Below are 72089 nucleotides of genomic sequence, written 5' to 3'. Positions count from 1 at the left end.
GAATCTGGTCTAAATGTGTTAACCCATTTAGGCCTGACCTCAACATTTAAAAAAAAAAAATCTTCTAAATCCTCCAGTTTTCTGAAATAAATATTTTCACGATTTTTCAAAAATAGCAGACCTACAAGCTCGTAGCGCGCCACTCGGTGGCGCGCTATGAGCTTGTAGATCTGCTATTTTTTAATAGCTAAATTATAACAATGTTTAAAACACCAAAAGGGGTTCCCGCCCAAAATGGGTTAACTCATTGACTGCCATAGTTAAAACATTGTGCCCTTGCCAGCGATTCAGAGCGTTGTCACTAACCCTCAAAATCATAGAATATTATTCTTCACAATGATCCACACGTCGCAGTAGAGTCTGGGAAAGGAAAACTGCCATGTCATTAATTGCAGCTGCACCTGAGCTTAGAACATGTTTTTATGTACGACGACGGCCTGTTTTCTAAGCAACACTCCTCGGGTGACTTCTTCTCAGCCTGGCCTTGCGTCGTGTCCCTCTGTTGTGAATTAGTTTTCGTCCGCACACGCTGCATTTCAGAGGTTTCGTGGTGGTGGTGTTTACACCGTGAAAATGCTGCACGGTCGGCTGTACGTCGCCCCAGATGTCCAAAACTCAATTTGGGGGTGGAAAAACAATCTCTCTCTCTCTCTCTCTCTCTCTCTCTCTCTCTCCCCCACCCCCCCCCCCTCCCCCATCAGTTACATTCATAGGGTGAACAGTAAAACAAAAAAAATAATCAATCGGCTACAACAGCAACAGATCATTCTTCTATTACTAAAGCATACTAAAGCAGTGAGTACCTCCACATATCTTTTTAGACATCTCCCTTTGTGTTAACTTCTATCTCCTTTCCTGTGGCCTCGTCTCGCTGTCCAGGTCCAAGAAGTTCTTCAGCTTCATCGAGGGCTGTCTGGTGAAGAACTACACGGCGCGTCCCCCCACCGACCAGCTGCTCAAACACCCCTTCATCAGAGACCAGCCCAACGAGAGGCAGGTGCGCATCCAGCTCAAAGACCACATCGACCGCACCAAGAAGAAGAGGGGAGAGAAGGGTGGGTCCACCGTACCTCTCTCTGTCTGTCTCTGTCCACCTTACCTCTGTCTGTCGCTGTTCACCTTATCTCTGTCTGTTTCTGTTCACCTTATCTCTGTCTGTCTCTGTTCACCTTATCTCTGTCTGTCTCTGTTCACCTTATCTCTGTCTCCACCTTATCTCTGTCTGTCTCTGTCTCCACCTTATCTGTCTGTCTGTCTCTGTCCACCTTACCTCTGTCTGTCGCTGTTCACCTTATCTCTGTCTGTTTCTGTTCACCTTATCTCTTTCTGTCTCTGTTCACCTTATCTCTGTCTGTCTCTGTTCACCTTATCTCTGTCTCCACCTTATCTCTGTCTCCACCTTATCTCTGTCTGTCTCTGTCCACCTTATCTCTGTCTGTCTCTGTCTCCACCTTATCTCTGTCTGTCTCTGTCCACCATATCTCGGTCTGTCGCTGTCCATCTTATCTCTGTCTGTCTCTGTCCATCTTATCTCTGAGATGAGATGAGATGTACTTTATTATCCCCGCAGGGAAATTGATACGTTACAGCAGCAAAATGTAAAAAATAAACAACAGACAAACAGAAAAACACATTGGACTGACTCTGTCTGTCTATTCCATAGGGAACAGGAATAGGAATAGGGCCTATTCCACCAAAATAACATTGGTTCCAGAACTGGTTCCGTTCTAGATGAGTGGAACCTTGGTGCTTTCAGTGAACCGGCCGGCTTTTCTTTTTTTTTTTTTAAGTTCCGAACCATCTTTTAGGGTTCTGAACCAATTAATGTTCAGTGGCAACACTCTGAATAGTGTTGTTATTATTTACAGATGAAACGGAATATGAATACAGTGGCAGTGAGGAAGAGGAGGAGGACCTACCGGAACAGGAAGGAGAACCCAGGTACTGTCTACCTTTTTATTTAATTAATTTATGTCTAAAAATACACTTTTTGGCCAAAATGTAAAATAGTCCGCCGGATGGAAGGCATCTTTTAGTTACTCCCCTGCGTCCTCTATAGCAGTGGGGTCCGGGGACCCCCAGGGGTCCTTGAGGGAGTCCCCTGCGTCCTCTATAGCAGTGGGGTCCGGGGACCCCCAGGGGTCCTTGAGGGAGTCCCCTGCGTCCTCTATAGCAGTGGGGTCCGGGGACCCCCAGGGGTCCTTGAGGGAGTCCCCTGCGTCCTCTATAGCAGTGGGGTCCGGGGACCCCCAGGGGTCCTTGAGGGAGTCCCCAGCTAAATGATAGTTTGTAACCAAATGGACCCTTATGCGTCTGTAACTCTGAGAGTGTACAAATGGGTCCATTTGGTTCCATTTATTTTGTACACTCCCAGAGTTAAATTAACATTGATTTTACAATATAAATTGGGGGTCCCAGAGATAGAAATGCCATTAAATGGGGGTCCGTATAGACTAATGCATGTCAAACCGGGGCTCCTTGACATGAACAAGTTTGGGCACTACTGCTCTATAGATCTGGGCAATGGATTATATAAGATAAGACTTGAGTCGACGCATAGCAATTGAACAAAACACAAATGAGCATATTAACCCATTCTGGGCGGGAACCCCTTTTGGTGTAAGCATTATGTTATGCTTTAGCTATTGAAAAATAGCAGATCTACAAGCTCATAGCGCGCCACCGAGTGGCGCGCTACGAGCTTGTAGGTCTGCTATTTTTGAAAAATCGAAGAACGACTGACATAGAAACATAGCTTTTTCAGAAAACTGTCAGGATTTAGAAGACATTTATAGAATCGTTCCCAGGTCAAAATGGGTTAACCATTGTTAATCCGGTGGACATTATAATACTCCGTATCCAACGGTCAATATTACAATCCGTTGTGTTCAGCTCCATAGTGAACGTCCCTGTTGTGTTCAGCTCCATAGTGAACGTCCCTGTTGTGTTCAGCTCCATAGTGAACGTCCCTGTTGTGTTCAGCTCCATAGTGAACGTCCCTGTGTGTTCAGCTCCATAGTGAACGTCCCTGTTGTGTTCAGCTCCATAGTGAACGTCCCTAATCCGTTGTGTTCAGCTCCATAGTGAACGTCCCTGTTGTGTTCAGCTCCATAGTGAACGTCCCTAATCCGTTGTGTTCAGCTCCATAGTGAACGTCCCTAATCCGTTGTGTTCAGCTCCATAGTGAACGTCCCTGTACGTTGTGTTCAGCTCCATAGTGAACGTCCCTGTACGTTGTGTTCAGCTCCATAGTGAACGTCCCTAATCCGTTGTGTTCAGCTCCATAGTGAACGTCCCTGTTGTGTTCAGCTCCATAGTGAACGTCCCTAATCCGTTGTGTTCAGCTCCATAGTGAACGTCCCTGTTGTGTTCAGCTCCATAGTGAACGTCCCTGTACGTTGTGTTCAGCTCCATAGTGAACGTCCCTAATCCGTTGTGTTCAGCTCCATAGTGAACGTCCCTGTTGTGTTCAGCTCCATAGTGAACGTCCCTAATCCGTTGTGTTCAGCTCCATAGTGAACGTCCCTGTTGTGTTCAGCTCCATAGTGAACGTCCCTGTACGTTGTGTTCAGCTCCATAGTGAACGTCCCTAATCCGTTGTGTTCAGCTCCATAGTGAACGTCCCTGTTGTGTTCAGCTCCATAGTGAACGTCCCTGTACGTTGTGTTCAGCTCCATAGTGAACGTCCCTGTTGTGTTCAGCTCCATAGTGAACGTCCCTGTTGTGTTCAGCTCCATAGTGAACGTCCCTGTTGTGTTCAGCTCCATAGTGAACGTCCCTGTGTTGTGTTCAGCTCCATAGTGAACGTCCCTGTTGTGTTCAGCTCCATAGTGAACGTCCCTGTGTTGTGTTCAGCTCCATAGTGAACGTCCCTGTTGTGTTCAGCTCCATAGTGAACGTCCCTGTGTTGTGTTCAGCTCCATAGTGAACGTCCCTGTTGTGTTCAGCTCCATAGTGAACGTCCCTGTGTTGTGTTCAGCTCCATAGTGAACGTCCCTGTTGTGTTCAGCTCCATAGTGAACGTCCCTGTTGTGTTCAGCTCCATAGTGAACGTCCCTGTTGTGTTCAGCTCCATAGTGAACGTCCCTGGGGAGTCCACGCTGCGTCGGGACTTCATCCGCCTGCAGCAGGAGAACAAGGAGCGGTCGGAGGCGCTGAGACGCCAACAGCTCCTGCAGGAGCAGCAGCTCCGCGAGCAGGAGGAGTACAAGCGCCAACTACTGGCCGAGAGGCAGAAGCGCATCGAGCAGCAGAAGGAGCAGAGGAGGCGCCTGGAGGAGGTGTGTGTTGTGTTTGTGTGTTGTGTGTGCACGTGCGCCAGACAGACAGAAAGAGAGAGCGCACGTATTGGGGTCAAACCCAACGCCCTCTCCCCAAGGCGTGGCCCGGCTCATATACCTGAGTAAAAGTTCACTTTGAGGTGCATCCAACACTTCCATTTCCGTCTTACCGTTACGCCGCTAGGGGCAGTTGAACATTATTTTTTCGGGTACTAGTTTTTATTTTTGTTATGCATACGTGAAACCAGCAGGCCGGTAGTGTTGGGTTCAGGCAGAATTTGAGAACTCTTCTCTCTCTAACAGTATCAGCGCGAGCGTGAGATGTCCGTAATGTTATAGAAACTCTCTCTAGTCTGTGTGTCCAACAGCAACAGCACAAGGAGCGTGAGATGTCAGTAATTTTATAGAAACTCTCTCTCTCTCTCTCTGTGTCCAACAGCAACAGCACAGGAAGCGTGAGATGTCAGTAATTTTATAGAAACTCTCTCTCTCTCTCTCTGTGTCCAACAACGCAGGGAGCGTGAGATGTCAGTAATGTTATAGAAACTCTCTCTCTCTCTCTGTGTCCAACAACGCAGGGAGCGTGAGATGTCAGTAATGTTATAGAAACTCTCTCTCTCTCTCTCTCTCTGTGTCCAACAACGCAGGGAGCGTGAGATGTCAGTAATGTTATAGAAACTCTCTCTCTCTCTCTCTCTGTGTCCAACAACGCAGGGAGCGTGAGATGTCAGTAATGTTATAGAAACTCTCTCTCTCTCTCTCTCTGTGTCCAACAACGCAGGGAGCGTGAGATGTCAGTAATGTTATAGAAACTCTCTCTCTCTCTCTCTGTGTCCAACAACGCAGGGAGCGTGAGATGTCAGTAATTTTATAGAAACTCTCTCTCTGTGTCCAACAGCACAGGGAGCGTGAGATGTCAGTAATGTTATAGAAACTCTCTCTCTCTCTCTCTCTGTCCAACAACGCAGGGAGCGTGAGATGTCAGTAATGTTATAGAAACTCTCTCTCTCTCTCTCTCTCTGTGTCCAACAGCACAGGGAGCGTGAGATGTCAGTAATGTTATAGAAACTCTCTCTCTCTCTGTGTGTCCAACAGCAACAGCGCAGGGAGCGTGAGATGCGCAGGCAGCAGGAGCGCGAGCAGCGGCGTCGGGAGCAGGACGAGAAGCGACGCGTGGAGGAGATGGACCGCAGGCGCAAGGAGGAAGAGGAGCGGCGAAGAGCCGACGACGAGAAGAGGAGGAACGACCGGGAGCAGGTACGGTACACAGCTCACGTGTTTGTGGGTGTGTGTGCGTGCGTGCGTGCGTGCACACGTGAATTTTCCCATTCTGAGATGGTTGTGAACAGGTTTATATATTGGACACTTAACCCCTAACAGCTCCCCCCCCTGTGTGCACATCAGAGCCACCTAAGCAAAACGAATACAAGCAAATACAGATTAAAACTTTAATGTATCTGTCATTGCTTCCGTCAGGAGTGGAGTCAATCAATCAGTGAATAAAAACATGTCTACACAACTATTTTGGATGGCTGAATGTCAAAGCCTCTGTTGTCACTGTGTGAGTCCACCATGGTAAACCTGTCTCCAGTTTGACAGCAAACCGGCGAGGCGAAAAACAAACATTCCCAGTCCTGGGAACGTTTTCAGAGTCTTCCTGCCAATCACAGCTTTCTTTGACTTGATTGACAGGAGTACATCCGTCGTCAGCTGGAGGAGGAACAGAGACATCTGGAGATCCTTCAGCAACAACTGCTTCATGAGCAGGCCATGTTACTGGTGAGACGCACGCACGCACGCACGCACGCACGCACGCACGCACGCACGCACGCACGCACGCACGCACGCACGCACGCACGCACGCACGCACGCACGCACGCACGCACGCACGCACGCACGCACGCACGCACGCACGCACGCACGCACGCACGCACGCACGCACGCACGATCAGGTGTTTTGTGGGTTTGTGTAGAGAAACCCATGAAAGACCTTTCCCCCGGCAGGCAGCATTTGTTTTGGAACGGTACTTCCTTGATTTTGTTTTCGCGAAGAATTCTGGGAATCTAGAATCTAACAGAGCTTGCTTGGACATAAAAGAGGTGTCGATAAAAAGCCTCTCTCTCTCTCTCTCCCCCCCCCCCCCCCCCCTCTCTCTCCTGTGGGGGTCTCAGTACAAATCCTACAGAGTGGGGTTGACAACCTACTCTTCGTTTCAGGAGAGAGCAGCCAATGTTTCTTTGATTTAATCCACGGTGACACCAATGCTACTTTCACCATTTGTTTTTCTTCCATAAACCGTACCATGTTTATTCGTCCTGAAACATAACCCATTGTGTTATTTTTGTCCAAAGAAACTTGCCTGTTTATTACATTTTTTGTCCCACAGAAAGTAACATATACATTGTGTTCCTTAAAAGAACCTTTGTGTGTTTATGACTGCAGGATTGCTGTTAACAAAAAGTCATGTTTTAAAAGACATATATTTTGGTCTCAAAGAACCCATCAGGAAATGTTCAGACGGAGCGTTTTCTTTACAGGTCGGGGAGGTCTGAGTCTGCGTGTGTGTGCGCACGTGTGCGTGTGTGTGCACGTGTGCGTGCGTGTGTCAGTCATCACATTGTCTTGCCTGGTCTGCGTTTCATTACGTTTTGCAATAGTTGTGTAAACTCAGCATATTTGATTGTTCTTTTTTTTTTGAGTGCCAAGTTCATTAGCTTCAGAGGACCGTACCCGTGGTTTAGCATGTTTAGCCCATTGATTGAGTTACAACATGCTTGGAGACGCATTGCCACAACTGTTTGTGTGCCTTTCTATTTTCTGCTTTTTCTGTCACAAAGGGGAATAGATCTGTGTTAATTTTGGCAACTCAAACTACGACGACAAAATGTTCTCCGACCACCCTTTTTCACTGCCAAAGAGTAAATGGAACCGTCTCTCAAAAGAATAGAATTATAATAGCATAGTCGCGCCCTAATGTGAATGCACCTCAACAACCAGGAAATGCATAGCGAAGAGAATTTATTCATAATCTATGTAATCCACGTGTGTAAAACAACGTGTCTTCGTTGCAGTGTTTGTGGAGACGTGCTTAAAAACATTTCCATTTCCATTTGACAAAGCAGACAGACTGGCTTTGGTGAGACTAAAGGTAGGTGGGGACAAAGTCCAAACCAGTATATCGTTTCGGTCGGGTGGAAACCTCATTATGGCCAAAACTGTTACTTTTCAGGATTCAAATTGAAAAACAAAAGTAGCAGCTAGATCGACAAGAGATGAGCTACTTGTAGATCTGCTACTTTTGATGCTTTTTTGTAAGTATGTAGGGCTTTTTTTTTTTACACAAAACGAAATATGGAGATAAGAGGTTTCTGCCCAGCAGCAACAACAGATATATAATGAGCTGTTGGATGTGTCCACAGAAACACAGCTATTTAAAACATAATGTATAGTTTCGCCAAGAAGCAAGTCGGTATATATGACCAAAATAGGCATGTTGCGGGACAACTTTTACATAACTGCCCACAATTTTCCAAAACATACTGTTTTTTTTCGTAGTTCTTTTTTAACACATTGAGAGCCCACGCTTAACTGCCCAAAATCACTTTCACCTAGAAAATCCATTCACATTTTTTATAATTCAGCTGACTGTGGAGACACATGCTGGAACTTTTTACTTTGAAATGTTTTATAGTTTCTGAGTTATTTAATTTAAACGCCAAATGCATTTTCAATGGTGAAAAAAACAAACTTTGGCACCACGTGTAAAAAAAAAAAAAAAAAGTGTTTTGATTTTTCTGATTTTTTTTAATAAAAAAAATAATAAAAAAGACGTCCACAGACGTCTTGGGCTATGCACGTGCGGTAATACCCATGACGTCCACAGACGTTTTGGGCACAAAATGTGTTAATATACCGGTGTATATATATATATCACTCAAACTCATGTGATAAACCCTGCTTAAACCACTCTGCTTCTCTGTCATTTCTGTCGTGGTAAAGAAACCGTGGGTGTTTTTGTTTGAATATCACATGTTAAAACAAGTGTTTCTCTTTCAGCTAGACTTTTCACAGTGTGTGAACTGCATTAAAGTGAAACCATAACGTGACTCGGACAAGCAGAGGTGACACCAATGTCCACTGTGTTGTATGACCATCCTCGAGCAGAGTTTCAAGTCAAGTCTCTGCAACTTGATTTCCATACCGTTCTGAAGAAATATCTTGAGGAAAACTGAGTGTGATGAACATACGTTCTTTAGACTGACCCGCAGTTAATAAAAACAACAACGGTATGCTTTGTAAAACCATCAACATTACTCTCCAATATTACTCCAATATACCTAGACTAATAGTCCATATGCTAAACATGCAATACCAGCGGTAGGGTCCTTTTTTAGAATGATTTGGTAGCCTCTTTGTTGGAAGACTTAAACCCACAGTATAAAGTATAGCATAGCATTTTGGTTCCACCCATTCATTTTTTCTCTTTCTCCCAAAAAATCAATTATATCAAAAATGAATGGGCTCTGGATCGGTGGACTCACAAAATGGCCACCACTGCTAAGTGCAGTAACTATGGCTTAAACATGGCTTTAAGAGTTCATGTAGTTAATGGCACGTAGGCTTTATAGGGCAGTGTAGTCCCTCATATAGAAATGCACTGCTTTATTCAAACAAATCAAAATGCAAAGTAAGGTTTATGACTAATGGATAGCACATTATCAGTGTGGAACAATGGGGGGGTGGTCCGTACCGTAATCTTCTTCATCCTCTACATCACCGCCTCCACTACCTCCACACCCACCCACCCACTCTGCTGACCTCTGACCTCCACACCCACTAGGAGTTCAAGTGGAGAGAGCTGGAGGAGCAGAGGAAGGCGGAGCGGCTGCACAAGCGTCTGCAGCAGGAGCAGGTGTACCTGCTGTCTCTGCAGCACAACAGCCAACCTGCCGACAACGCCAAAACCCCCTGTGGCAAAGCCCCGTGCGGCAAAGCCCCCGACAGCCACGCCAAACCCCCACATACCCCCGTAGCTCCAACCCCAGACAGAGCCCTCGCTGCCACCCCGCAAGCTCACGTGCTGGAGAGCCCGGCCCCTCTTGCGAGAGGTCCCCCTGAGGCCCTTAAGACCCCCCAGACGGCCTCTTCCGATGCCGGCGAGGCCCCAGCCCAGACCCCAGCCCCGGCGGTGGTACCGGCACCGGAGAAGGCAGACTCTTGTGAGACCGCTTCCCCCGCCCCGCCCCTGACTAGCTCCGATCCCATTAGCCCCCAGACATGTCCAGAAACCCCCACTGACTCTAAGCCCCCCCAGGCGGAGAGCCCGGAGCCTGATAGGCCCGTTGAGCCTGTCAGTCATCCTCCCCAGCCTATCAGAGAGGTGATCCTTGGCCCGGCACTCTCTCTTCTACCGCCTGCTTTGATTCTAGTTTCCTCTTTGCTTGTTTTCCACACACACACACACACACACACACACACACACACACACACACACACACACACACACACCATTATGATAGGTAGTGTGAGCGACACATTATGGTTTTCTTTTGCTTTATAACCCGTACATGACTAGCTCCATTATACTGTAATTCACCAATCTGTTAATTCCCCTCTTCATTGGGAAATGACTTGAAATGAATTCCCAGAAGGGCAGAGCAACTGGAGACCCAGATATATCCGTGCGGTGTCCAGACAACTGCGACACACACACAGACAGTGTTGTCTGTTTTCGGACGCTAATAGAAGGGCTAACCTGCCGGCCCCACTTCGGCATGGCGCTCCGTAACGTAACGGGTGTGAGGGAGAAAAGGAAAACCACAGGCTCACAACCAAGCCTTGTTCATGTTGTTAATCCTTCTCTTTCTGGCCTTTCACTGTTGCTTGCCTCTATGCTGCATCCTGACCACTAAAACCCTTTGTCGCATTACGTTGTTAGGGATGCAATGTCCAATCAAAGGGATGACGCAAGCTACAGTATGTATTTGAGAATGCGATACTGGTCTACTCTACAGTAGGGAATCAAGTAGCTATAAGGGTAATTGTAGATTGCATTTCCACGTGCTAGACCTTCATAATAACTGTATACTTCTTTTCATAACAAATTCACTGTAAATTCGGGTGCCATCTCGTCAAGAAGGGAAGTAGCTTGACATCAGTTAGGAGATGTGTCCACCAAAGTTGTATTTTTTTCCTGAGCACTGTGTACGTTTGGGAGCACCGTATATTCATACTACGCTAGAAACACCAGTAGCGTCGAGAGTTAAAAAATGTTCAACTAATCTGTTTAAAGACAGATTTTAGAAGATGTTAGAAAATATCTTTATTGTCAGGTACAAGTACAACGCAATTAGTTGTACTTGTTAGTTAGAGACAGGAAGCCGAGTCAGAGAGGAGGAGGGACATGCAACACAGGTCACCGGCCAGAATTCACCATTTGTCAGCCTTCTGATTGGTCCCTGACTGACTAACCAGCAGGCTCATTCTGTCGTGTTCCGCCCTGGTTCCGCCTTGTTTATGTTGAATTTGCTAAAACATCATTTTTGGAAAAAACTCAAACATGATATTGCCCAGTCGCCATGCTGCACCTGTGATGTTCCTTTTTACTGACACCAAGTTTCAAATAAGAATTGAATGCACAGAATATCAATACAAAGTGGAAAAAACACGTTATTTCAATGGCAGTGGATGGAGAGAAAGGATTTTTGTCCAACCACGAAACGGCAACCAATGGCTGCGAAGAGGAGCATAACCACGGGCGGGACTTGACAAAGGGTGAATTGAACTGGTGTCTGTTGCCCTCGTGTGCTCTACTCTACTACACTCTCTGGTCACCTGGCCCCTTCTACTCCTCATTATGGTCCTTTAGACGGCAGTCCGTTTATTCCATAGAGTGAAAACCAAACCTCGTCATGGATTTCTCTTCACACTGAATGGTCTTCCTGAAGTGTGTGTATGTGCTCTAAGGGCCAGTGCATGGAGATGGCTGAGGCCCATACTAACATGCTGGATGACCTGAGCCTCTCTCTCTCTCTCTCTCTCTCTCTCTCCAATGACTGGGGAGTTTGTCACGTGACTAATTAACATGTCATTAACATGTCTTTAATGTTCTTCTGAATCCCATGAAAGTCTTTGCAGGCAGCAGGCGTGTGTGTGTGTCTTTGTTGTCTCCACATGTGTCTGTGACAGTTTCTCATCATTTTTCATATAACTCCCAAGAGTTATATTTCATACACTCTTGGGAATTACAGAACTGGACAGGTCCATATTGGTTCCTAACTATTGACCATTTAGCTGAGGGACCCCCTGGAACCCCCTCAAGGACCCCTGGGGGTCCCCACCGGACCTTGTGTTGAGAACCACTGGTCTAAGACATCTGTGTGGTGTGTGTGTGTGCGTGTCCGTGTGTGTGCTCGGCTGCCTCCAGGTCTCTCAGGCATGTGAAACGCAGGCCGTATCTCCTCAGTATTCACCTCCACACGTCTTCTTCCAGCCTTTTCGCCGCTCTACTTCACGTCCCTGTAGTGCATAATGACCCTGATTCCGACTGTCCCGCTGACTCTGTGTCTCCCACCTCAGGCCGACGAGCGGTACCGCAAGAACATCCAGGGCTCGCCGCAGACCGCCCCGCCCGCCAAGCAGCCACCGCTGCCCCCGCTGCCCCCCCGCTCCTCGGAACCCTTCCAATCCAACGGCGGCCCATCGGCCGAGGCCTCTGCCATGCAACGGCCCATGGAGCCGCAGGTAACTTACTGCTTTGACACCCACGAAACATATTTTTGTAATTAAAATGCAGGCTTGCCGAAGCTGCGAAGGGTTACAGACGTTTACGGTAGCCCTCCACCAAACAGACTGCTACAGACTGGCAGTAGAAAGTCTGGAGATCAGTCGGTTGGAAGGTGTGGTAACAAGTTGCTGAATGCCAACAGACTGAGACGAATAACTAATACGAATAGTCTAAGTCTATAATGTTTCCATACATTCAACAGTAGATTTAACAGTGTACCCACCACCCATTCAACAGTAGATTTAACAGTGTACGCACCGCCCATTCAACAGTAGATTTAACGGTGTGCCCACCACGGTCAAAAATTGGCTAAATTGTCAAATGCGGCAATGAAAATCACTGAGCTATTTGGGGCATGACCTGGAAAGTTTGAGATCCACTGGGGCCGGTTAGCGTTTCACACGGTTAAAGGTTTTCATCACCCGATGGCGGACTTGAACCCGGGCCCACACTCCAGAGGTGGTCGTGCTGCTGCTGGCTTCATCACACCCTGAAACCCCATGCACCCTCACACGTCACCATTTAACTGTTTATCGTACAGGCATCGCCCCACCTACACCCCCTTGTTTGTATCCCGACTGTTTGAATGTTCATTTGTGTGGTTTGTGTCTCAATGTAAAAAAAAAAAATGAATGTAGTTTAGTGCATGTCAGTATTTATGTCTTCATTTATTATCTTTATGCAGCTTATATGGGTGTTGAACTTTATCACAGACGCGTTGTGAGCTTGTACATCGGCTATTTTTGGCACACAGCTACGTATTGTGTCGTCCATCACAGCTCACAAAAAGTACATTTTAGTCCATTACATCAACTGTAATCATCAGTCAGGACTCAGAAGAGAGAACCCAACAAGGATATTTTTTTGTGCAACTTTTTCTTTCATTCAAAAACACTCGCTTATCCTGTATGAGTTCTCTCTCCTGATTGGATTGTATCCCAGTACACCTAAACATTTATTTTTCTATTCACCAAAACACAGGGGAGACCTCCTGTTACTAAACAGACACACTCTGTCTCTCTCTAGCGACGATTACTATCTGAATATAGAGTTATTTAACTTCCTTTAACCCATTTAGACCTGAGGCCGATTCTAAAACATAACCTAAGGTTTCTGAAAACCTTCAAATTCTTATTCTTACAACTAATAGTAATGACACACACAGGTAGCTCCCGGACTGAAAGGTATAACAACGTATAGGTTGCAAGATGTCTAATTGAAACAATGGAGAAAAAAAAAAAAAAAACCTATCCCTAAACCCCCTCTGTAGTGAAGTGGCCGCCTCATCCTCACTGTGTTGTCTGCTTGTTTCACCTTCCTCCCCCTCCTCCTCCCCCTCCACCTCCCCCTCCCTCCCCCCACTCCCACTGTGCCCTTGTCTCACCCACCCCCACAACCCCCTCACCTCTCTGTCCTCTTGTCTCTACAACCCCCTCCCCACTCCCACTGTGCCCTTGTCTCACCCACCCCCACAACCCCCTCACCCCTCTGTCCTCTTGTCTCCACAACCCCTCCCCACTCCCCCTAAAAGGTGCTGTGGTCCCACCTGGCTGCTCTAAAAAGCAGTAACAGCGCTGCCCCCTCCCTCCCGGCCGCGCCTCCTCTCGCCGCCTGCCGCTCCCAGTCCTTCAGCGAGTCGGGTGGCGTCGGGGGCGTGGCCTCTGGCTTTGCTCAGCTCCACCTGCGCTCCCAGGACCTTCCTCTTCTTCCTCCTCCCGCTGCTCCTCATCCTCACCACCATCACCTCCACCACCCATCCCCCCCGGCACGCACTGACCCCCAGCCTTCACCCCTACACCTCCAGACCCCCGCCCAGCCCAAGGCTGAGCTCCCGGAGCCCCCCAGTGAGGAGACCCCTCCCAGGGTAAGGACACGGACCCTTCTTCTGTGATTGGTCCGGCGTGATTTAAGGAGCCTAACCAATCGTGGCAGACCAGGTCTCCTCCAAAGCAGGATTTGAACTGGATGAATGTATGTCGGTGCCAAGCATAGAGTATATAAAAGGATAGAGACTGAACTGGCGCGAAGCTCCGCCCCCCCAGCTATTCATGTCAGTGGAAGTTGCTCAGTGGCGTTTTGAAGCACCCGGAAGACTGCCGGAAGTACCGTCTCAGAACGTCTACTTCCGCATTTGACCACCACATTTTGGTGGTCAAATGCGGAAGTGCAACCGAGCGCTCAATGTTAAAGCTGCACGGGGTTTCCCGGTCATGAATCCACGGGTCCGCCTGTAGTCCCTCCTCCTACCACTAGGGCCCAGAGCTTCAACGTTGAATAGCCTCACTGGCCCCTTGGTGCCAAGCAATGAAACGGTATATAATAAAATATACCAGTAAACTGAAACAACAGTTGAGAAGCAGGAGTTAAACTATTAATCTGGTGTCAGTGAGGTCAGATGTAGAGTTCATGGCTGCCTGGCTCCATATATGCAGATCTAGTGTATGTCAAACCATGTATGGCTATCCAGACAGAGTTTGATGAGATCAGAGTCGTGATATTCATATATGGAGATCCAGGTGATGATAATCAGCTAAACATAGATCCATGTTTTGTACCAACTTGGTTCATTTGCAAGTGCGACTCGCGGCAACCACGCTGCTTATCATGACCGGGGGTAAAACAATATGACCTGTGTATTTGTGACAGGTCCCGGTGAGGACCACGTCCAGGTCTCCTGTGCTGTCTCGCCGGGAGTCCCCCCTGCCCACGCAGCCTAGCAGCCAGCCAGGACAGAGGAACGCCGGCAGGTAACCATGGTTATACAACAGTCTCCCGCCACTCTCAACCCACGTCAGCGTTCATGGAATAACGTCTGATGGTTATTTATTGATGTTTTATATAGGGCCGGGACTTTAACGCGTTAATTGAGATTAATTAACTACAGAAAAATTAACGCATTTAATCGCACCTTTTTTTTCACGCCGGAACGTTTCTCACTGGGAACATTTCTAGTACTGAATTTGAACTTTGCTGCACTTGTTTATCTAGAGAAAAAAACGTGTTATTGCTTAAAGGGGAATACCACTCATTTTCAACATTTTTCTATGGAGTTGTGTGGAAAACTGGAAATAATAAAAAGTCACCCCATTTTGTGTTGCCTAGAACTGGAGGTCTGACAAAAAACAGTAACACTATGAAGTACAGCTTTGTGATGTCACTGAGATGTACTTGCTACTGTTACTGATTTTTTTCAGACCTCCAGTTCTAGGCAACACAGAATGGGGTGACCTTTTTATTATTTCCACACAACAGCTCTAAGGTATATTAATGACAGTAAAATGTTGAAAATGAGTGGTATCCTGTAGTCACTATTCATTGATTCACTGGGATACCAAAAAACATAAAAAAAAAAAAGGTTTATCACTGTTCTCGGGTTGAATATTGATATGCGATTAAAATGCGATTAATCGAGATTCATTAATCACAAAGCTTCTAATTAATTAGATTAAAAATTTTAATCGAGTCCCAGCTCTAGTTTTACAAAATACTCACCTACATCATCTCATGTCATATTTTTGTCCGTTATGGATCATAACGGAATACATCTCTTAATCAAGGTTTTACTCCCGTCTACTGCTAGCATTATATTTGTTTTTTTTAGTAGCAGTGGTGTTTTTTTTCTTCGGGCAGCGGTGGCCTAAGGGTTAGATGAGCGCCCTTGGAAAAATCTGGGTCGCGAAGTGATTGTCATCACTCACCCAACACCGCTGATAGTGCCCTTGAGCAAGGCACTGAACCCCCAACTGCTCCAGTGGCGCTGCTTAGTGGCCAACAGTATAAGACTGTGGTTGTACTGGTCAGCTCCCAGGTTTTAATGTGTGTGTCTGTCTGTGTGTCTCTATGTGCAGGGCGTTGCTGAAAATGAGCACTTGTGCTCAGCTACTACCCTGGGTAAATAAAGGATAAAAAAAAAAGAAAAAAGAAAGTAGAACCTGGTTTTGTAATAGAACTAGGTGTTGTAGTACAGTAGATGTTGTAGTACACGGAGCATGAAGTTAAGGACCAGTTCAGTTCAGTGTCTGGATGCTGCATGAGGTGAGGTGTTTCAGTGATGTGTTCTGATGTCCTCCAGCAACGCGGAGCCTCGCCTCCTGTGGGATCGGGTGGAGAAGCTCCAGCCGCGGCCGGGCAGCGGCAGCTCCTCTGGTTCGTCCAATGCAAGCTCCCAGGCTGGATCTGGAGACCGCTTCAGACCACGCTGTGAGTCCCCTGATACTCTACATACCCTGACAATACTATGCTGTACTGACTGGTTATGCAGAATAGCTTTAGCACTGCATGTTCTCTTGAGTTTCCCTCTCAGTGTAAATGGAAGTCCACAATCAAAAAACACACTTCCTCGTGTTTTTTTTGCGGACCGCTCGCCCCCCCCATCGGTACTTGTATTCTTGTATTTTGAGGTTTAAGTTAGGAATACTGGTTAGGTTTAGGTATAGTTTTACTGGGGTTAAGTTTAGGAATAGGGTTAGCTTTAGACATAGTTTACTGAGGTTACGTTTCGGAATAAGGTTAGGTTTATCTAGACATACGTTTACTGAGGTTACGTTTAGGAATGCCTGGTGGTGACCGTTCCGAGGTTGCCAGATTTGCCGGGGCGAGCGTCCTCGTATTCGCCCACAATGACTCATTCCACTTAAATTATTTTTAGAACCTTACAATTTAAGATTTAGGCATTTAAGACGCTCTTAATCCAGAGTGATTTACAGTAAGCAAGAACAGTCTAGCTATGATTACAACATGCTTGACTCTTGTTTCATTCCCTGTTTTGACATTGAATCCCATCAAAGCTTCCTCCAAATCCCACCCTAACCCTAACTCCCAACTCTTTCCTCTTCAATCATCAAAGCTTCCTCCAAATCCGAGGGATCGCCTCTCCAGCGACCCGACAACGCTGCCAAAAAACCTGATGACAAGAACCTTGCCAGACCTACCCGGCCCGCTGTGAGTACTACTGCATGATATTCTAGCAATGAGCGCTGTCACCTACCATAATAGCATAGGCGGCGGGTGGATTTTACCTTTGGGTAGGCTAGAATTGCGTGGGGGGGGGCAACTCTCGCGGCCGAGCGGAGCGAGGCCGCGCAAATTTATTTATTTATTTCCCCCAGATGGTCTAAAAATTAGTTACTTTGACCAATTTATTACCAATCTCGTACACCATTGCTCACGAAAGCAACACCCTTGACCCAATTATAGACACTGCATCTAGCTTTTAATTAAAGTTCCCCGGGCATTGTTTTGGGATATTTTGGCCGATATGGGTATTCTTAAGTTTCGAGTCAGTGTGGAGATTACCCGGCGGTGTTGCTGCCCCTCCCGGCGCGTGGCTCTTCACAGACGGCACAGAGACAGCAGCCACTCCGCTGAACGTGTCAGTGTTGCTGCAGTGGTGTGAACTGTGAACCGTGCAGTCACTGGTGGTGGTGCTGCTGAGTGCTGACAGCCGAGCCGACTCGGACTCACAGCTTCTTCTTAGTTCTGAATTACTTTATCTTTGCCTTGAAAAAGACCGTAGGGCGTAGGCTATATCCATTTTGCGTTTTGCTGTTTTCCAAAACAAACCAGCACCTAGGCTTAAAATCCCTTAAAAGTCTGAACGCACGTACGCACACTCACTCACACATACACACTAACACACACCTCACGTTAACGGAGTAGTTCACCTAAAAAAATGGGGTGCGCACGCTTATCCAACACACCAAAGGTCTGACATGCGGAAATCACCCGTCGCTCGCGACAAATGCGTTGGTCCGACATGCGTTGCGCCGTGCTTGCGGTTAGGTTTAGGTTAGGGTTTGGGGTAGGTTGTCGGTCTAATGACAGTCGGACTGATAGTATGTCGGAACTAAAGCCTGTACCCCAAAAAAAGACTTATTTTCAATCACTTACACAACCCCATGAAGCCTTGAATACATAGAGATGTAATGTAATGTAATGTAATGTAATGTAATGTAATGTAATGTAAACACCAATAAGCATGAAACACAGGATGAGCTAAAACGGTCTGTCTCTCAGGTGACTATCATAGAGTATATAAAGGAGACCGAACTGGAGCACTAGCCCCGCCCCCAAGCTATTCATTTCGATGAAGTTGCTCAGTGGCGTTTTGAAGCACCCGGAAGACTGCCGGAAGTACCTCCTCCGGACCTCAAATTTGAGGTCCGGGGTGACGTATGGGTGACGTAGGGAGTGATGGTCCTACGTGTCCGTGCACGGGTCCGCCTGCAGTCCTTCCTCTTACCACTAGGGCCCAGAGCTTCAACGTTGGAGCGCCTCACTGGCCCCTTGGTGACTATGCCTTGATCTGGTGTCTCTCTGACCTTTGACCCTCCCCCCTCCCGTTACAGGACCTGACGGCTCTGGCCAAGGAGCTTCGTGCGGTGGAGGACGTGCGTCCGCCGCACAAGGTGACCGACTACTCGTCGTCCAGCGAGGACTCGGGGACCACGGACGAGGACGACGACGAGGAGGTGGACCAGGACCAGGGGGAGGAGTCGACCTCGGGGGCCGAGGACTGCAGGGCCGGGTAGGTGGAGGAGAAGAAGGAGGCTTGCTTTGTGGCGACCATGTTTGTTTCCGCTGCGCTCAACTGCTCCGTTGCTTTCCACATGCGTTTGCACTTGTGTACGCAGTTAATTTAGTATATAAAACATCTACTGATGCAACAACCTTGGACACATCACCAGTGTTGTTTCACGCACGCACGCACGCACGCACGCACGCACGCACGCACGCACGCACGCACGCACGCACGCACGCACGCACGCACGCACGCACGCACGCACGCACGCAGGCAGGCAGGCAGGCAGGCAGGCAGGCAGACAGACAGACAGACAGACAGACAGACAGACAGACAGACAGACAGACAGACAGACAGACAGACACACACAGATAAGGAGACCTCATGTTGTTCTACAAGCTGAAAGCTCTTCCAGTTCTTTAGAAACCTTATCTGTCCATTGTCCTGTGGAGGGTGGGGGGGGTACCTTTAACAAGAACAAAGAGTGGTGGGGGGGGGGGGGGTCTTTTAAAATGTACAAAGACTTCCTTTTCTTTTTAAAGAGTTCTGAGGAGTAATGCTTCCTGCTTTTATTTTGACAGAGTTCTGTGGAACATTGCTTCCGGCTTTTATTTTGACAAAATTGATGTGGAGTAATGCCTCCTGCTTTTATTTTGACAGTTCTGGGGAGTAATGCTCCCTGCTTTTATTTTTGACAGTTCTGTGGAGTAATGCTTCCTGCTTCAGAACACACAGAGAAAACCCCGGCCCACTGAAAATCTACTCAATGTTCAAAGTTCAGGTTGTTTTGGTTTGAGAGAGAGCGAGGGAGAGAGAGAATACCATAATATAGGGAGAGAGAGAGAAAAAAAAAGTCACACTCGGAGGAGGCGGCAGCAGTGAGAGGAATGCGGTGAAACGTTGTTAGTCTATTATCAATTCCATCCCCTTTATTCTGACCTTGTTTATGGTGAGAAGCCTACTAATTGTATTTCACACAACAAGTAGCCTACTCAAGTAGGCTTAATGCGCACTAGCACTGTACACTAAACACTCAAACACCAACTTTATACACTTGATGCAGATCAAATATGTAGGCCATCACAGTCAAAATGGCACAGGTAGGCCAGTAGGGCTTCCCAATTGAGGTCATAAAACCTAAAACGAAAAATAAAAGTCAATGAAAATGACTGTCATGAAACCTTTAAAAAAATAAAAAATATAAATAAAAATAGTTCAAATAGCCGATCTACATCGATACATTGTGAGCTAGTAGATCAGCTATTTGAACAATTCTTTATATGTTTTTCAATCAAAATGATAAAGAATGCAGACAATGTTTAGGCATAAGGGGTAAGGCGGCCCCTAGTTTACATGTTGGGCATATGCCATTGTACGATGGAGCATGCATTAACCCATTTTGACCTGACGTCAAAAAAAGTCTTCTGAAAGAATATATATTCAAAGATTTGTGCCGCATTTTGACGATTTTTCAAAAATAGCAGACCTACAAGCTCGTAGCGCGCCACTCGGTGGCGCGCTATGAGCTTGTAGATCTGCTATTTTTCAATAGCTAAATTATAACATAATGTTTAAAACACCAAAAGGGGTTCCCGCCCAGAATGGGTTAAGCATCAAAGTCTCCGCGGAGGTAATATTCTAACAAGTATTTTACTCTCTGAGAGTGTACAAATGTAACCAAATGGACCCGTGACTATTATGGTTTTTATTTGACAACTGACTACGATGAATTTGTATCCGACTATGATGAATTGGCTATGACGGACTAGCAGCTTATGGCACAATATTGCTGTATCTGTATTTCTTTGTTCGTTCCTTTGGTTTTTTGTAATGTAACATTTCTGTGCGTCAAGCTTTGCATGGCTTCCTGCATGGTGTATTAACGTACCACCTGGTCTGGACGGTCAGATATGGCCTGGGTTTCTTTGCATGGCTTCCTGCATGGTGTATTAACTAACGTACCACCTGGTCTGGACGGTCAGATATGGCCTGGGTTTCTTTGCATGGCTTCCTGCATGGTGTATTAACGTACCACCTGGTCTGGACGGTCAGATATGGCCTGGGTTTCCGCAGGAAGCTGAGCAACGGCGAGACGGAGTCGCTGAAGACCATGCTGGCGGACGACTCTGAGAACGACCTGGCCTCCACGCCCTGCAAGGACGGAACACTGGTCATCCGACAGGTAGGGCGCTTCAATCAATCATTTCTGATCGATCGATTGCTTTGATATGGTGATGAGATGAACCAAAGTGCGGGGTAGACCGCTGCACCCTCCTTTGTCCTTTGTCCATGGTTGACTGCAGGTGTGCTGGTCTCAAAAACATAAAGGAAAACTATCAGGATAATATTGCTCGCTAGACTTTTAAGGGAAAGTCTTTAGACTTTAGTCCTTATTTTATATACTCGTAAATGAGTGAGTGACTAATCTCATGACGGCGTAGAGGACTGGTGTCATGGTACTGACTTCATAGATGAATGACATCATAAAGGGCTGATGTCATAGCTGAGTGACATCATACTGAGTTCTCCCAAGGCACTGACTCAAAAGCCGGTGTGTCGCGAGCTTCTGCACAATGGTGTATTTATAAAGAGCTTTTATCCAAAGTGCTTTACATAGATATATATTCACACATTCATTCACTCAAGGACACTTCGACACTAACTCTGGGAGAGCCTTGCAGTTCTACCGGCCACTCTACCACTGAGACACTGCCGCCCCACTGCCGATGGAGTCATCATGATTCATGTCTGAACAATGGAGGACGGAGATATCATTATCACTCTAGTCTAGTCTAGACAGTATTGAACACTCATCTACATGTAACAACAATAACAGTTAATAATCATGTTTATACAGGGGATGGATTTAATGCATTTTAAAAGATGAAAATGGCAACGTTAGTTAATCAGTACAGTATATATCTATGTAATCTATGTAAAGTCCCTTGGATAAGCGCTATATAAATGCACCATTTACCACTTATTTAAACCAAAGAAAATCACTCACCCTACCTGTAATTGATATCAGAGGGAGTCCACTAAGACATCGAAACCAGAGGGCTGATCATCTTTGATCAGTGATTTGAGGCAGTCAGTGTGTCTGATCTTTTCTTTTCCGCTTGTTCCATCGTGAATGCTGTTGTTTACCTTCTCAACCCCCCCCCCATCACTCCTCCTAATGTCACCTCTATATGTTTGTGTCATCATCACCGCTTGTCTCCCTGTTTTACGTTTAATTTTCAAAGCCGTTCGTCCAATGTGACTGTTCATGGGGAGCGGTGTGTACGTTGGGGTTCCGACTGAACCGAACCTGAACATGAGAGTGTTGGAACTGATTTATACTTAGTCGCAGAACATAGGCGATTACTGTAGCAGCATTAGTAATGCAAGAAAGACAATGAAATAATTTAAAATAAAAGCGAACGTCTATACACAAAAGCTGCAGTACACCAATGTTTATATGTTTATATCATCTCTGTCGGTTAGAAACCTCATATATCCAAAACTGTTACTTTTCAGGATTCAAATTCAAAAGTATCAAAAGTAGCAGATCGGCTACTTTAGTAGTAGCTCTAGTATGATCAAGTAGGGTGTTAATTCACGCAATAAACACAAAAAGACACATGGAGTATAAGAGCAGTACACCAATGCCACCAGTAGATGACTCCACACATACAGTGTACAGTACAGTACAGTACAGTACAGTACAGTACAGTACAGTACAGTACAGTACAGTACAGTACAGTACAGTACAGTACAGTACAGTACAGTACAGTAACAGACCAGCACCTTGCAGAACAGTTACAGTACAGTACAGTGCAGTAACAGTACAGTACAGTATGGCACATACCTCCACATACAGCATAGCTGAACGCCTGAACTCCACGGCACGTTGCCTGTTCTTGCTTCCAGAGCGCAGGGGGGGACTCAAAGCGAAGGGCCAGTATGCCGGGGGCCCCGGGGGGCCCCAGTCAGCAGCCCCACCACCACCAGGAGGCCCCTCCCAGCCTCCACCAGGGCGCAGGGGGGGAGTCAAAGCGAAGGGCCAGTGTGCCGGGAGCCCCGGGGGGCCCCAGTCAGCAGCCCCACCACCACCTGGAGGCCCCTCCCAGCCTCCACCAGGAGGCCGCTCCCAGCAGCCTGGAGAATAAGGGCCGCATGCACCACCACCACCACCTCCTGCCAGACCTCTTACAGCAGAGCCAGCACCCCTCCTCTCCTCCTCATCCTCCCTCCTCCTCAACTTCCATCGTCACCCCCACCTCCTCCTCCTCCTATCCCACGTCATCCAGCCATGCCAGCCCTGGCATGTCCCCCCACCACCCCCTGGACCCTGCCATGTCCGCCCACATCTCCCTGGACGAGCTCACTGACATGGAGGTACTGTATGTCCATCTTCCCCTGTCTCCTGCACCCCCCCCCCACCCCCCCCTCCCCCCCTACTCACACCACTATGACCAGTAACCCAGGAATGGACAGTTGAGTTGACGTGTGCAGACTCTCCACACTGGGCCAGAGTAGAGGATGTAGGCAGATTTCGGAACTGTCCACAGTCCACCAATGAGACGCAGAGTGAGTAGACAGAAAGGGTGCCATGTTATAATGAGCATTAGTGAGGAGTGGACCATAGATAATGTTGAAAATGGGTGAAGTACCCCTCTAACCACTTTCAACTAGGGTTGTCCGTGGCTTTTCTTTGCCGATATCCGATTGTCCGATATTGTCAAACACTTATTATACATTATTCTGCCTCATTCATAAATGCAACAAGGCTTCTCTGTGCACAATTTAGAGAAAGAGGGGCTCAGGAATGCTCTGGCTCTGGGCACTTTGAAATGCGTTAAACTGCAGCTGCATTTATGTTACTGTAGTATTTTAACCTGAATTGGAAGAGTGTGGTTACAAATCTCTATAGGAACCACACTATTATAGAATTGAGAGTGTGGTTACAAATCTCTATAGGAACCACACTATTATAGAATTGAGAGTGTGGTTACGAATCTCTATAGGAACCCACACTATTATGGAATTGAGAGTGTGGTTACGAATCTCTATAGGAACCACACTATTATAGAATTGAGAGTGTGGTTACGAATCTCTATAGGAACCACACTATTATAGAATTGAGAGTGTGGTTACGAATCTCTATAGGAACCCACACTATTATAGAATTGAGAGTGTGGTTACGAATCTATAGGAACCCACACTATTATAGAATTGAGTGTGTGGTTACCCATCTCTATAGGAACCACACTATTATAGAATTGAGAGTGTGGTTACCCATCTCTATAGGAACCCACACTATAGGCAAAAGTGTGAGTGTTTCACTAAGTTGGGTATGGCACTGCACACTGTCCAATCATAAGAGGGCAAAGTGCACAAAAGCCTTGGGAAGAGTTCCGAATCGCTGGCCAATCAGAGGGGAGAATGGAGAGTTTAAATGCACGATTTAAATGTTTTTAAACGATTTGCAGTGAGTGCAATAACAATAGTCTGCTTGCCTATGGGCAACCACACTAACTACGCCATTAGCCTATAATGTCCATTCCTCCATTACTGGTCCAAGCCTGCATTTCCTCCCTCCCTCACACTCCTGGCTCTCGTCTGCCCCCTTCTGGCCTGGCTGACCACTCACTGGTTGGAGTCTTCTGTGCTGCTGCAACAATAACAAGCTCTGTCCTCGCTCACTGCACTGTGCTGCTAACACTCTAGTGCCCTCTGGTGGTGGGACACGGTCATGGCATGGATGGATATAACCAGATCTTTATAATGGGTTTGCACACCGCCAAGAGTTACAAACCTGTAAGGGTCCATTAGGTACCCATTCTACACACTGTGAAATAAAAAAATCAATCAATCAATCAATCCATTTGCAAGCTGTCAAGAGTTACAGACATATATGGGTCCATAGAGCGCCAAAGTCCTGACGTCACTCGCTCATCCCCTGGTTCACGGAAGTAATAACTCTATGGAGAATAACATGGGGTCATCTTAAAATCATCTCATATAAGCATTGTGGTCCAAAAATAAACAAAGTGTCTCGGCGAAATTGTCGGGGAGGTGCATGGCTCTGTGTTGTTTACGACCGTCAGTCACTCATATTTGTTACCGTCTGTTTCTAGCGAAAATGTTACTAATTCAGCAGCAGCCGGGATGACATGTTTATTTTTCAAACACAGTTCTTATATGAGGCGATCTAAAATCCTCTTATGGGGATTACAATGCAAATAAAAAGTACATGAACCCGTGGACTCTACCGATATTGACGTCAGACTTCGGTGCTCTATTAGGTTCCTAACTAGCAATACTTTTAGCTGGGGATCACCTGGAACCCCCCCAAGGACCCTAGGGGCCCCTGGACCAAACTTTGAGAACCACTATGAGATTGGTGGATGTTTGTTTGGGTAACACTTGCATGCTTGGTGTGATCGTTTTGCAGTGCTGGCCTGTCTTTCATTTGGCCAGAGTGAATAAATACACGCATTTCCCTTTTGATATGTTTGATACTTAGGTTAAGAAAATGCCCCTCTCTCCCTCCATTAAATGTTTTTTTTTTGTGGCTTTCGCCTTTATTTTATTTATTTTTTATGGTGGGACAGACAGTAGGCTGACGTGTTGCCGGCTGATACCGACAATAAGCCACTCCCGTCCTACTTGGGACCAATTGACGATATATATTGTGACACCCCTAGTACTGCACTTTCTGCCTCCCATTTCAACCACAGTGTCATGGGAAGAGGAAGGCATTTCACCCTGGTGACAAACCCATGTTGTGAAAGAGCATTGTGGGATACGGGATAATTATGACCACGTCGTCAAGAGTGTTCCACATCACTGTGTGGGCTTTCCTTATCTCACTCATCAGTCTCTGTTTTCCACGTCATAAACGCCTCTTGCATCATTTCCTGCTAACACCTCTTCCTTTAAGTCCCCACATGCCTCCCTGTTTTCATCTTGTTCTTTTGCTACCTTGAGAACGGTCATTAACATTAGCTTTTATTGCATTTTCATTGCTTGTCTAATTGCGTATGTTTTGTGTAGCTCCTGTCTAAAGGTCCATTATCGTGCGTGTAGTGAGTGTAGAGTGTAGTCAAATATGCCTGAATTAATATCAAACTGGGAGTCCTGGCAATAAATTAGGAAAGGTTTGAGAACTACTGATTTTAGTGAACCGACATGAACCAAAGTATCTGCCCTGAAGGCTCATGTTGCATTCCATCAACACAGGCTGTTATTGGGACGGTTAAAGACCACTGTCTTGCGTGTGTGTATTTGTGGGTTTTGTTTTTCACTGTGTGTGCGCGTGTGTGTGTGTGTGTGTGCGTGTGTGCGTGCATGCAGACCCAGTCAGCCAACACTACACTGACCAAACACAAGTCCTCCTCTTCCTTCACTCCATTCATCGACCCACGACTGCTGCAGATATCGCCCTCTAGTGGAAGTTCCCTCAACAACATGGGTAGGTCTGTCTGTCTCTGTCTGTCTGTCTGATTATGATGTGTGAGCCTAACCTTACACGGTACAATTAACGCTCCACACGTCCCAGACTCTTCTCCCTTCTGGCTCCCAAACTGTGGAACACACTCCCCATTATAGTTAGACCTGCAGACTCACTCCCAATCTTCCGTAATCTGAAGACTCACCTCTTCAGACTGTACCTTATAGCCCGTATAGCACTTGACCTACCCTCTCGACAAAATGTTACTTAGATAGCATGTTAGATGCCAGGTTCATTTGTAGACCTGGCTGTGTAATATTTCAATGTACACATTATTGATATTTTTTAGTATTATACAGTTTAGACAAACCCCTGTTACCTCCTGACCTAGCTGACGCACCCCCCAACGCAAAGTCTTGTTGTATTTGGCCGAAAATGATAAATCTTTTAAATGATTATGGCAAATAATCACAGAATGTCACTGCACTGAGAGACATGCAGCTGCTCTAGACATCTCCTCACAACAGTGTTTTACTAGATTTTGCCGTTTGTGCTAAATAACACCATAAACCGATATTGTCCTTTTCATGTCACGCACCCCCTAGACTCTAGGGGGTGCGTGACATGAAAAGGACAATATCGGGCCTAGGGCCTAGAGGGTGTTTGCGCACTACAAGGGGTGCACGCACCACAGCACCCCCTAGAGGGTGTTCGTGCACCACAAGGGGTGCACGGCACGCACCACAGCACCCCCTAGAGGGTGTTCGTGCACCACAAGGGGTGCACCACAGTTTGGGAACCGCTATGATCCTAGATGACTATTTCTATGCATTTGATGTATTACCTTGTGTTGTTCTTGCTTACTGTAAATTTCCCCGGATTAAGAGCGTTAAATTGACCTCTTGACCCTCTCTTAACTCCTCCCCTCTTCCAGCTGCCTTCGGGGCGGACGCGCGCTTGGCGGACGCGCTGCGAACCGACCCGTCCCGCAAGGGCTCTGTGGTCAACGTGAACCCGGTGAACACGCGGCCGCAGAGCGACACGCCCGAGATCCGCAAGTACAAGAAGAGGTTCAACTCTGAGATCCTGTGCGCCGCGCTCTGGGGTGAGATCATCATGACATGTTAAACTATGTAAAAAAAATATATATATATTTTTGGGGCTTTTTGCCTTTCTTGATAGATGTACAGTAAGTAGACAGGGAGAGAGATGGGGGGAAGACACACAGCAAAATTCGTCGGGATCGGGACTCAAACCCTCAACACACTGTCATGCTGGATTACCAGCCAAGGTGCCTGGACCGCTAAACCGGACCCAGGCCCATAAAAGCACCTTTGAAATAAAATTGTATTCATGTAATTAATTTCTGGATTGCAACTTTAACTGTGTTGTTTGTGCGTGTGTGTTTACACTCCAGGTGTGAACCTGCTCGTAGGAACAGAGAGTGGCCTGATGCTGTTGGATCGCAGCGGTCAGGGGAAGGTCTACCCTCTGATCAGCAGACGTCGCATTCAGCAGATGGACGTCCTGGAGGGCCTCAACGTCCTGGTCACCATATCTGGTATACAACCACACCAGCATTCATGTTGTTTAGATGTATGGTCACCATATCACCATATCCACACAACCAGTCTTCAATGTTCTTCTAGATTTAATAGTCTTTACCCGTTCGGGCATATGACATACCCAATCCCCCCCCCCCCCTCTCTCTCTCTCTCTCTCGGCTTCCCCCTCTCTTTTCTCACCATCACATCCTCTCACCCTCTCTCTCACCACCACACAGGTAAGAAGAACAAGCTCAGGGTGTACTACCTGTCTCACCCTCTGTGTACTACCTGTCTCACCCTCTCTCTAACCCCCCACACAGGTAAGAAGAACAAGCTCAGGGTGTACTACCTGTCGTGGCTGAGGAACAAGATCCTCCACAACGACCCCGAGGTGGAGAAGAAGCAGGGCTGGGTCACCGTGGGCGACCTGGAGGGCTGCGTCCACTACAAAGTTGGTACGTTCCCCCCACCCCCCCTGGTTACTGTGTCCACTACAAAGTTGGTACGTTCCCCCACCCCCCCTGGTTACTGCGTCCACTACAAAGTTGGTACGTTCCCCCCACCCCCCCCTGGTTACTGTGTCCACTACAAAGTTGGTACGTTCCCCCACCCCCCCTGGTTACTGCGTCCACTACAAAGTTGGTACGTTCCCCCCACCCCCCCTGGTTACTGTTTCCACTACAAAGTTGGTACGTTCCCCCCATCCCCCCTGGTTACTGTGTCCACTACAAAGTTGGTACGTTCCCCCACCCCCCCTGGTTACTGTGTCCACTACAAAGTTGGTACGTTCCCCCACCCCCCCTGGTTACTGTGTCCACTACAAAGTTGGTACGTTCCCCCACCCCCCCCTGGTTACTGTGTCCACTACAAAGTTGGTACGTTCCCCCACCCCCCCTGGTTACTGTGTCCACTACAAAGTTGGTACCTACCCCCACCCCCCCGGTTACTGTGTCCACTACAAAGTTGGTACGTTCCCCCACCCCCCCTGGTTACTGTGTCCACTACAAAGTTGGTACGTTCCCCCACCCGTCCGGTTACTGTGTCCATATGTCGTCGTCCCCCCCACCCTGACAAGCACTTATAGGAGTTGAGGCATTACAGTTAGTTTGACTCAGTTCCACAGATGCATATTGTAAAAATAGCCGAACTACAAACTCGCACTGCGAGGCATTGTAAGCTTGTAGATTGGCTATTTTCACAACACTTTCTTATGTAATATTGGATGTGTGTGTGTGTGTGTGTGTGTGCGTGCGTGTGTGCGTGGTTCCAGTGAAGTACGAGCGGATCAAGTTCTTGGTGCTGGCCTTGAGGAACTCTGTGGAGGTGTACGCCTGGGCGCCCAAACCCTACCACAAGTTCATGGCCTTCAAGGTACCACTGCGGTTACCGTTCAATTGACCCTTCACTTGACGATTATTTGTCACTCAAACATTATTAAGTGATGAACAATTGAATTGTGTTTCTGCACCATTTTCCAGTCTTTTGGTGACCTTGTGCACAAACCTCTGCTGGTTGACCTGACGGTTGAGGAGGGTCAGAGGTTAAAGGTCATCTATGGCTCGTGCCTGGGCTTCCACGCTGTGGACGTGGACTCTGGAGCCGTGTACGACATCTACCTGCCCACACACGTAAGCGCACGCACACACGCTCTCACAGACGCACGCACACACGCTCTCACGGACGCACGCACACACTGTCTGTTTTCCTCCCACAATGTTCAAATGCTTCGGTCATATAGTCTGGAGCAACGGAGGCTCTGGGGAAAAAAAGGTATCGGAGGATACAGCGGATGTGACGCCGTCTCCTCCTCCTTGCTACCTTTTTGTCTTTACAGTCACCCAAAGTTGTCCTAATAATCATCTAAGCATACTGTATATTGCTTGCTGCAATAGCAGAAATGGAAATTCTGAAATAACATGTAAAGATATTTTTAAATACATTTTCGTGCACGGAAATGACAAACCGATGACAGCGTCCTGTCTCTGCATTCAGGAGGTGTTGTTCTCTGTAGACTCTGTGGGCGTGTTTGGATTGAGCGCACTGTGCAATACAAACTGATCCGGATAACATTCAGGAGGTGTAGTTCCAGTCTCTATATAGCATTCAGGAGGTGTAGTTCCAGTCTCTATATAGCATTCAGGAGGTGTAGTTCCAGTCTCTATATAGCATTCAGGAGGTGTAGTTCCAGTCTCTATATAGCATTCAGGAGGTGTAGTTCCAGTCTCTATATAGCATTCAGGAGGTGTAGTTCCAGTCTCTATCGCCAGGCAACAGTTGGACTAGTTGGACTCTGTGTGTAGTGTGTACACTGATTTTAGTTTTCTTCAGTCTTTAGCCTTATTTCATACTATATAAATCATATCTACTCTCCCTCTCTCTCTGCCCCCCTCCCCCTCCCCGCCACCTCTCTCCCCCTCCCTCTACCTCTCTCTCCTCTCAGATCCAGACCAACATCCAGTCCCATGCCATCATCATCCTGCCCAACACGGACGGCATTGAGCTGCTGGTGTGCTACGAGGATGAGGGAGTGTACGTCAACACCTACGGACGCATCACCAAGGATGTGGTGCTGCAGTGGGGGGAGATGCCCACCTCAGTGGGTGGGTTGGATGCACACACACACACACACACACACACACACACACACACACACACACACACATTCAAAGGTCCAACCAGATCATGTCTATATAACATATGTAATTATGTATAAGGGATCATACAGTATGTACAGTAATAGTATATAGCCTACATTAGATCTAACAGATCATATGTATATGTGTATAACCTACATTAGATCTAACAGATCATATGTATATGTGCTGTATAGCCTACATTAGATCTAACAGATCATATGTATATGTGCTGTATAGCCTACATTAGATCTAACAGACCATATGTATATGTGATGTATAACCTACATTAGATCTAACAGATCATATGTATATGTGTATAACCTACATTAGATCTAACAGGTGATGTATAGCCTACATTAGATCTAACAGACCATATGTATATGTGATGTATAGCCTACATTAGATCTAACCAGATCATATGTATATGTGCTGTATAGCCTACATTAGATCTAACAGACCATATGCATATGTGATGTATAGCCTACATTAGATCTAACAGACCATATGCATATGTGATGTATAGCCTACATTAGATCTAACAGATCATATGCATATGTGCTGTATAGCCTACATTAGATCTAACAGACCATATGCATATGTGATGTATAGCCTACATTAGATCTAACAGACCATATGCATATGTGATGTATAGCCTACATTAGATCTAACAGACCATATGCATATGTGATGTATAGCCTACATTAGATCTAACAGACCATATGCATATGTGATGTATAGCCTACATTAGATCTAACAGACCATATGTATATGTGCTGTATAGCCTACATTAGATCTAACAGACCATATGCATAGCCTACATTAGATCTAACAGACCATATGCATATGTGATGTATAGCCTACATTAGATCTAACAGACCATATGCATATGTGATGTATAGCCTACATTAGATCTAACAGACCATATGTATATGTGCTGTATAGCCTACATTAGATCTAACAGATCATATGTATATGTGCTGTATAGCCTACATTAGATCTAACAGATCATATGTATATGTGATGTATAGCCTACACTAGATCTAACAGACCATATGTATGTGATGTATAGCCTACATTAGATCTAACAGACCATATGTATGTGTGTATAACCTACATTAGATCTAACAGACCATATGTGTATGTGTATAACCTACATTAGATCTAACAGATCATATGTATATGTGCTGTATAGCCTACATTAGATCTAACAGATCATATGTATATGTGATGTATAGCCTACATTAGATCTAACAGATCATATGCATATGTGATGTATAGCCTACATTAGATCTAACAGACCATATGTATATGTGTATAACCTACATTAGATCTAACAGATCATATGTATATGTGTATAACCTACATTAGATCTAACAGACCATATGTATATGTGCTGTATAGCCTACATTAGGTCCAACCAGATCATGGGCTGGGGAGAGAAGGCAATAGAGATCCGTTCTGTGGAGACCGGCCATCTGGACGGAGTCTTCATGCACAAGAGAGCCCAGAGACTCAAGTTCCTCTGTGAACGAAACGACAAGGTGAGACCCTGACCACATTAAGACCGGACAAATGTCTTCTAGACCCCTAAGGTTTTCTGAACAGAACTCATGTTGCTATATCAATTCAATTCAAAGGAGCTTTCTTGGCATGGGAAAACATACGTTTACATTGCCAAAGCAACTGTCAAAATGTGTCAACTGTCAACCCTTCCTTCACCTGACCGTGGTGTTTGTCTCCTCTCTTCAGGTGTTCTTTGCCTCGGTTCGCTCCGGAGGCGCCAGCCAGGTATACTTCATGACACTGGGACGCACCTCCCTGATGAGCTGGTAGCGGCCCGCGCGCACAAACGCCCTCGTCCCATCAGGACGCACCGCACACCGCCATGATGACCACGCGCTGAGGAGCGACCAATGACGATTGAGATGACGCCCGACACAACACGATAACGATGATGAAGTACATAACGACATGCAAAACTAAAACTGGAGAGACCGAGCCCACCCGAAGGAGCCCACGTCTCCCTTCTCGCACTGAGGAGCTCGCTTCTCGCGAGAGAACGATGTTGCTGGGTTTTTTTGTGTGTGTTTTTTTATTTTATTGATCGGACTGGAATCATGAATTGGGAGGGGAGGGTTTGTCGGTTGGGGGATTGGCGTGGGTGTGTTTCTCGCTTGGCCCCGGGGCGTTGTCGCGCTACACCGCGACGGGCAGAAGTCTAGTAATAATTGTCGTGATCTTCACCCCTTGACCTCGACGTTCCCATCTCTGAGCCGAACCTCCCCCACTGCCCCTTGTCCAACTTTGAACCCCCTCCTCGTCCACGGCGGAGCACGGGTTAGGGTGCCCGACGGTGATTAAAAAAAAAACCCTAAATGTGTCATAGAAAAACTTGCTAGTGTGTGTCCGTGAGAGAGCTGAGGACTGACCAGGAGGAGCTGATGATGATGAGTGATATGTAACCAGATGGAAACCAAGCGATATGTAACCAGATGGAAACCAAGAGATATGTAAATGGTTGGAAACCAAGAGATATGTAACCTGATGGAAACCAACGATACAGTATGTAACCAGATGGAAACCAAGCGGAAGTGGATGGGTTTGGGGAAGAGGAGGGGGAGGATATGTGCCAGACCTTCAACGGATCCTAGCTGTTTGTTAACTTGTGTTTTTTTTAGTTTTTTTAGTACAGGTCATGTTCAGGTATAAACCAACACATCTGGTCTCGCCTCCAGGGTAGATTCGCACGTCAAGCATTTCCCTTGACGCGGGCGACGCCAACATCGTGTTTCCACATTGTGAACCCTTTGCTTGACATGCAGATCTGACACTTTGGTTTCTCTTTCACTTTTCTGCCTTCTTCTCCGTGAAACTGGAGGCCGATAGATTTTTTTTCTGAAAACTCCTTGAAATATCCATCAAATACAGGGTATTGGATATCAACTTGTATGTTACGTTTGTACATAGTCAACTATAGTAACCTTGTGGGCCACTAATAACATAGACTTCCACACAATTTGCCAGACACTTTCTTTTTTTCCTCTCGTACCACATTGCCTTGCCCAGGTGGTGTTGGTGAGGCGTAGCCCCATTCATGACTGACTGCAAAATCTTTAATACACTGTACAATTTTTGTATGCGACTTGGTACACCTTAAAAAAGAATAACGCAACGAAGGCGTTCAGTTTTTTTGAACATTGGTCATGAATGGGGCTAGGATAAACTGTGAATTAGACATGCAGAGTTGCCGGGTTGGCTGCGTAGGTAGCACGATGAGCAGGAGACTGAATGGACAGACACATCTGGTGGGGAGGGCATAAATGCAGCGCGTGCCCCTGGACCTCAATAAGTGGTGCTTGTGTCTTTAACTAGACAGAGTCTTGTACATTACTCTCCATAGAGCAGGGTTTCTCAAAGGAGATGCCTCAGAATACTTTGATAATGTTTTAAATTTATGGATATCACTTCAGTTTAACCACTTAGACCCTCTATGCATAGTAAAACGGACCTGAGTTGCACTGTACTTGATGAGTTATTTTTTCAATCTACACCAAACTTTCATCACCAAAAATAAATAGCCAATCTACAATGCGTTGTGAGCTTGTAGATCTGCTATTTTAGGTGAACGTTCCCCAAGAATAGGGATGCTGGGGTTCAAGTGGTTAAACTTCAAGTATGAAGTTATTTTCAGTCTGTTCTAATGGAAATGGACATTCTCTCAACTTTTCCTCCGTGACATATATCTTGAAGATGCTTAATGTGCAACATTGTTTTCTCACTCAACAGTAAACAAACTAACATACAACTATAGGTATCTAAAGTGATAAGACCAAGTAATCGACAAACTACTGTAAAGAATTGTCAAACATTGGCCAAATTGGTAAATATTTTCTAAGAAACTTTTATTTTCACAATATTCATATGTGGAACAAGAGTCAAATAAAAATAATAATGCCTCAACTCCTGCTCGTCAGGGTGGGGGGGGGGTCCCCCGTTCAAATATGATTCTTTTTGGGGGGTCCCCAGTTCAAATATGATTATTTTTGGGGGGTCCCCAGTTCAAATATGATTATTTTTGGCGGGCCGCGGCCGGAACGGTTTGAGAACCCCTGTTCTAAACAACGTAGTGTGTTGTTAAAAGAGGTAAATGTTAAGATTTGCCACATACTGTTGCCACTTACCAAATCAACGAGCTTGCAGATCTGGTATTTTTGGGCATGTGACATTTTCCTACCGTCAGAGTATAAATGTCCTGCTATGGTTATAGCGTTTTAAAGGAGTAGTTCACCCAAATCTATCAATTTGATGACCGGCGGAGTTTCCTACTGAGTCTCCTACTGACCGATGACCCGGTCATCAAATTATTGGCTCAGTAATGCGACAAACTGAATTCAAGGCGGGTGTGTAATTGATAGAAAATAAGTTGTTTTCTTTATTTTGAACTACTCGTTTAAGGCCAGGGTTCAAGTCAAACATCTGACATCTGTCTGTGTTCAACAAGGCTCTTGTTTCATGTTTAAACTAAACGGTTGCCTTAGAGATGGGTTCAAGATGACCAGAACCCAACCCAACCCTAACCCTTAGAGATGGGTTCAAGACCACCAGAACCCACATGTATTTACAGTACAGAACCCACTGTAGGGTTAGAGATGGGTTCAAGACCACCAGAACCCACATGTATTTACATTAACCCTAACCCTTAATTAAATGTATTTACATTAACCCTAACCCTTAATTAAAGGTGGGTTCAAGACCACCAGAACCCAGGTGCATTTCACAGAACCCACTGTAGGGTTTGGCAAGTCACACGCGAAGACGCATGGCTCTGTTGTGCTGTAGGACCATATTAGTTTGAACCATGTGATTGAATATTGGACCTCTTCATTTTTATTTTATATTTTGCCATTTTGGGCTTCAGACAGGCAGATAAATTGTACATTTTGCAGTGGTATGTTTTTGTTTTAAGGAGATGAATATACCACTAAAACTGGACAGTTACCTACTTCCCACAACTGTATTTGTTTTTCCTTTCTCTGTATTTTAACCTTTTTTTCCCTCGCCCACTTCTCTGAAACACGAATGAAGGGACTGCACTTGTTTTGTCAATATTCGTTTTTTCTTTTCTCTGTGGATATTATCCTTGGCGCACGCCTCTCGATATTACACGGCCTCCACTCTACTGTCTCTGATGGCTCTTTTGGACCACAATGACCTGCCACCGGAACCTGAAACCTTTCAGAAAGTTCTGCGAAGACTTTGCGTTTAAGTTATCACAAGAACAATGGCAGATTTGAAAGTATACATTCTGAATTTTGTGGGTTAGTTCCACCACCTTTTCTCGGTCCAAATGTATCTTAAGAGTTAGAGATCTATAAGGATCCATTTGGTTACCAACTCTTCATCATTTAGCTTGGGACCACCCGAAACCCCCTCAAGGACCACTCGTGGTCCTCGGACCACTGGTTGAGAACCACTGGTATAGGCTTTCGACTTTCGTCTGCAAGGCCGTGGCAGAAGCTCAATGCAGCGAGAATCAATTCTGGCAGTAAATGAGTTAAGACCTCTTTAAACTTTAATTTTATGCTCTCGAGATTTAAATTACTGTTAAACACCTGCATTACTTATTTTACAAGAAGTCTACACAATTAGAGAATGTAGATGAATTATTTTAATCAACGTTTGCCTATTCTTATCTAAAATGACACAGATGCTTTCACTGTCTTAATGGGTTAAAGTGCAGCCATTCCATTTCATGATGGGACCAGACCACGTCTTCCAGAGAGCCAGGGAACAACCACGTTTTATGTTATCTTGACAGGGAGCGTGTGCTAAAGGCAGATAATACTAGTGTTATCAGAACCCTCAAACCAGGTGAATTCTTTTTTGTTTTTAACAGGTTGACTTTTTCTTTTATTTCTTTTATTTTTTACATTTTTATTCTTGTGTTACAGGAATTGGGATCATTATATAATATCCCTTTCCGAAGAGTACGCAACTGCAGCGTTTTTTTTGTTTTTTCGTTGGAATTGTAATGCACACACCTTATGATGAAAATGTTTACAGAAGCAGTTGTTTTGTTAAGCATCGATATGAATATTTATGGTTTCTTTTTGGGGGGCGGGGGAGGGAGATGTTTTCACTTTTTGTGTTTGTAATTTGTATTATTCTTTTTTTGTATTATCGTTTTCCAGGTTTCATGTGTACAGGAATAACCAATCAAGCTTTTTTCTTTTCTTTGTTTTTTTCTTTTGTCTTTTTTTCCCACGTTTTCAAAATATACGACTCCCACAGAGTGTGGCGAGTTCACGAATTCTAACGATAATAACGCCCAGGGTCAGTGTGTGGGTACTCAACGTAGGGGTCCAGGGGGACCCCCTGTCAGCATGGTTCCTTGAAGGGGCTTCCAAATGGACCCTTACAGGTCTGTAACTCCGGTTCGGTTCTTTTTTCCTGCCTAATATTGAACCAGTTCAGAGTGTTTCCACTGAAAGTGAATTGGTTCAGAACCCTAAAAGTTGGTTCGGAACTGGAACCAAAAAATGTCCGCTGGTTCTGTGAAAGCGCCACGGTTCCAAGAATCTAGAACGGAACCAGTTCTAGAACCAAAGTTATTTTGGTGGAAAATGAAGGGGCCTGAGTTACGGGAGAACCCTGCATGGCCTCGGCCCTCGGTAGCGCACGGTTTTGCAGCGATGTTGAATAAAGTTGTTTTTGTACCAGCAGGCCACGTATGTTATTTCCTCAAAGTGTCTCTGCCACGTCTCTTCTTAATTTATGTCCTCTGTGTGTACTGTACTATGGGAATTGTAGTTTCCTCAAGGTCTTTTTTGTTTTGTTTTTTCTCCTCCCATTGAATAAAACCCTTAAGTAATGAACTGTGTGGCTTAATTCTACCACTTTTGAGATTATAATATGCGTCACTAGGGTTGTTGTGAACGGATTCAATCGGACTCAACGTGTTGGGTTTGAAACTACTTCCGGGCTGCTTCCTTAAAGGAGAATTCCATGCTAGAAGGCTTTCTTACCTTTCTTTGTAGTTGTTACGTCCCCACCAAAGAGGTCCAGGTGTTATTTTGTGCAAAAGCTCCTTATTGGCTATTTCCCCTACCATAAGCCCTAAATGAATTGCATTGAATTGAATGGGGCTATGGGGTGTTGTGCTAATTCGCTTATTTCCATCGCTCAAAATTATTATTTTTTTGTATATATCCTCTCTTCATAATGTGAATAATATCCCAAGCGGCACACTTGACTACTTATTTTGATGCAAATAAGCGAATTAGCACAACACCCCATAGCCCCATTCAATTCCAATTCAATGCAATTCATTGAGGGCTTATGGTAGGAGAAATAGCCAATAAGGAGTTTTTGCACAAAAAAACACCTGGACCTCTTTGGTGGGGACGTAACTACAAAGAAAGGTAAGAAAGCCTTCTAGCATGGAATTCTCCTTTAAGGCTCTGTTCCATTTAGTGACCGAGTCGTTGAGAGTGGATCTGAGAGAGGATCCACACTTTGAGACCCACTGGTGTAGCAGAGTGTTTGAGCTCGTAGATCTGCTATCTTCACTGTTTTCGCGTGACAGCTGTACGACTATAGGCTATATGAAACATCCATCCATCCATCCATCTTCAACCGCTTATCCGTAGTCGGGTCGCAGGGGGCAACAGCTCAACCAGAGTGCTCCAGTCTTCCCTCTCCAGAGCAACATTAGTGACTTCCTCCTGGGGGATTCCGAGACGTTCCAAGGCCAGTGAGTCGATGCGTTTCCTCCAACTGCGCCTTGGTCTGCCCCGGGGTCTCCTCCCAGTGGGACGTGCGTCGAGGACCTCCCTAGGGAGACGCCCGAGAGGCATCCTAACCAGATGCCTGAACCACCTAAGCTGGCTCCTTTCCAGGCGAAGGAGCAGCGGTTCTACTCTGAGTCTCTCTCGTGTGACTGAACTTCTCACCCTATCTCTAAGGGAGATACCAGCCACCCGTCGAAGAAAACAAATTTCGGCCGCTTGTATTCGCGACCTTATTCTTTCGGCCATGACCCACACTTCATGACCATAGGTGAGAGTAGGAACGAAGATTGCTCGGTAGACAGAGAGCTTTGCCTTCTGGCTCAACTCTCTTTTCGTCACAACAGTGCGGTACAGCGACTGCAATACCGCCCCTGCCGCTCCGATTCTCCGGCTGATCTCCTTCTCCGTCCTCCCCTCACTCGTGAACAAGACCCTGAGATACTTGAACTCCTTCACCTGGGGTAATGCCTCATTCCCTACCCGGACTGCACAATCCACCGGTTTCCTGCTGAGAACCATGGCCTCAAATTTGGAGACGCTGATCCTCATCCCAGCCGCTGCCTATAGAGCGTCGCAGTCCCGCCCCCTACCATGGCCCGTTCATTTTCCTCATAGACATTTCAGAAAGTATTTATTTAAAGACGTATTTAAACTCGAGTCGTGACAACTCATGACAACACAAACAATATTTTGGACCAAACAAATAATTACAAAGAAGAAATTATTTGTTCGGCCCAAAAAAATGTATTTGTTGTCATGATTTGTCACGACTCGAGTTGGCTTTGTCCGCGGCGTAACCGTCTTTAAATAAATACTTTTTGAAATGTCTATGGGAAAAATGCATTGGGATTCATTTCCTGGGCCATGGTAGGGGGCGGGACTGCGACGCTCTATATGAAACAGGCCTTAAGTAAATATTGAATTTAGTTTTTGCATGGACATTGATACTGTAGGTCCTATATAAAACAATCAAACCCTAACCCTATAAAAATCACCTTAGATGTCTAACAATGTTTCATATAATCACAGCTACTAATAGATGCATAACAATGATTAATATAATCACAGTACTAATAGAGCGAGGTCTAACGATGATTCATATAGCCTGGCCCTACACAGTACAAGCCTACTAATAGATTGAGAGGTCTAACAATGCATACGATGCAAGTTGCCATCGTGTGAGATACAGGTTGTCATACCGCGTTTTACCACGAGATGGCGCCAATGCGCCTGCCTCGCTGTGTGTAGTTTTCAAGGAAACTGCCGCTGCGAGGAGAAGGTTGCATTTGCTATGTTTCTGTTATTATTGATTGATTGATTGAAAATTGTATTAACAGTTTGCAGAATTACAGTACATTTCAAGCACAAACTCAATACAAAGGCTGTTAACTGTGAGTGACTGAGACGACCCAATTAAGCATTACACTTGTCCACCATGTTCAATTCATCAAAAAAGATTAGACAAGAATTAGACAAAGAATTAGACAAGACATAGTCCCTTTTCAATAATTAAAAATAATAAAATGTGTGTGTACTCAAAAGGTAGGCCTATAATGTAGCCAATCATAGCACATTCTCTTCTCACCGTCGCCCGGGCCCGGTATGGGATCGTATTATCGTAACCATGCTCTGGTCTGGAGCAGAGCCATAAGGCTCTGGTCTGGAGACACCCAGTCTTTCAAAATAAAACCCCACAAAACGTGGGAACGAATAATAATAATAAAAACACGTGCTTTATTGGAGTGCTACATAGTAATAATAATTGGACCTTTGTGTAATTTATAATTAAATGTAGGAAAAGGAAATGGGATTTTTACTCGAATCGTCGTGACCCATTAAAATTGGTCCGTGGCCCACAAATGGGTCCAGACTATACTCTATGGTCCAGACTAGAGCCAGAGACTAGAGCCGGACGCACTGTTTGGAAAACAGTGACCTCCTCGAGAGAAGCTAGGAGAGAAGCTCTGGTACATTTTATTTTTAAGTGGCAAACCGGACGTTGTTCCACCAGCTGTGTGTTGACTTGACGCGGCAGCTTTTGGTGTGGGTAATGGAAGGGGGGGAGATGGCGTCAGGAGTCAGACCGCGAATCTCAAACAGAGAAGGAAAAGAGAGTAGGATATGAAAACAAAAGGAAAAGGAAAACTGAGACATCTAGCAGCTCAGCTGGTGAAGATGATTCTGAGGAGAAATATGTCGTTGGAATGCGTGACGTGTCCAAGACAAACGGCTTGTTTAGCGACCCACATGCAATGAGCAAGTATATTACAAACAAAAGTTTGTTATTTTTTCTTTTCACACTAAACTCAAGCGTTTAGGTTCTAAACACTTATTTGTAACACTTTTTAAACGTCACAGTGTTTAGTTTATAAACAGAAGAGCATGTTTAAATGCCATGCCTCGGCAGGTTCTGTCTCACTCACACTCTCTCCAACAGACATCCTCAGCCACGCTCCAAAAGTGGCATCACCTGTCACTCATTAGTAGTCTAATCACTATGTGAGGAGTGCATAGGCTATAGTTCCTTTTCTCCACAACGGACTTTTTCGCTTCTAAACCCCTTCAATGAAAACCCTGTCTGGCAACTCATCATTGCCAGACAGGGTTTTCATTGAATATGTCAGTTACAGAGTCAGTCCGTTCGAGGCAGCACCCTTGAGGTGTTTCTGTTGCCAGGAATATCAAATCAAGGTGAATAGGATCAGGAAAGAAAATAATCTGGAAGGGAAGGACATGGTGCAAATTGCAAAAGGAATCCGAGGGAAAAAGGATCGGAGCTGGCCAAGTCTGCTTTGATATTAAAAGGTTTCTGGCAGTCATCGCAATGGTGATAAACTGTGCGGTGGAAATAGAAAGGAAATCTGAGAGAATAAAGATGGTGTTGGAGGCAGCTAGGCGATTCTTAGACATTGTTGAGATTACTGGGGAAGATCTGGATGACATCTAGCTCTGGTCCTTCTAGAGCTAGATGACATCCTACGAGAGGAATTTGCGCCGGCCCAGACAGTGATGTCTGAGCCATAAATGGACAATGGTGTGAAAGGGATATATTGGGGTGGGGCACTATATATGTATATTGCACTGATGCTGAAACTCATCAGTTAATGTAGTGGAATCTAAGTTCCACACTTAGTCTAGTAGGTGGCGGTAATGCACCATTCCAGGTTGCCAAACGCCATAAAACCCGACAGAAGAAGAAGAAGCTTTTGGTGTGACGTCACGCTGCACTCCACTCCAGCCGCCGGATGTTGTGTTGATGGGAGGAATGAGGATCGTTCTGTTGTGTGTGTTTGTTTAAAAACACATTGTTGTTGTTGCTGTGGAGCCCCAGGGGATGGCCTGCTGCTAACGTGAGTACCTTGGATGCTTGTGTGTGTGTGTGGTTCCCGCAGCATGCATGTGCGTGAGTGAGGGCGGTGTTGGCACTGTGCGTGTGCGCACACACCACATAGATGGATAGATGCACAGGTCGTGACGGCTGGGGAGCTCCTCTGACTGCAGGGATGGCTGATTGGCTGGCTGATGTGGGGTGGGGAGGGGAGGGGGGGGGGGGGACTGGGACCATAGACATATATCTATGACTGGCTGAGTCGTGGGCTGGCTGTGCAGTGCACGCCCCTGCCTGAGTGTGTGCGTGCGCGCACCATCATCACCATAATGCATACTTTAACCAAAACTGGCTGATTATGCACGTGCACATTGAGCAAAAATGTTGAATGCATGATGTACAAAACATTATTATGCATTATTTATTTTTGCACGCGTTATTTATTTTGCATGTTGAATTCATGTTGCAACTCGATCACACTGCATGCATCTAGCCCTAGAATGTCTGTGATCATTCATATACTATCGTACATTTCTGTATACACAGGCTACAGCCTTGGATTGATTGCACCCGCTCCTGGTTGCAATGAAACATGCGTGGCATAAATGTGATTGGCATTCCGTTTGTACTCGCCCAATAAATAATTCCAAAGACGTGGAGTGAGATAGTGTCCTCTAGTTTCACATCCATGTAAAGGTTCTGGCAGAAAACGTTTGTTTAGTCAAATATCTCCACTTTTTGACCTGAGAGAAAGCTGTCCGGGTGCAGCTCGTGAACAAGTGGAGATATTTGACTAAACAAACATTTTCTGCCAGAACTTTCAGACAGATATGAAAGTTGAGGACCACATCTGACTCCCAAGTCTTTGGAATTATTTATTGAGCGAGTACACACAGTGCCGTTCTGCCGCCGCAACCGTAAGTCTATTTTTGAAGAGTCCAGAAATAAATAAAACATTACAGAATACATTATATTACATTACAAAATAGTACATTGCATTTCAAAAATACATTTCAGATACCTAATCTTCAACTCATACAACCGCACACATTCACGCACACACAGGCACAGAATATGCCTGCCCACAGACAGATACAGTTCATTCACCTTGCACAGAAAACTCGGAAACCCAGACGTTTTTATAATGGAAGTCTTCTATGGCTCTGACTGTCTGGTATGTGAAATACTTGTAATGTATGTAACAACAGAGACATTCTAGGGCTAGCATGCATCGTTTTGAGTTGACTCAAAACAATGCATGCATGATCTCGGTGATCATGTATGCATGATGGATGCATGTTGTATGTTGAACTAAAAATCACACCCGTGTGAACTGAGTGGTGCAGTGACGTCACACACTAACCATAGCAACCATGCTCACCTGTGCGTGGGGCCACGTACAGGTACCACGTACAGGTACACGGGTACATACACGGGTACAGACAAAGCTGGTTGTTGGAGTGGTTTACACCACTCAAAAATGTGTGCGTCAGTGCATGTGAAACTCAACGTGCTGCATGTTGCACACACACACACACACACACGCACAGTTGCACAATGCACACACACGCAGTCACGCACACAAAGACCATGCAAATTGTTTGACAGCTTGTGAATTTGAGTGGAGAAGCCAGGTGGGCCAGAATATTAGAAGAAAACAGGCTGTGTGTGTGTGTGTGTGTGTGTGTGTGTGTGTGTGTGTGTGTGTGTGTGTGTGTGTGTGTGTGTGTGTGTGTGTGTGTGTGTGTGTGTGTGTGTGTGTGTGTGTGTGTGTGTGTGTGTGTGTGTGTGTGTGTGTGTGTGTGTGTGTGTGTGTGTGTGTGTGTGTGTGTGTGTGTGTGTGTGTGTGTGGTGGAGAGAAAGTGAAGGTGCATACAGTATGTGCTTCCTCAAACATTTGCATGTCAAGGACAAGGACCCACAAATTGACACATTGATATGGTATTGTTTCTGCTTTATTCACAGACAGAGACTGTAGACTAGAGAGACGCATAACTTGAGACAGAGGGAAGAGAGAGACATCATCTTTTGCCACAATATATGTAGTATATGAACTCCTCACGTGAAATCTCTCTCTCTCTCTCTCTCCGGGAAAGGAAAGTGGAAACAGTATCTCCTTTTTGTGTTTTTTTTGTAAATCAACTCTACCAACCTACTGTTGATCATACCGTTACGGCAGTGTCACACAAAAGCATCAAAAGTAGCAGATCTTCAAGCTCGAGCTTGTAGATCTTCTACTTTTGAATTTGAATCAAGTAACAGTTTTGAATGATATATGAGGTTTCCACCCGACAGAGACGATATAAAATCTTAGTACCTCCTTGATAATTGGCACATATATCCTTACCTTGCCTAAACGCTATTAGCTAGTTTTGTGTCTACATCACTGTAGAACAACGAATGATCGCACAATGACATTTAGTGTGTGGCCCTGTGAGGCCATCAATTTCAATTAAGTTTAACTGACATTTCAGTTTGACTGGTGTATCAGATGACAGATTGCCAGGTCAGTAATGACCTGGCAATCTGTCTACCTAAATTATTTTTTTAGCCTTTGCATATTGTAACAGTCAGTATGCAGTGCCGGTTGGTGCCACAGGCACCAATTAACCTACATATGCCTGTAAGGTTGTCGAGGCTAGGGCAAGTGCTACAGGCTAAGGGGGAGTCTGAAGAGGTGAGTCTTCACTCTTTCATTCCATAGTTTGGGAGCCAGAAGGGAGAAGAGTCTGGGATGTGTGGAGCCGCTGGAGCGTTAGCTGGTTTTGAGTTTTGTACTCTGTGGGTAGTAACTGTATAAAAAGATAAAGTCTGCACACTGGAATACGCTCCCAAGCTTAAAGATGTATTAAGGGAACTTACAAGGAACTTAATATATCTTTAAAGGGATCGTGACACAAAAGAATAGTGTTTAATTTTTCTTTTTAGGTTTTCTGAGCTCAATTGCAACCAAAGAACCTGAACTTTTAACATTCAGACAGTAGATGTTCTGTGGTCTGGGGTTTTCTGGCTCAAACAAGTGCTCTGATTTGCCTATAGACTGTGAGGTAAGAGTCCACAAATCCCATATATGACATAGGAATGTGCCAGCAGATGTCACTATGAGGCCTGTTTGCCTGTTTTCATTGCAGCTCAAAAGGCTTCAGAAGAGCTTCAAAGAGAACACCTCAGACCACAGAAAATCCATTGAATGTTCAAAGTTCAGGTTGTGTGCATGTAATTGAGGTCATAAAACCTAAAAGAAAAACAAAAAATTAATGACATGAAACCTTTAAGCTTGGAAGTGTGAAGACTTAATATCTTTTTTTCTATTATTTACCTCGGCCCGGCACCTGGCGTTTAGTTAGTGGATGTGCGTGCTCTATTGTGCTTTTCTAGTAACTGTAAACTGTAGGCCAACATCAGTGTTTTGTACTGAGTGTGACTGTGCGGGCAGAGGGAACGTTATGAACGTGGACTGGAGATGCTTTATCAGACATCTCCAGCAAGCCAAGCACCTGGTGTTATGTTTTAACAGATGGCTCTTTGTCAATCAGAGCCCAGAGGAGCCTGTGTGTGTGTCTTAAGTTACATGATGCTCTCTGCAGTTGGTCAACTGCCCCCCCCCCCCCCCCCCCCCCCACCATCTTACCAAGACATCCACCATTCACACGACTACTGTACCCATCCTTCATATCACCCATTAACTAACGGATGCTGGTTCTACTACAAATACCTTCTAAAGCAGTAGTTCTCAAACTTCTTCATGTATTTGGCCGCGTAGGACCCCCATCTGAAAATGTTTTGTGCCCTTTCAACATTTTTCACAACTTTTCTGAAAATAGCAGATGAAAACGTTCAACTCCTGTCAGTTGGTTGGTCACCCCAGGCGTCGCATCACGCAACAACATCAGGGATGGAGATCCCTGAAGTATACTGTACTAGTGTAGACGCCTTATCAGACGACGTCACACTGATAACTACCAGCATGCGCGCGCAGGCCGGCAGCACAAGAACCCCACCTCTCATAAGATGCAATGGAAAAGTTCTAACTGCACTCACGCGTAAAAATGCCCCATTAAAACTTTCAGATGCTGTTTTTCTCCCAGTGTGGAGGAAGAATGATTAGGATTTTTATTGTGATCTCTCACTCTTTAAATATATAATCCATTAATTCCTGCTGTGTGTGAACAATATTAGCAATTCAAAGCAACCACACCTACATTTGCTGTCATAAGAACAGGAGGTGCGCTCATGATGACGGCAGCAGAGCCTGTTTGTGCATGGCTGCACGTGCACCTGCAGCCCATCAAGTATAATTTATGCTTCATCCCGCGATGGTGTCACGCAGCAGACCTCTACACTCACAACAGTCGCATCCGTGATGCGATGTGATCTTGTATATCAGCTGTTCTCTTTGCGCAATACTGTTGCGCAATGAAGTATAACTGTCTCCTAGGGTGCACCTCACTAGCCAACACAGGTTGAATGAACTGAAACCAGTGCTCCAAAAAACAACAGGTTTTGACTTTGGAGATCTGTTGGGAATTGATTACATGCAGTGATGTAAATAGGTTTTCAATGTAAGTCCCCTCCCGAGATGCAGGGATGGTCTTTTAGATGAGTCACAGGGACAAAAAACAGTACAGTAGTACAGTATTGCATCCCGTGGATGCAGAGGTCGTTGTTTTATTGCGTCCCTTAACTATAAACTGCGTTTTGGGATGCAGAATGCACCCTATTTTAATCTCTGACATGAAACAGTCACCCCTGCGACCAGTCTCAATGTTTGTAAAAAAAATAATTGGTTTATTGGTACTTTTACTTAAGTAGAACATGCGAGTACTTAGTTATTCCGTCACTGCTGTTTATGTACAACTATCGGCTCGCTGTACGGAGAAAAAAAAGATGCACCGAAGTCTGCGATGGGTAGTGGGACGCGTGCGCTTGTCCTTCTGTCTGCTTTTTGTGTCATCTGCCCTAAGCGTGCCGCCCACAATAAGCGTCCCATCCTGCCCTCACAGCTCACTGTGGCTCTGAAAACTGTTTGATGTCCAGTCACCTCCCACCCCACCTCTACCCCCTCCTGCCCTTTATTCCCTTTCAGCCCTATAACCACACTTTTCCCTTTCCTGTCGCGCTCTCTTAAAGAGCATGAAGAGGGGTGGGGGTGGGATTGAGGCTTGCCTTGCCCCCCAAACCCTCCCAATGCTAGACAAAGGGAGGAGAGTGGCTGCAGGCCTGTGTAGCCAGGTGTTGTTCGTTGCATCCCCCCCACGCCCCCCCTCACCACCAGCCCAAGCCCTAATGGAGGGCTCCACACACTGCAGCTGCCCTCCCCAGTGGCCCATTGTGATGCTACCATTGTTTAACCAACCCACCCCTCCTTGAGTCATCGGCCACATAGGGGAAGCTCTTTAACTTGATGCGGGGTGGGGGGGTCTGGTCTGTGCGTGCGTGCGTGCGTGCGTGCGTGCGTGCGTGCGCGTGTGTGTGCCCGTGAATTTGTGTGGGAAAGTGATTAACTATAACGGTTTCTATCTGGCTGATGGTGTGTGTGTGTGTGTGTCTACATTTTTATGTCATATGTGTTCAAAAACGTTGTTACAAAGAGGTCAGGTAGATCATTCAACTGATCTACAAGTTGAAGACGCGTGCCATAGCAACACACTGTGAGTTTGTTTCTTTTGACTAAATGCCAGATTGTGCCAGGATAAAAAGTGGGTTAAAGAGTGACCTGGAAAATATTACATTTTCTCTTTCTGTTAATTTCACCCAGTTGTCCCTTTGATTATAATGATTTATAATATGCAAAACAATTGTGATTGGCCTTAACGGATTGCGATCTGGCAATTATGAAATAATTGTGACACTCGTTTGTGTGCCTGCACCGCGTCTAGTCCAATTAAATCGTTAATCATTGCAATAGAGGGTATGCGCATGCATAAAGTGAATGGCAAATCGAGTGGCAAAGTGAGTTTAATGTCGTTTAACATCGTTCAATGCAATCATATTGGACTTTTCTGTTTGGATGTATGAGTTGTCAATGCCAGAAAGTAATTTTTTGGCACTCAGTATGCGTTCCCGCATAACTTCCTGGTTTGATGATGATGTCACATGCATACCCTCTATTGTGGCTTAGAACAGTGGTCCTAAAAAACAACAGATATTTAAGATCAAGCTAAGTTAGTACACCTGCTTTTTTGAGGGGGGAAAAAACAACTAAAATCTTGAAAGTGTAAGATTTTGAATATTCTTTCTAACGCAGATCTTCTCTTCTGGGGGGGGGGGGGGGGGGTCCAAAATTATCATTTTGGGGGGGTCCTTGTGGCATGAAAAACGTTTGAGAACAAACTGATTTTAGAAGGCATTTGTAGAATCGGCGGGTTAAGTACGTGTGTCTGGGGAGGGATACCCCCAAAACACCCATCCCACCCCTCCCCTCCCCTCACCACCACACCCCTGACCACCCGCTGGGTGCATGTTTGAGCGTCGCATTGTGAGATCGGTGGGCCGCGATTGGTCGACAGGCAGCCACTCGTAACAAGAGGGGGAAGCAGACATTGTTGCTCCATCTGTTCTGCTGCTCTAGAGGAAAAAAAACGAGGAAAAGATACACTGTGTGTGCGTGCGTGTGCGTGTGGCTCTCTAGGAAGCGCGTACTGTGAGTGAGGTTTGAATACCAGCGCTGCTGTTTCTGCCGCCGAGGCATGAGGAGAACTATTATGGTTTAAATTGGATCTGGTGCAAAACTTCTACAGTTATTTGAGGCTCATGGGGATTCCCAACATGCAGGGATGAGACGAGAAGTCTACTTTTGAACTAAAGTGTTTTTTTGGAGGTTTTTTTTTTTTTACATGCTGTTGTTGTGACTGTCTGTCGGGACGTATGTGTGTGTACTGTGTAGAGGGGTAAGTTGTATTGTATTAGCATAATCAGATACGGCTGTCTTAAGATTTAGTTGACGATTAATTGTCACACAAATAATTGCAATTAACGATTTAATCGTGTTTTTCCTGCATTGAACATTGGGACATTACAATTTGTATTTCTGTTTGTCATGTCTGCACAGGGCAGATATGACAAATAACAAAGATCACTGACACATTTAATAATTGTTAATATGTTTTTCAACATGTCACGAGGTGACGTGTTGTAACCTTGTAGATCTGCAATTTCTGCTATTTTTTTGAATATATTTGTAATGTACAGTGCATCCGGAAAGTAGTCATACCCCTTCACTTTTACCACATTTATTTTGTTACAGCCTCATTTCAAAAGGGATTAAATTAGTTTTTTTTCTCATGAATCTACACACAATACCCCATGATGATGAAGTGGAAAAAAGTTGTTTTCGATTATTTTGTTAATTTATAAGAAACTGGACATGTACAGTATTCACACTCTTGATTTAGTACTCTGTTGAGGCACATTTGGCAGCAATTACAGCCTTAAGCCTTTTTGGGAATGATGCTACAAGCTTGGCACACTTTAATTTGGGGTATTTCTCCCATTCTTCTCTGCAGATCCTCTCAAGCTCTGTCAAGTTAGACGGTATATTCTTCAACATGGAAACGATTGACAATTATGCAAAAATAATTGTGATTATCTCAAATAATTGCAATTAGGCGATGATGTAATTATTGTGACAGCCTGACAGGCCTATCTATCATCAGCTCTTCTGCATCTCAGTGTAGTCTGGATTTTATCATCAGTTTGTTCTTGTTAGTTAGGTTCTGATTCATAAATCAATGCCTTACTTGATAAAAAGTAGCATATCCACTTTGAACTTGTAGATCTGCTACTGTACTTTTGTGTTTCAATATGTTTATTTAATAACCCATTTTGACCTGAGATCAGATTCTAAAAATGTCTTCTACATCCTGACAGTTTTCTGAAAATGTCAGTGGTTCTTCGATTTAAAAAAAATAGCAGACCTACAAGCTCGTAGCGCGCCACTCGGTGGCGCGCTATGAGCTTGTAGATCTGCTATTTTTTTAATAGCTAAAGCATAACATAATGCTAACACCAAAAGGGGTTCCCGCCCCCAAAATGGGTTAAACAGAAACATAGACGATACATAGACGATGCCCCACAAGCATGACTGGGACACAACATAACACACTACACTACCTTTGATGCTGCTTTTGAATTAGAATCCTGAAAAGTAACAGACTTTTCGGACGTTTCCACCCGACAGAGCACTCTTTTACGATTTCAATTATTGAGAATGATCAAGTATATGTAAAAACATACATATTGGACTATGTCAGACGTAACTGAAATTAGCACAGATCAGGATGCTGATCTGTGCTAATTTCAGGATAATAATAACCTTTTTTTACACTAAGACTAACGTTTATTATTCACACAACCTGCCCACTTAAGCGTTCATCGTGGCGTGTCTTGTACACCATAAAACGACGCAGAATAACCCTTTGAAGTGCCTTAATTAGTTGTTTCCTGTTGTACACCCCCCCCCCCCCCTCTAACAGTACAGAATGTGTCTGCCTCCTGCTTTTCAACACCAACATCCTCATTAACTGTGAGTTCTGACCTGAAAGGTCTTATTATGGCTCCATTTGGGTCCAATTGTTATTAACATAGATATGCCCTACGTTTTGAAGCAAAGCAAAGTTACTATATTTACCCAGGTATCTGGGCTAAGCTCAAGAACTTGTTTCCAGCCAGGCCCTGCTCATAGAACATTTCATGGTACTGGTTCAATGCCTTGCTCAAGGGCACTTCAGCGGTGGTAATTTTAACGTGTCGGACCGCTGATTCGAACTGACGACCTTCCGGTATCAAGACCGCTCCGCAATCCGTTCGGCCACCGCTGCCACTGTTGAGTAGATCTAAAAGCTCACAATGTGTCACTTCGTGTCAAGTTGTGACTCTTGAGCTTATAGTATCTAGATATTGTATATATCGATCTATCTATCTATCTCTATCTCTCTCTGGTGATTGTGGACTTGATTGACATTTTTGAAGTAGTTTGACAGGTATTGAATAGAAGAAGGGAGTGCTGCCGTGGTCCTTTGTTTGTTGAACTGAATACAGGTGCTCGTTGGCGAGGTTAAATCATAACATAAAAGAAGAGGATCCAAGGTAGCCTGGCTAATAAGCCAGCCTGCCGGCGGATTACGGTCTGGAGAGGCTCAATTGTACGCCCATTTCCTACACCAGAGAACTGGTGTGGCCAATCGGGACACGGTATGCAATATGGGCGGGCTTTGGTACAGTGACGTTCAATGCTTGAGACCTTTGACTGACAGTAGCTTTAACCAATTGCGTCAAAGAGAAAATGTTTGAACCCGCCCCCCGGGAAACAAGATCCATACACAGCATCTCCAGACTCAAATACCACACGACAGTGTGATTTGAGTCTGGCTTATTAGCCAGGCTAGATCCAAGGCACTCTGTGTGTAGTTTGACAGGTACTTGGGTGTCAATCCGGTGTTGTAGTGTAGTAGTAGTAGATGTTCAAAGTAAAAATATTTAGGACGACCGTCGAGCCGATTCTACTCTATGGCTGAGAGACATGGACACTTTCAAATAAATTAGAGAAACGGTTGGATGGCACTTACACTCGCCTTCTAATGAGAGCGCAAAATCTCTCTTGGAAGAGCCATGCATCGACTAATCTAATATACGGCAACATTCCCCGTGTTAACAGTTTGCCGGCCACTCCTACAGAGCTGACAAGACAATGAGGTTATATCTTCCCTGGCTTCTTCTCTGGAATCCTGCCTCAAAGCAGACCAGGGGTAGAAAACCGTCGTTCCCTGATGTCATCGCTAGGGACACATGCATCAGTAAGCAGGAACTGGGGATGTAAAGTAGACCGGAAAGTCTGGCGTGGCATTGTGAAATCCATGATCTCGACCGCGGTTGAAAAATTATATAGTAGTGTATCTTATAGACCAGGCCAGGCCCATTAAAGTAGTTGCACAGGTACATTATCAATGCCCATTGCAAGTTGCTCTACTGTCTTCTACCCGGAGCCATCCTACCCTAACAAAATGAGCAGGGGTTCATTGGGTTCTAGATGGAAGGCCAAGCAGTAGCCTGACTAGTTTGTTTTGGGATGTCCGAAGCGTTGTTTTTAAGGCCTTTGTGGTGCTGTACTACCATGAGGTGCATGCATAACAAAGTGACATTGAGACATTTGCACCGTGGTGTCTGGTTTTAGGGCACCTACTGAATGACAAGCAGTTCTGCCTGAAGCTCAAAGTGCAATATCTCCCCCCTGGCTAAGCAGGGCATCGCCTCTTGGCTGAGCGCTAGAAATGTGGGGCTCCATTTTCGTCACCTCTAAACCCCTTATCCCTAAACTTCTTTGCCTTTTTTTTTTTTTTTTTTACTATTTTGCAAAACATTTGTGAATAGTTAAAATGGCCAGTCTACAAGCTCACTATGTGTCAATGTAGATTGACTAGTTGAACTATTCAAAAATGTTTTGCAAAATAGTAAAAAAGGGAAAGAAGTTTAGGCATAAGGGGTTTAGCAGTGACAAATGGAGTGTGGGAGACTGTTTCGAATCCCAGGTAGGAAATATTATATGGATTGTGGTGCTCCACGCTGCGATTTTTTAAAAAATGTTTTGGAATTGTTTTTGGAAGTGTTTGCATTTGCAAACTGGGGGGGGGGGGGGGGGGACCTTGGGGGATGGGGCCAAATGCATGTCATTGTAAGGGGGTACGAAACTGTTTGAGAACTACTGACATGGAAGGCATTTGTAGAATGTGTTAACTGTTAAGAGTCTTCACACTGCTGAATGTGTAGTTTTTATATCAACGTGGTTGCATAAATTATGTTGTAGCTGGGTGACCATTTGTCAGTGGTAGACAAACATGTTGCAAGCCTGTGTGCGTGCGTTTGTCACCTCTGTCTGTCTGTGTGTGTGTGTGTGCGACTGTGCGTGCATGCATGTGATTGTGTCAGTTAGTGTGTGTGTGTGTGTGTGTGGTGTGTGTGTGTGTGTGTTGCCGCCGAGCAGACATCTGTTGCCTGCTGGCAGCAACACTCTCCTCCATGTGCACTACACGCACATGCACAGTCACACTTGCTATCTCGCTCAGTTAAATTCAATTCAAAGGAGCTTTATTGGCACAAGAAAACACTTTTACATTGCCAACACAAGTGTCAAATGAAAACCGTAAAAACTGGTTAAATTTAAAATATTTTTAAGACATGAGTAACCAGAGCTGTGTCGGTTTGTGTATTTTTCGACCATTTGAATTCAGATTTTATATTTGATAAATGACATTTGGAATTCTAAATACTATTTAGAAGTGGTTAAATAAAACGTAGAAATAGGTATTATAAAACAAAAATTCAGATTCCAGATTTTCGTTGGTGTGCTTCTAAACAGAATTAAGAATTTAAAACAACAGTGCACACGCGGTACTGAATACTGTGGTCCGTGGCCGGGGCTCGGCCGCCGTGGAGCTCTGGGCGGCCCGCGGAGCGCCTCTTCCCGCCCAGGGAGCCCCTCCCTCGGCCTGGGGGTGTCAGGCGGTGTCCCCAGCAAGTCCCCCGGAGGCGACTGTGGTGTCCGAGCGGACCCCCATGGACCCCCGGGTGACCGAAAAGGGTGATTTTTCTTTTTGTTGCTCTTGTAGATCTCTGCTTTTCGGACAAAACCGGCAATAGCTCCGGGACCGTGGGTCCCGGTCGTGTGTGTGTGTGTGTGTGTATGTGTGTGTGTGTGTCCCCGCTGCTGAGGTCACGACCCTGATCAATCTCCATTGTCGGGGGGCCGCCAGTCAGGCACACTTTAAACCCAGCCCCTTTTACACCCACTATTCCATTCTGTATTAGACTGTGCGTGTGTGTGTGTGTGTGAGTGAGTGAGGGGTCTGTCTTGGCATTCGGGCCTATAGGAAAAGGCTTTCCAACAGCTGTAGCTTAGCAACAGTGGCCCAGCAGCGTTGCCAGGCAACCCCCTTTCATAAAATGCGCTCCCACCTCCCCCCACACACCCCCCCTCCTCTTCCATCCTCTCTGCAGCCTGATGTTCACAGTCCATGGGGGGGGGGGGGGGGGGGGGGGGGTGGTGGTGGTGGTGGTGGTGGTGGTGTGTGTGTGTGTGTGTGTGTGTGTGTGTGTGTGCACGCGTGCTGGGGGGGGGGGGGGTGTTGGGTTGTTTTAGTATTCAGTTCTAACGGTTGTGTGTGTTTGAACGGTGTAACAGGATAGGTGGGCACTAGGGACAAAATAGCAAAAAAAAGAACTCTTATATGATGGCCAGTTTCATATACAACTTACTAATACCAAAGTTCAGTTTTTTTGTTGCTGGGTAATGCCTCTTAATAGCTCCTACTGTTGGCGCAATAACATTAGAATTATAACTGTTTATTAAATGCACAATACATGACGTTTTTATAGTTCAAAGGGTGCCCGGACCACCACGCCACATGATTTATTTACACCCGATAAAGTAACTACGACGACGGACGGACAGACAGAGGCTGTGCAAGATCTCATCAGAACTGGTTATACAACTGTAATTAAACCAGTATCAACACCTAGCTCTTATTTATCATCATATTACATCATCTCATTCCGGCCAATCACAATTTGCGTCCTCACATTCGTCTTCAATGATTGTGTTTACACAATATTTGTGTTTACACAAACACTCACACTTCATTGCCAATGGCATTCACTGTTTGTGTTTACACCAGGGATGTACCGATGAGAAAACTTGGCCGATATCGATATCCGATATAATTAATTGCTATTATGGCCGATAACCGATATAACTGATGTCGATATGATCTCATTCTGTATTTTAAATTATTTTGGCCATTCTGAAAAAATTGAAAAAAGCAATGCCTCTTTATTCCAAAACTAGGGATGCACCGTTATTGTAATGTTGGCCCATATCCCAACATAAACACCTTGAATGTAGTATTTTTTTTCCGTTTGAAAGCTTCCGCAGAAAACACAGATATAATTTGCAGCCTTCATCATCACAAAAGGCTTTTTCAGGCTTTTTTAAAATTAATTTTTCAACATAATTGTAATAAAAATTAAATGTCTGCTAAATCCGATTATTTTACCTATACCGATTACCGATTAATTGGTTTAAGACCAATATTGGCCGATACCGATGTGTTTGCAGATTAATCTCCCATCACTAGTTTACACAAATCCTTAAAGCTGGACATAGGAGGGGCTAGCACCCCTCAAAAATATATACTAACTTAAAAGTTTGATATTTGATATGATGTGCTGCAAATGCTGGGAGGCAGGCACACACACACACACACAGACACACACAGACACACACACACACACACACACACACACACACACACACACACACACACACACACACACACGAGAGAGACTCACAAAGCTGCATTAAAAGAGCATTATTTCCAGCCAGGTCAAGGTCTGTTTTGTGCCTTATTTTTGTTATCAAGCGGGTGGAACTTGACGGAAGCAAGTACAGTGTAATCATTGTTGCCCAATGATAGATCTATTTCTTTTCATCCTTTGCGAAATCTCTTCGTTGCCTGTGCAGTTTATTCAGGGTGTTTTTTATGAAAAAAATATATTATTTAGTTGTACAATTAGTCTTGTTGAGTAGGATCAGTAAGTATATCCCTCATTTTCAAACAAATTGTCAACATTGACGTCCTCTATCGCTCGGATCTTATTTTACGTCTGACTTGCTTTTCTTTCTGTTTTCTCTCTGCGCAGGCATCCATGACAGGCGCTGTGTGAGAGAGAAGTGGTCAGCATCCATGACGGGCGCTCTGGGCAGCGTTCAGCCCAGAGCGTGCTGGATGTGCGTGACACACCCATGGGCCTGAAGGACCATGCGGAGCATGGATCATCAGGCCACATCCTCCACCTGGGGCTGGATTTGGAGTACCTCCACATAGAGGGGGCCGACCGGCAGGCTGGCTCCGCCACGGGACCCCCCGCTACGGAGGAGCGCTCCGGCGTCGCCGCGGCCTCCCCAGGCTCCCCTTCTCCCGGGGAGGTGGAGGAGGAGAAGGTGGCGTCAGACGCGGAGCTCGGGTCGGGGTCCGAGGCCGACCGCCACGCCGCCGTGACACGCGGGCACGCGGCCAGAGGCGAGGGCGGATCAGCTGCTCCTGTTAAGAGCGCCCACCAGCCGCTCTGCCGTGCCCAGTGTGTGGACCTGGGCACCGACGGGCCTCCGGACCCTCCACTTGAACCTGTGCCTGAGCCTGATCCCGACGCCGAACGCACCGCCCGGCCCTCCCAGTCCCGACCCCCTTCCCCACGCGAAAGGAGCCCGTCTGACCCTCCTCCCTCCCCCCACCGGTCCCTGTCCGACTCCATCCCCGCCCTAGGTTGCGGGGAGGCTAGTGCGCCGGGCGGGAAGGATTACCAGGCCAAGCTGGACTTTTGCCTGAAGCTGGGCTACTCGGAGGAGACGGTGCACCAGGTCCTCTCCAAGCTGGGCCCGGACACCCTCATCAACGACATCCTAGGAGAGCTGGTCAAACTGGGCACCAAGCCACTGGGAGAGCTGGTCAAACTGGGCACCAAGCCAGCCGACGGCGAGCAGCCACCGGCTGGGTATAGTACCCCCCACGCCCACTTGTCCGCTTCCTCATCAGCTTCTTCCTGCGGCTGTTCTGACTCCCTGGAGGGCCAGAGGTCGGACTCACCCTGCCTGACGGACGCCCTGGGCGACCAGGACAACCTACGACCCGTCGTGGTGGACGGCAGCAATGTTGCAATGAGGTGAGAGCACTGAGCAGTCCATCAATACATTGTGGATGGTGACAGTAATGTTACAATCATCAATACATTGCAGATTTAGACCACAAGACTAAACGAGTAAACGACAGAATTGATAGAAATGTCTGTGGTGGGTTCTGTTGAGTATCTTTTTGTACTTAGGGGAAGATGTTGAACTCTGGATTAGCTACCTGGTCATGGTAGAGAGAGACAGTAAAAGTAGTAAACGTTTTCCCATGCATTGACCGTGAATCAATAGATTCAACACCTATTGATTATTTTATTAGTACTTATTCTATTGCACGTTTAAAGCACATTATTTTAAATGATTTTAATTAGAATTATAACATTTATTAAATCAAAATTCTTTAACTTTTTGGTAATATTATCGGTCGCACGCACGCACGCACGCACGCACGCACGCACGCACGCACGCACGCACGCACGCACGCACCTGTTTGTTTTAACGGCTCTCTCTTGATTGGGTTCCTTAGCCACGGCAACAAGGAAGTGTTCTCCTGCCACGGCATACAGCTGGCTGTTGATTGGTTCCTGGAGCGAGGTCATCATGACATCACAGTGTTTGTACCTGCTTGGAGGAAAGAGCAGTCGCGTCCGGATGCCCCCATAACAGGTCAGTCAGTCGGTCATGCACGCACGCACGCGTACACACTCACTCACTCACTCACTCTCACACACACACACACACTGGTGTGTGTCTTGCAAAGGCATTTGTTGAATCGGCTTCACTTCTAAATGGGTTAAAGGTCAATAGAGGACAAAGGTCCTACAACATGAAATTCAACTTTTCCCTTTTTTTTGTGGGATGTAGGGGAGCCTACATGTCTTCTATCCCCACAAATACCCAATTTTGAACAATCAGGATTTCTCATCATATTTGGGTTTTTATGTACAGTGCATGGTCTCACAACAGGCCAACTGATTTGGTGCTACTTGTGACATTGTGGTACTGCAGCCAAAACTGCTTTAGAAAGGCCATGGTTATATCAGAGTGGTGATTTAGGCTCAAACCATTAGAAATAAGTTTGAGGGACATAAACGATATGATATTTAATATTAAAAACAGTTATAAAATGCATTCCTTTAAAGTAAAACATCATGTGATGTGAGTACCTTTCCCACCACTGCTCCGCTCACTCACAGACCAGGAGATCCTGCGTGCTCTAGAGAAGGACAAGCTCCTGGTGTTCACGCCGTCGCGGCGCGTCCAGGGTCGCCGCGTGGTCTGCTACGACGACCGCTTCATCGTCAAGCTTGCGTACGAGTCGGACGGCGTCATCGTCTCCAACGACAACTACCGAGACCTGGCCAATGAGAAGCCGGAGTGGAAGAAGTTTGTCGACGACAGGCTGCTCATGTACTCCTTCGTCAACGACAAGTAAATAATGGGACGGCCGGGCGGTGTGTGTGCGTGTGCGCGTGCACGGCTTTCTGCTATATCTACCCTGTATCATAATGACAAATACAAGTGCATGTCCCCTCAACTCAACCAGTGTTGCCAGAGTTTGCGAGATAAGTAAGCAACCAGGTCTATGAAAACACGCCCCCAAAATGGTTCATTTATACAGTGCCTTTATCCAAGGCACTTTACATTGTGCATTATATTCACCCATTCACACACTGGTGGCAGAGGAATCAATGCAAAGCACCAACCTGCACATCGGGAGGCTGGGAGCAATTGGGAGTTCAGAGTTTTGCTCAAGGACACTTCGGCACTAACTCTAACAATATCAATTATTCCATGGCCACATGAGCACTTAAAATCTATGTGCGTCGGATATTTATAGGTCAGATGCCCTGACTAATAGCCTGGCTTTGCCAGACTGATTTTTATTGATTGATTATTTTTATTTTTTCATTTATTTATTTTATTATTATTTCGAACATATTAAAACATAAATGAACAGGCAAGGGAAATAAAAGAACTAGATTTAAAATAATAATAAAACAAAAATAAAATAAAACAAGGGATATCTAATATCCTTGTAGTTTATGTTCGAAAAAGGGATAGGAAGAAGTTTAGTTAAAAACCTATCGGGTCCTACCCCTTCTTTGTGTATCAAAAAAACAAAAATAGTCAAGCATATACTGAAAAAGACAGTCAAGGTTGACCCTTGAGGACATACATTTATACACACACAAAAACGTATGCGTACACACACACTGTACCCAATTGATTGAATACTTTATTAACAGTTTGCAAAGGGTACAGAGGTACAGTCAGTTATTTAATGTTGCTAAAAGAAAAACCACAAAAAGCCCAGAGGGCTTGTTTCCATTGTGGTTTTGTGTATTCAATCAGAAACATAACGACAAAGCCAACAATACTTAGCAAGAGATCATGAATACTAGGAGCAGAAAAAATATATTTGCAGACAAAATATTGGGGGGTAATTTATTTTGGGAAGCTAGAAGACTTGCTTTCTAGCTTGTTTCACCTGACCAAAAATTGGTGTTTGTGTCCAACCACAAAGTTTGACTGTCTGTCTGTAGCCCTCCTCCTTATCTGACTTTGTTCCCTTGCTAATGCTGCCACAGTGCCACCTAGTGGAGATTCAGACAAATGATACTGTGCATTCTATTATCTTGATCACTTACACACTAGTCTCTCAAGACAGACTGTTGACTCATGTCGAGGGCACTGTTTTTCCTTTATTTCTTGACGATGGGTTCTCAGATTGCTTACACACTAGAAAGACATGATGTTACTGGCGGTGAACAGAAGTATCCCGCTTTCACCAGGATTGTCCCCAAATTTACAATATCTGTAAAACACAATACTGTCCTGCTTTTCAAAATTCAACACCAAATTGTCCCGGTTTTGACCCCAATTAATGTTTTGTTTGCGGTGCTTACATAATCATGTATTCATTCATTAATGCATGTTTTGTTGCGATGCTTATGCATAGTCATTAATCATGTTCTGTTCTGTTGAAAGGTGTAGTGGTTGTTTTGAATGTAGCATTCTTTTTGGCATAGCGTGCAACACTAAATGAGGCAATGTTCTTGTGTTGTTTTCACATTAGACATTACTGGATTAGGTTGTAATATGTATTGTTTGTCATGGAGCAAATCATGACCCATCTCTCTCTCTCTCTCTCTCTCAGGTTCATGCCTCCAGATGACCCTCTGGGTCGTCATGGACCCAGCCTAGACAACTTCCTGAGGAAGAGACCTGTCATGCCTGAACACAAGAAACAGCCTTGTCCATATGGTGAGGAAACACACTCTCTCTCTCTCTCTCTCTCTCTCTCTCTCTCTCTCTCTCTCTCTCTCTCTCTCTCTCTCTCTCTCTCTCTCTTATGGGGCGGCAGTGGCTAAGGGGTAGAGTGGCCGGTCGGATGGGAACCGTGAGGTTCACAGTTTGATCCCGGGCTCCCCCAGAGTTAGTGTTGAAGTGTCCTTGAGCAAGACTCTAAACCCCAAATTGCTCTCGATGTGCAGGTTGGTGCCTTTCATGGTTTCCTCTGCCATCATGTATGAATGGGTGAATGTATTGCATCTATTAAAGCACTATATAAATGCACCATTTACACACACACACACACACACACACACACACACACACACACACACACACACACACACACACTCTCTCTCTCTCACAAATCACAGAAGAGTTCTGGAGAATGGAGACCTGGGTATCAGGGAGACGAGGTTGGGTGGTGCTTTTCTGCTGGATTCACGACTGGCCACCTTGTACCATCTGGATCACAGGGCTGTCACAGTTACAATTCATTGTCACACAAATAAATGTGATTAACAATTTAATTGTGTCTTTGGCATTGAACATTGGAACTGTTTGCCTGGCAATCAAAAAATGCATGGGGAGGTTATGACAAATATGCAAAGAAATGATTGGCATATTCACTCACTGATAGATGAGTGTTACACATGCTTTAGTTTAATGGATGGAGTCAGCCTGTCAGGGCATTCCACATGTTGATGGCAGAGCAGTAGAATGAGAACTTTTCCAATGTTTCCTCTAAATGGGTGGTACCCAGGCCATGGTCTATTGTTGTGGCTGTGGCTGTCACTCACTTTGGAGATGTAGTTTGACATCACTGAATCTGTGACGTTTGCATGTTTTTTTTCTTCTCCTGTGACATAAATCCTCATCCTCCACATGACAACCCTCTCCGGGCTCCAGTGATCCAGCTGTGTGACACGTCATAAGTAACGTCAAAATGACGCTGATTGATTGAGGAGCGTTCCCGTTCCATTAAGCGAACCTTATGGATTCTTCCCCCTGCCTCCTCACTGACCTCACTGAGAGCCGGGCTCAGGCGCAAGGAAACGACTCGAGTCGAGGACAGGACGTTTCAGTATTGGAATCTGGCTAAAGAGAGAGAGAGAGAGGACAGAGACTGAAATAGACGGCCCCTTGACAGAAATGAGATTTGGAATCATTTCAGAATGATCCAGTCCATTATGAGAGGAAATCTGATATTGTGATGCCACAAATAAATAAACGTAAAATGTAATCTAATCTGAAACGAGGTTCTAAAAATACACAGGCAATTAATGCAATTGTGATTTCCTTCCCCTTTCCTGCAGGAAAGAAGTGCACTTACGGCCACAAGTGTAAGTACTACCACCCGGAGAGAGGTGGCCAGCCGCAGCGCGCCGTGGCCGATGAGCTGCGTGCAAGCGCCAAGACCTGCATCGCCGCGAAGAATCAGGGTGATGCAGGGCTGGTGAAGAGCCACAGTGTGCCTGTCGGTGCCATCGAGGCGAAGACGGGCGTCCCGAAAAGGCAATCGGACCCCAGCATCCGAGCCCTGTCGTACAGCGACGCAGAGGACAAGCTGATAGCCAAAGGCAGAGGGGAAAGCCACAAGGCTAGCATCTGCAGCAGTAGCGCTGGTAGCAGTAGTAGTAGCACTTGCAGTTTAAGTCTAACCATGTCCCCCGCCCCGGGAGGCCCCCCGTCCGGCCTCGGTGTCCCCCAAGACCAACCGTCCAGAGTGACCACTCCTCACGGTCTCCTCCCGACCCCCGGCAATGACCTCTACCGCCACTGCGAGTCGCCGGACCTGAGCTACTACTCTGTGACGCGGCCGTACCCCGTCCTGAGCCTGTCCTCCCGACTGAGCCACGACTGCCGCTTCCCCGCCGAGGCAAGCGACCCTCGCCTCCTGGGCTCGGCACGCTCCACCGGCTCGGAGTGTGGCAGCGAAAGCAACGCCAGCTGCAGCGGCAGCAGCTGCGACTCCTACGGAGAGAGGCCATGTCCCGGGTGCATCCCCCCCGAGCCCTTATTGGAAGACGGTCTGCATTACCCCAACCTTCACAGCCGCCCGTACACTCACCACCAACCCCACGGCCTCCATCATGACTACACCGATGTCCACCACCAACCCCACGGCCTCCATCACGATTACACCGATGTCCAGCATGGCCGCTCCACAGCGCCACACGGCTACCACACCCAGGGTCAAAGTCTTGCCCGTGACCCGCCCCCTGATGCCCCCCCGAAGCGCCCCCTTTATCCCCTGCCTCCTCACCTCCAGCACCTGCCACTGGCCGCCCGCTCCAGCTGCCCGGGGGACTACCGCTCCCTCCCCCCGCAGGAGCCCCACCCGCCCGGCCTGGGGGACTACCGCTCCCTCCCCCCGCAAGAGCCCCACCCGCCCGGCCTGGGGGACTATCGCTCCCTCCCCCAGACAGACCCCCACCCGCCTGGCTCGCCCCTCGGCCGCTGCATGGCGCCCGCCCGAACCGAGAGCGCATCTGACTCGCGTCTGTACGAGCACCTCCACCACCAGAGGCACGAGGCCTTCTCCGGCTGGGACTCGTACTACGGGTTAGGTCCCCCGGCGCGCTACGAGCCGTCTGCCTACCACAGCCTGCCGGACGCATGCCGGTCTGCGTGGCCCGCGGGCCCCTGGGCCCACGAGCACCGCTCTGCCCACCCGGCGCCCTACCTGAGTCACCTGTCCGGCACGTCCCGTTCGCTGCCCCCGTACCCGCCTCCCGGTGGCACTCGTCTCTCGGTGCCCTCCCGTGCCCCTCCCTCCTTCGTGGCCCATCATCATCATCGCTCGGAATCCCCCGCGGTGCACGCTCGCTATGGCGACACACGAGAGAAGACGTACGTCGACCTGTGTAACATCTTCCCGCCGGAGCTGGTGGGCCGCGTCATGGCCAGGAGCCCCCATGTTGCCGACCCCCAACGGCTGGCCGCTGCCATATTGGCAGAAAAGGCCCAAGCAGGCTACTGAGGTCCGGCTGACGTCTATCGAAACTAGTCTACACTCAGAATACTGGATCAAACGCACTGTGTGTGTGTGTAGTGGAGACACAAGTGTTCCGGCCACCTATGTTTTGGTGTTTCCAGCGCGCTCTGGTGGGCGAATGTTGCAGACATGAGTGACATACAGTAAGTGCCTCATTGCAGTAGTTTTGCATTGCTTCAAGGCTCAACTACTGACGGTCAAACCACAGTATCCTCCCATTGGAAATGATCGGGGGCGGTATGGCTGAACACAGCCCAGGCAAAGCACTGCTCCCCGGGATAAGGGGAGCAGTCCTGTTATTTCGTTAATGGACGTTTTGAAAAAAGCAGATAATCCATTAAGTACAACTCTGATCTCTGGATCAGGAGAACTGAATCCATGTCCGACCCAGTCGTCGGTTCTTTCAAGCTTGGAATAGTTAAATAATTCATGATAAAGTGCAGACCTTTTCGTATTTATTTATTTGGGATTTTTGTTCCTTCATGTTTAGGACATGTGCATTTCGTTCGTGTGGCACTTTTTGTTGTTTTATTTTATTTTAAATTATTACTGAGCAAAATCATTGTCAATCAAGTGTGAGAAGCATATTTCATTTTTGTTTTGTAATTATTTACAAAGCTTTTATTTTTTGACAAACCTGTGGTTTTTTGGCTACATTGTACTTATGACTCTTAGGTCAAATAGTAGTACTGTTAATAATTAACAGTTCAGAGGTCGTGAGTTCATTCAAAGAGGACAAAACGTGAACTTAAAAAATAAGTCTGCGCCAATCCGCCAGAACCGAGAGGGAGAACTGAAGCGTATAGTGGATTGCGAGTATCACAGCGCCTGCTACAGGCCGTTGAAAACGCTTGTCTGGGACAAAGCAACCCCTCCAATGTCGCTTCTGGAGAACAGAGCAGGCGATGTAAGTGGATGCGCGTGCATCTTCAAAATGGCCGCGGCCAGTGGCTCAGAAGCATAACAGAGCTAACGAACGGTAGCTGTCGATACGATCGTATTAAAACATTAATTAAAGAATACATCGCTGTTAAAACGGCTTTTACGGGTGTGGCACGGTACGCTATTCTACGTGTCTATGTTCCTGGCAGGCCTCGTGTTAACAGGCGACGTCACACTGATAACCACCAGTATGCGCACGCAGGCCAGCAGCACTTGAACCCCACCGCTCATAAGATGCAATGGAAAAGGTTGTCACTAAAAATGCACCATCAAACTTTAGATGCTATTTTCCTCCCAGTATGGAAGAAGAATGCTTAGGATTTTTATTGTGATTTCTTGAAATAGGCCTATATAATCCTTGGTTTCTGTTGTGTGTGTGTGTAAACAATAATAGCAATTCAAAGCAGTTGTCCTCCAAACCACACATACAGTCGCTGTCATCAGACCGTAGGGAGCGCTCTTGATCACGGCAGCAGAGCCTGTTCATGCTCGCGCCGCTGTAGCCCCCAAGCCTAATTTATGCACCGTCCCGCGAAGGTGTCGCACGCAGAGAACGGCCAAGAATAGCAGACCTCTAGCTCACAACGGTCGCGTCTGCGACGCACCGTCTCTACCGAACTTGAGCCACGAGAGACACCACCGAGTTGCCGTGTCGAGCGTTGCGACTGAGCCCCGTGTAGAGGCGACTGAGCCCTGTGTAGAGGCGACTGAGCCCTGTGTAGAGGCGACTGAGCCCTGTGTAGAGGCGACTGAGCCCCGTGTAGAGGCGACTGAGCCCTGTGTAGAGGCGACTGAGCCCCGTGTAGAGGCGACTGAGCCCCGTGTAGAGGCGACTGAGCCGCCTCCGAGTTGTAACCCAATAGCACAGAATCGTAAAACCCGATCTCACCCAAACACGGTGAAATAGCACGGATTGGCAATTCCGTACATTCTATACGTGTTAAAGCCACGCCTCTGTCACGGTCAAAACAGTAGAGTATAATGTGTACGGATTTTTGGGTTTCTAGGCGTGTGTGTACGGAATTGCCAATCCGTGCTAATTCACCGTGTTTGGGTGAGATTGGGCAAAAAAAGTGTGCAAATAGTTCAAACGTTTGGAAGTGGCCTTCCTGGGGTGCAGCGGAATTATTTTTAAATAAAGTCCCTCCAAGAAATCACAAATGTATAGGCTACACTGAATCCCTTTCCTGTGATTGGCTGTACGTGGTGTCACTCAGTCATCGTACTGTCGCAGGCTGTGAACGGTGCCCACCTGGGACGCAGAGCAAATACAAACGAAACGCGAAGACTTACTATATATTTTCCTAATACTATTTGACCAAAAGGTCTGCTCACTGCATCAACCTTTCTCCTCTTGTGTTGTGTCTTCTGATACAGTGTAACAGTGTCTGACAGTCGTCTCATTTGAGGCGACGTCAGCATTTTGGTCAATGTCGTAGCTATAGAGATGATACAGTACAATGTGTCTTATAGAGATGGGTGACCCTGTCATGTGTACCTTAGTTTTAGTAAGGGACTCTCTCTCTCTCTCTTTCTCTCTCTCTCTCTCTCTCTCTCTCTCTCGATTAATTTCTATAGTCTAAATCTCAATCTCTCTGGCCCTTTCATTTGGGTCGACTGGCTTCTGCTACAGAACAGAACTCTTAAGTAATCAGAACCCGTGTATGTAATGTATTGTAAATCAATGTAAATAGACCCCCCCCCTCCCATGCTTTTTGGCTATCAAGGTCCAATGTAGTCTGTAGCAGATCCCAGATGAATCCTCGCTAGACGGAGAAAAACCTTGTTTGATACAAATTGTATCATTAAACTAACTAAATGGCTGGTGTTATATACAGTACATGGACCTGTTGATTTGTATTTATCAATCACTGTTGATGTATTGTATGCATTGAGGAGAAAACGACAAGAAAAAACGGTTGTATTCCGATCAAGATATTCTAAACGTTTTACTTTATCTTGCGGAAATGGCTAAAAGACAATAGTTTTTCATCAATTCCTTAAGAGTAAAAAGGAGTCTTATCTACCTACTATGTTTAGGTACTGTAGCTTGTGTTTAAGGGTTGGGGTTTAAGCTTAAACTCATGTGCTCAAAGTAAGTGATGTGTGATAAATGTAGTTTGCTGGTAATATGCTGTACATCAGTGTGGCCGTCGTAGCAGAGCAGTGGTCAACTATAGGTTTAGCGGTTCTCAAACCTTTCAGCTCCGTGACCCCCAAAAATAATCATTTTTGAACTGGGGACCCACCTCAAACCCTGATAAGCACTTGGAATTGTAGGAGTTGAGCCATTACATTTAGTTTGACTCGGTTCCACAGATAAATGGTGTGAAAATAGAAAAGCTTGCAAGCTTTTTGAGCTTGTAGATCAACTATATTCAGAATGTTTACCTCTTTCTTATATTATGTGACTATTAGATTAGGTTTACATCTGGTTTAGGGTGCATTCAGGTCCAACGGTAAGGCAGACGGAAATGGAAGTGGATGTGTTGGATGCAGCTCAAAGTGAACTTTACTCAGGTATCTAGTCCGTCGCCGTCTGACTTTTCTAGCCCGTGTTAAATTTGTCGATCGAAAATCTGCGAAAGTGGTAGTTTTCAAGACGTTTTGGCCATTATCGCTGGAACGGAAGGTCCAATCAGCTCAATTCAATGTTTGTTGGATACATGACTTTGAGGACTTTTCTCGGTGGGGGGGAGGGTCTACCGAGGCCCTAGAAGGTTGCGTAGTTCACATATATACGGTAGGCCAGCCGCACTGGGTGCATCACGTATGAGTTTTGGATGTTCACCGTAGCCTACAGCTTTTTTACCACAAAGCCAAGCCAGCGTTGTACAGCACAGCCCTTAGTTTTCCCTCTGAAATCAAATAAACGTGCCAGATTGTACAGGAAATCGTAAAGTCGGAGTGTGACGAAAATGCAGGGGTCATCATTATGTCCGTAGGCTAGACGGACAAAATGTGTCCGTGGCAAAGACTTGGCCTTGTCCGTGGTAAATTTTAGCTTTTCCTTTTTTATACACGATTATAATGTTTTTGTTTTGATCATATAAGACCCATTCACTGAATTTCAGTCTCCAGGTTTTCTTCAGAATATGTATGACAGTTATTTAATGACACACTAGGAGTCCAACTAGTACTAATCACTGGTTCTCAAATGTTTTATTTGTAAGGACCCCCTTAACTCTGAGACCCCTTTTCCACCGGTTGGTTCCCAATGGGAACCGGTTCAGTTCTTTTTGGTTTTTAGTCCATGAGCCAGAGTGCCAAAATTGGTAAGAAAACTATACCCTATATTAAATTGTTTATAGGATCAATACAAGTAAATGAATACATGATAACCCTTCCACAGTAGTAGCTTTTTCATATTTTTCGATTATTTTGCATATTTTCCTACATAATGCCTCATTTGCATATTTAAAAATGTAAAATTTGTAATACAATAAATCATTGTCTTCGTGTAAGTACTCAATTGGGGAAGTTTAATGGTGATGACAATCTAATAGGTATGGTTTTGCCCACTTAATTCATAATTAACGTTTCAATTTTGGAGCTCTGGCTCATGGACTAAAAACCAAAAAGAACTGAACCGGTTCCCATTGGGAACCAACCGGTGGAAAAGGGGCCTGAGAGTGTTCAGATGGAACCAAATAGATCCATTTGGTTCCATCTGTACACTCAAGGATTACAGACCTGTTTTGGTCATTCGGGGCTAGCTCTTTGGGCTGTATTTTGAGTGTCTTAAGTACCAGGTCTTATGACTTAACTTAAGACCTGGAGGTGTGGCCGCTCAAAATAGCTAAACAGCATTGGCCACGCCTCCAGGTCTTAAGTTAAGTAATAAGACCTGGTACTTAAGACACTCAAAATACAGCCCTTTGGGTTTTATATTATTGCCCGCTCATTCTGTGCACACAGCAATGCAACTTTCCACCACAAGTAAGCATGGTGATGGCCCCTACGTCATTATTTCTTATGTTGGGTGTGTATTGAAGACGTTCCTTCTCTGTGGCCTGCTGACACTGTGTGTCGGTGTGCGACCACAGCGTGGGCCCCAAGTAATGCCTCTTACATGGCGTTGTGCTTAACGACACATGATCAGTACTCTGAACTATGTTCAGCTACTTGTTACGGTATGTTATATAATGTGCATGGTTTGATGTGTGTCGTTTGTGCCTGTTTGTGCTTGATTTTCTTTTTTAAATTGACACAAAGTGTGTGTTCTTCTGTCTCATTGTGTTACTCCTGGCTTTTAAATCGTGACATTGTAGCAGTTGGTCATATATATATATATATATATATATATATATATAATATAGTTGGTTATATTATAACATTGTAACAGTTGGTTATTTATATATAATTAGTTGGTTAAATAATATTGTAATAAGTTGGTCGTGTGTATTTTCCTTCTAGGCTGAACTTTGTGTCCACAGGATTTGACTCTTTCTCTGTAACTTTCTCTGTTTGATTTCATAATATATCAGTCAGTACGCAAGGGATAACTGTCTCCGCGCCAGTAGCTGTTGAAAAATAACACCTGACAGGGTAATTAAGCACTGAGGCGAAGCCGAAGTGTTTAATCGTTCTGTTGGGGGTTATTTTTAAACAACGACCGGCACAACCACAATTATCCTGCTTATTACACGGCTACTTAATAAATACATTAATACATTGACCCAGAAGTAAGTATTTCCTTGCTTACGGTATTTAAAGTATTCCATCACTGTTGCGCTGTCCGTCCAACAATAGGCCTATCTCACAGCATTTCCCCGCCCCCTTTTTACGCCCCCTTTTAGAGCTAGTGGTGTTATTTCTTTTCCGGTCCATAGGTTTCCATGTTAAAAGAGGTATTTTCACAAGCCACAAACTACCGTTTTGTAAAGGTAAGGTTTATTCTACTTATTTGAGTTGTTATACCATTGTGTTTTCTTCATATTATTATCTGTCTTTGACATTTTAACATTAGGAAATGTACTTAGATTCTCCAGAGAAAAAAAGTGTAAATGCCTAATGTTAAATGACACCACTATCTACCGGAAGTGTGCGTGGAAAGCGGGCTGTGAGATCGGCCTATTGCAACGCGGTCGCCTCGGAAAACAAGGAAGTGCTGATCAAAGAGAATAATGTTTTTGTAAATGACATTGTGTGTTTGTTCACACTGTCACTGTCATGTAACATGTTTGATACAGCATAAAATGCGTCAACTCTTTGATTAGACAGTTATTGAGTCCGTCGGTCTTCAAACAGAAATAACACACCGGCGCTGACTTCAGTGATTGACCAATCAGAATCAAGCATTCAACCCCAGCAGACTATGGAGCGTCGCAGTCCCGCCAAGGGGCCAGTGAGGCTATTCAACGTTGAAGCTCTGGGCCCTAGTGGTAGGAGGAGGGACTACAGGCGGACCCGTGTATTCATGACCGGGAAACCCCGTGCAGCTGGGCTTTAACATTGAGCGCTCGGTTGCACTTCCGCATTTGACCACCAAAATTTGGTGGCCAAATGCGGAAGTAGACGTTCTGAGACGGTACTTCCGGCAGTCTTCCGGGTGCTTCAAAACGCCACTGAGCAACTTCCACTGACATGAATAGCTGGGTGGGCGGAGCTTCGCGGCAGTTCAGTGTCTATCCTTTTATATACTCTATGAGTCCCGCCCCTACCATGGACCAGGAAATGATGATTGAACATGTCTCTTCAAAGAAACTAGATCACCAAAAACAAATGTATCCAGTTACCTGATCAGGGTTTTTGAGTGGTGTAAACCACTCCTACAACTGGCTTTTTGAGTGGTGTAAACCACTCCTACAACTGGCTTTTTTGTGCAGAAAAAATGAGCATGGTTGCTATGTTCACCCTGTTGTAATGACGTAATGAAATCACACCCGGGTGAACAGGGTGAACATAGCAACCATGCTCATTTTTTCTGCACAAACAAAGCCAGGTAATGAAATCACACCCGGGTGTGATTTCATTACGTCAGACATGATTTCATTACGTCAGACAGACCTTACACCACTCAGTTCACACAGGTGTGATTTTTTTCAATGTGCTTTGGATGTGGACAAGAGTTTTCACGTAATGATTGAAACATCGATTACAGCCTGAAAGCTGAAACTGTCAATATCTAACTGCCAATAAGCAAATTAAAAGGCAACATTCTGTAGGATGGAGAACATTTCTGTTTCATTCACATGACTATAAGTACTATACTATAGTATACTACTAGTATACTATAGTATACTAAATCATGAAAAAGGACATACCTATGTCGTTTTTTGTGATTTTCATCTTCATCTACTATAGTAATATAGTAAACTGCAACGCACAGTCGCACACCTATAAGATCATTCTACAGGCCACACACACTTAGTTAGTCAGTCAGTCAGTTGACTATGACACTGACATGATAACCGAGTTATGCATGATAATGGCCACACCTGCTTTTTTGTAATGTGGTTGAAAATCAGAACATCTTGCCCACATGCAGTATAAACTAGCATCTTATTCTGGGTGTGTGGCCTTTCTACAACCTCCTCCCAACACATTGCATTGCAAGCTTGTTTCACTGCCCAAACTGTTTAGGGATGTTTTACCATTTTTAATAAATTATCAAATAAAAAATGAATCAAATAGCCGATCTACAAGCTCAGAATATGTTGAGCCTATAGACACACAGTGTGGCTTCCCCCCGGTAGGCTACCTTCACATTCAGTAGATCCTGTGACTTTTTGTGACCAGATGCAATTTCCTGGGGTTTATTAGGACTATAGTAAATAATAAAAAAAGGAAATCGCCATAATATTTTGTAAAAAAAATACATATTTAGCCCCATGTTCGAATGCCCCCGCCCCCCTGTCAAAAACAGCTAAAATCCCTAAAACGAAAGAAAGCAGCAAATAAAAAAAAAACAACACTCATCTTTTACTTTCTCTAACAACCTAAAACATTAACCTTGGTTGAAAAAAACTAAAGTTGTCCTTTAAGATAGTTCAAATGATCTCTGAACTGTAATAGAATTCCCCTCTCTCTCTAGTGTGGTGTTGAACTGTGTTGATGTGTATGATGATGTCACACGGAACCTCTGTTGTGCTTTTTTTATATGAAATTATTGCTATATGTGATTTAGAGGTGTCCTTGCATGTTCTCACCGGAGGGCGCACCGGGTGCCCTACTATTTTACACTATATTTGGAAACTGCTTCCTGTTCTGTAAACTTGACTTCCTTCCAGGTCGTTTGATGGTTGGCTGTCTGAGAACAAGCTGTTAACTAACAACTAACTGGTAAGAAAAACACACACATAATAATCATTTATTGTTTATTTCCATATACAGCTATATTCTCTTATTGGAATCCAGACTCTTGACTGTGATCCTGAAGCAAAGAGAATGCATTCAAGCTGTTTTGTTTGACTTTGTTTTGTTTTGGCTGTGTCCTCCCCGTGGTCTCCAGACAATAAAGTGGGGAGGTTATAGTAAAAACATAGATGGCCAGCTGAAGCCCTAGAGGAAAGGGGCAGGATCACAGAGAAAGGGGTGGGATCACAGAGAGAAGGGGTGGGATCACAGAGAGAAGGGGTGGGATCACAGAGAGAAGGGGTGGGATCACAGAGAGCAGGGAGCAGAGAAAGGGCCTCTACACCTGAGCCGACAGCCGCGGACACCCCCCCCTGTCGGCCAGCATCCCCTCCGCCTTCTTAGGCCTGACTCACACCTTTCGATCTAGCATACAACATTGATACACCCCCCCTCATACAACACAAATGTGTCAAACCATGTGACTCCCATTGGAAATGCATTGTGAGCTTGCATCAGTCAATAAGACTCATGCATCAGCTATACATCAATCTGTTGTGAAGGTGTGAGTCAGGCCTTAGACAGCTGGTGGATGGCAACAGCTACAGACTTCATTTGGGGAGGGGCTAAAAGGAGGAAGGAAGAGAATTTTGTTTTACAATTAATAGTCAAGTGAAATGTCATGAACACTGATCTAGGATCTGATCCTTATACTCCTTCCTATTGGTTGATTGTAACAGTTGTAAACACTCAACTGTTTTTCTCTCTCCACTCCTCTGCTCAGGTTGAAGGGCACATCGCTACATCGCTGCATGTCTGGCTGACATCTCACAGTGGAAGCAGTCTTTTCTTCTCACCACCTCAAGCTGAACCCAGACCAGACTGATTGGTCTGGGTTAAATTTAAACTCCATAGGGACATCTAACACACTACTCTAACCAGTGTCCCCCCAGTCTAACCCACTACTCTAACTAGTGTCCCCCCAGTCTAACCCACTACTCTAACCAGTGTCTCCCCAGTGCCCCCCCAGTCTAACCCACTACTCTAACCAGTGTCCCCCCAGTCTAACCCACTACTCTAACCAGTGTCCCCCCAGTCTAACCCACTACTCTAACTAGTGTCCCCCCAGTCTAACCCACTACTCTAACCAGTGTCCCCCCCAGTCTAACCCACTACTCTAACCAGTGTCCCCCCAGTCTAACCCACTACTCTAACCAGTGTCCCCCCAGTCTAACCCACTACTCTAACTAGTGTCCCCCCAGTCTAACCCACTACTCTAACCAGTGTCCCCCCCAGTCTAACCCACTACTCTAACCAGTGTCCCCCCAGTCCAACCCACTACTCTAACCAGTGTCCCCCAAGTCTAACCCACTACTCTAACCAGTGTCCCCCCAGTCTAACCCACTACTCTAACCAGTGTCACCCATTCTAACCCACTACTCTAACCAGTGTCACCCACTCTAACCCACTACTCTAAACAGTGTCACCCACTCTAACCCACTACTCTAACCAGTGTCACCCACTCTAACCCACTACTCTAACCAGTGTCACCCACT

General features: G+C 45.7%; 2 protein-coding genes across 2 annotated transcripts in view; both read left to right on the top strand.

The window, feature by feature from the left end:
* LOC306917503 (mitogen-activated protein kinase kinase kinase kinase 4-like) overlaps nucleotides 1-32365 on the top strand; it is a 62698-nt gene extending 30333 nt beyond the window's left edge. The window contains exons 10-30 of the mRNA XM_079495766.1: nucleotides 880-1055; nucleotides 1869-1941; nucleotides 4070-4280; nucleotides 5376-5537; nucleotides 5973-6059; nucleotides 11860-12024; nucleotides 13599-13931; nucleotides 14714-14814; nucleotides 16140-16267; nucleotides 16914-17008; nucleotides 18415-18593; nucleotides 20640-20769; nucleotides 25929-26046; nucleotides 26960-27130; nucleotides 27443-27586; nucleotides 27893-28027; nucleotides 28843-28943; nucleotides 29051-29200; nucleotides 30013-30172; nucleotides 31610-31749; nucleotides 31958-32365. Coding sequence (XP_079351892.1) covers nucleotides 880-1055; nucleotides 1869-1941; nucleotides 4070-4280; nucleotides 5376-5537; nucleotides 5973-6059; nucleotides 11860-12024; nucleotides 13599-13931; nucleotides 14714-14814; nucleotides 16140-16267; nucleotides 16914-17008; nucleotides 18415-18593; nucleotides 20640-20769; nucleotides 25929-26046; nucleotides 26960-27130; nucleotides 27443-27586; nucleotides 27893-28027; nucleotides 28843-28943; nucleotides 29051-29200; nucleotides 30013-30172; nucleotides 31610-31749; nucleotides 31958-32041 — 3043 coding nt within the window. The 3' untranslated portion in view covers nucleotides 32042-32365. The remainder of the gene's footprint in view (nucleotides 1-879; nucleotides 1056-1868; nucleotides 1942-4069; nucleotides 4281-5375; nucleotides 5538-5972; nucleotides 6060-11859; nucleotides 12025-13598; nucleotides 13932-14713; nucleotides 14815-16139; nucleotides 16268-16913; nucleotides 17009-18414; nucleotides 18594-20639; nucleotides 20770-25928; nucleotides 26047-26959; nucleotides 27131-27442; nucleotides 27587-27892; nucleotides 28028-28842; nucleotides 28944-29050; nucleotides 29201-30012; nucleotides 30173-31609; nucleotides 31750-31957) is intronic.
* An 8853-nt stretch (nucleotides 32366-41218) lies between these two features.
* LOC306917493 (putative ribonuclease ZC3H12C) lies at nucleotides 41219-62393 on the top strand. Its single transcript, XM_079495755.1, has 6 exons — nucleotides 41219-41348; nucleotides 55019-56038; nucleotides 56530-56669; nucleotides 57200-57434; nucleotides 59164-59270; nucleotides 60614-62393. Exons 2-6 carry the CDS (start codon nucleotides 55122-55124, stop codon nucleotides 62278-62280), a joined length of 3066 nt encoding a protein of 1021 aa, XP_079351881.1. The 5' UTR covers nucleotides 41219-41348; nucleotides 55019-55121; the 3' UTR covers nucleotides 62281-62393.
* Nucleotides 62394-72089: the final 9696 nt, after the last annotated feature.

This window comes from Electrona antarctica (genome assembly GCF_951216825.1).
Source record: "Electrona antarctica genome assembly, chromosome: 24".
NCBI lineage: Eukaryota > Metazoa > Chordata > Actinopteri > Myctophiformes > Myctophidae > Electrona > Electrona antarctica.
This window is presented reverse-complemented; position numbering and strand designations above follow the sequence as displayed.

What these genes read in the sequence shown, in the direction of transcription:
- LOC306917493 (XM_079495755.1), top strand. Translation starts at nt 55,122, where the DNA reads ATGGGCCTGAAGGACCATGCGGAGCATGGATCATCAGGCCACATCCTC. An exon ending in GGCAGCAATGTTGCAATGAG is followed by an intron (nt 56,039 to 56,529) that starts GTGAGAGCACTG and finishes TGGGTTCCTTAG; the next exon opens with CCACGGCAACAAGGAAGTGT. An exon ending in GAAACAGCCTTGTCCATATG is followed by an intron (nt 59,271 to 60,613) that starts GTGAGGAAACAC and finishes CCTTTCCTGCAG; the next exon opens with GAAAGAAGTGCACTTACGGC.